The following is a 72,089-nucleotide window of genomic DNA, read 5'->3' as shown; positions in this document are numbered from 1 at the left end:
CATCCCCCATCCCACACCGAGACAGGCAGGGAGGTCAGCCAGAGCCAGAGGGGCAACCACAGCCCTAGAAAGGCATCCGATACAAACTGCAGGCAGGCTTGTTGCTAATCAAGACTTCTTGGGCTCGGGCTGGTCGATATCCACCTGAGAAGGTGCGCCAGTTGTACACTCAGAAAACCAAGCGGCAGGGACCAGGGAGGTGATAAGTCTCAGCAACCGCACTTGCCAAACACCTGGTCTCCTGAGGTGCTCAGACCAGGGAAGACACAAAACACAGGCCCAACCTACTCTGTGCCTTTGTGGAGTAACTGAGAAACTGAACTTGAGATGCTCAGACCTGGGAAGTGCATACAACCCAGCGCTGGCCTCAGACAGTTCCCAGCAGGGCAACCTAGAGCCTGTGCAGTGCAGACTGGGACAGCACATGAGCTGTGAGCGGGGACAAACCCAGTGTGGCCGAGACGCTGCAAGCACTCCTAACAGAAGCCAGAGATATTTGTCTGCAGGGTTCCTCCCTTCCCAGAACAGGACTGAACAACCGAGCCTTAAAAAGTTTCCACCTGCCCCCTAGTATCAGGGCGGAAATTAGACACTGAAGAGACCAGCAAACAGAAGCTAAAAAAGAGGGAACCACCTTGGAAGTGACAGATAGAGAAGTCTAGAGACTACTCCAAGAATAAGACCAAAAACCAGAGGCAAGAGGCTTAAGCCCAAATCCTGAGAACACCAGAGAACTCCTGACTCAAGGGAACATTAATCAATAGGAGCTCATCAAACGTCTCCATACCTACACTAAAACCAAGCACCACTCAAGGGTCAACAAGTTCCAGAGCAAGACATACCACGCAAATTCTCCAGCAACATAGGAAAATAGCCCTGAGCTTCAATATGCAAGCCGCCCAAAGTCACTCTAAACCCACTGACATCTCATTAATCATTACTGGACACTTCATTGCACTCCAGAGAAAAGAAATCCAGCTCCACCCACCAGAACACCGACACAAGCTTCCCTAACCAGGGAACCTTGACAAGTCACCCGTCCAACCTCACACACAGTGAGGAAACTACATAATAAAGAGAACTCCACAAACTGCCAGAAGAGGGAAAGGCCACCCCAAGCAAAGCAATATAAGCAGGATGAAGAGGCAGAGAAATGCCCAGCAAGTAAAGGAACAAGATAAATGCCCACCAACACAAACAAAAGAGGAAGATATAGGGAATCTACCTGATAAAGAATTTTGAATTTTGATGGTGAAAATGATTCAAAATCTTGAAAGCAAAATGGAGTTACAGATAAATAACCTGGAGAAAAGGATTGAGAAGATGGAAGAAAGGTTTAATAAGGATTTAGAGGAAATAAAAAAGAGTCAATATACAATGAATAATGCAATAGATGAGATCAGAAACACTCTGGAGGAAACAAACAGTAGAATAACAGAGGCAGAAGACAGGATAAGCGAGCTAGAAGATAGAATTGAAGAAATAAATGAAACAGAGAGGAAAAAAGAATTAAAAGAAATGAGGATAATATTAGAGACCTCTGGGACAATGTTAAACATCCCAACATTCGAATCAAGGAGTCCCAGAAGAAGAAGACAAAAAGAAAGACCATGAGAGAATACTTGAGGAGATAATATTTGAAAACTTCCCTAAAATGGGGAAAGAAATACTCACCCAAGTCCAAGAAACCCAGAGAGTCCCCAATAGGATAAACCAAGGCGAAATACTCCAAGACACATATTAATCAAATTAACAAAGATCAAACACAAAGAAAAAATATTAAAAGCAGCAAGGAAAAAGCAGCAAAAACACACAAGGGGATTCCCATAAGGATAACAGCTGATCTTTCAACAGAAACTCTTCAGGCTAGGAGGGAATGGCAAGACATACTTAAAGTGATGAAAGAAAATAACGTACAACCCAGATTACTGTACCCAGCGAGGATCTCATTCAAATATGAAGGAGAAATCAAAAGCTTTACAGACAAGCAAAAGCTGAGAGAATTCAGCATCACCAAACCAGCTCTCCAACAAATGCTAAAGGATCTTCTCTAGACAGGAAACACAGAAAGGGTATATAAACTCTAACCCAAAGCAATAAAGAAAATGGCTACGGGATCATATTTATCAATAATTACCTTAAACATAAATGGGTTGAATGCCCGAACCAAAAGACAAAGGCTGGCTCAATGGATACAAAATCAAGAACCCCATATATGTTGTCTACAATAGACCCAATTCAAAATGAAGGACACATACAGACTGAAAGTGAAGGGCTGGAAAAAGATATTCCATGCAAACAGAGTCCAAAAGAAAGCAGGAGTAACAATACTCATATCAGGTAAAATAGACTTTAAAACAAAAGCTGTGAAAAGAGACAAAGAAGGAAACTACATAATGATCAAAGATTAATCCAAGAAGAAGATATAACAACGATAAATATTTATGCAACCAACATAGGAGCACCAAAATATGTAAGACAATTACTAACAAGTATGAAAAGGGAAATTAACAACAACACAATAATAGTGGGAGACTTTAATACCCCACTCACAGCTATGGACAGATCAACTAAACAGAAAATTAACAAGGAAACACAGACTTTAAATGATACAATAGACCAGTTAGACCTAATAGATCTCTATAGGACATTTCACCCCAAAACAAGGAATTTCACCTTTTTCTCAAGCGCACACGGAACCTTTTCCAGGATAGATCACATCCTGGGCCATAAATCTAGCCTTGGTAAATTCAAAAAAATTGAAATCATTCCAAGCATCTTTTCTGACCACAATGCAGAAAGATTAGATCTCAATTATGGGAGAAAAACTATTAAAAATGCCAACATATGGAGGCTGAACCACATGCTGCTGAATAATGAACAAATCATAGAAGAAATCAAAAGAGAAATCAAAATATGCATAGAGATGAATGAAAATGAAAACACAACAATCCAAAACCTCTGGGACACTGTAAAAGCAGTGCTAAGGGGGAAGTTCATAGCAATACAGGCACACCTCAAGAAACAAGAAAAAAGTCAACTAAATAACCTAACTCTACATCTAAAGATACTAAAAATGGAAGAAATGAAGAACCCCAGGGTTATCCTCAATGGTGAAAAACTGAAAGCATTTCCCCTAAAGTCAGAAACAAGACAAGGGTGCCCACTCTCACCACTACTATTCAACATAGTTCTGGAAGTTTTGGCCACAACAATCAGAGCAGAAAAATACATAAAAGGAATACAAATTGGAAAAGAAGAAGTAAAACTTTCACTGTTCGCTGATGACATGATCCTCTACACAGAAAACCCTAAAGACTCTACCAGAAAACTACTAGAGCTAATCAATGAATACAGTAAAGTTGCAGGATAGAAAATCAACACACAGAACTCCCTTGCATTCCTATACACTAATAATGAGAAAATAGAAAGAGAAATTAAGGAAGCTATTCCATTCACTGTTGCAACAAAAATAATTAAATACTTAGGAATATATCTACCTAAGGAAACAAAAGACTTGTACATAGAAAACTATAAAACACTAGTGAAAGTAATCAAACAGGACACTAATAGATGGAGAAATATACCGTGTTCGTGGATTGGAAGAATAAATATTGTAAAAATGAGTATACTACCCAGAGTAATTTATACATTCAATGCAATCCCTATCAAGCTACCAACGATATTTTTCACAGAACTAGAACAAATAATCTCGCAATTTGTATGGAAATACAAAAAACCTCGAATAGCCAAAGCAATCTTGAGGAAGAAAAATGGAACTGGGGGAATTAACCTGCCGGACTTCAGGCTCTACTACAAAGCCACAGTCATCAAGACAGTATGGTACTCACATAAAGACAGAAATATAGATCAATGGAACAAAATAGAAAGCCCAGAGATAAATCCACACACCTATGGACACCTTATCTTCGACAAAGGAGGCAAGAATATAAAATGGAGAAAAGACAGTCTCTTTAACAAGTGGTGCTGGGAAAACTGCTCAGCCACTTGTAAACGAATGAAACTAGAACACTTCCTAACACCATACACCAAAATAAACTCAAAATGGATTAGAGAGCTAAATGTAAGACCAGAAACTATAAAACTCCTAGAGGAGAACGTAGGCAAAACACTCTCTGACATAAATCACAGCAAGATCCTCCAAGACCCACCTCCCAGAATATTGGAAATAAGAGCAAAAACAAACAAACAATTTAATTAAAATCAAAAGCTTCTGCACAGCAAAGGAAACTATAAGCAAGGTGAAAAGACAGCCTTCAGAATGGGAGAAAATAATAGCAAATGAAGCAACTGATAAAGGATTAATCTCCAAAATATACAAGCAGCTCCTGTAGCTCAATTCCAGAAAAATAACCCAATCAAAAAATGGGCCAAAGAACTAAACAGACTTTTCTCCAACGAAGACATACAGATGGTTAACAAACACATGAAAAAATGCTCAGCATCCCTCATAATCAGAGAAATGCAAATCAAAACCACAATGAGATACCACTTCACGCTAGTCAGAATGGCTGCTATCCAAAAGTCTACATGCAATAAATGCTGGAGAGGGTGTGGAGAGAAGGGAACCCTCTTACACTGTTGGTGGGAATGCAAACTAGTACAGCCACTATGAAGAACAGTGTGGAGATTCCTTAAGAAACTGGAAATAGAACTGCCATATGATCCAGCAATCGCACTCCTGGGCATACACACCGAGGAAACACAAATTGAAAGAGACACATGTACTCCAATGTTCATTGCAGCACTGTTCATAATAGCCAGGACATGGAAGCAACCTAGACGTCCATCTGCAGACGAATGGATAAGAAAGCTTTGGTACATATACACGATGGAGTATTACTCAGCCATTAAAAAGGATGCATTTGAAACAGTTCTAATGAGGTGGATGAAACTAGAGCCTATTATACAGAGTGAAGTAAGCCAGAAAGAAAAACACCAATACAATATACTAACGCATATATATGGAATTTAGAAAGATGCAAATGATTACCCTGTATACGAGACAACAAAAGAGACACATATGTATAGAACAGTCTTTGGGACTCTGTGGGAGAGGGTGAGGGTGGGATGGTTTTGGGAGAATTGCATTGAAACATGTATATTATCATATGTGAAATGAATCACCAATTCAGGGTCGATGCATGTTACAGGATGCTCGGGGCTGGTATTCGGGGATGACCCAGAGGGAGGATAAGGGGAGGAGGGAGGAGGGAGGGGGGTTCAGGAGGGAGAACTCATGTACACCTGGGGCGGATTCATGTCAATGTATGGCAAAACTAACCAATATAATATTGTAAAATAATTAGCCTCCAATAAAAATTTAAAAAAAATAAAAACAAAAGAATACTGGAGTGTGTTTCCATTTACTCCTTCAGGGGATCTTCTCAATCCAAGGATCAAACTAGGGTCTCCTGCATTGCAGGCAGTTTCTTTACCACTATGATTCCTTCCAAAGAATCCCATATAACTTATAGATTGGATAGTTGTTCTAAATTCTTAGCATTGTTTCTCTTCCTGCAAATTTTTGTCCTGCTCCTTTACATTATGGAAAAACACCTCAAGAATATTCTTCACATCACTTGTTCAGGTTTCCAGAGTCCTGTTGATATAATTACACTTTCAATATAAATTTTATTTCTTTTAAAATTTCATTTTCATTTTAATTTTTAAAATTCCCAACCTTTTTTTTGTATGGTGTTTTAAAATATTAATAAAGAATATAAAAATATTTTCTAAAATTACTTTGGGTTACTAAAGTAGAAGATTTGGAGTGATATTAACTGAATCTTGAAGATAAGCTAAATATATTTTGATACCATATTTTTATTTATTTCATGCTATTTTACATACAAACTGGTATATATATATAATATATACACACATATGCATGTATATGTATGTGTGTTTATGTGTATCTTTGTGTTAATGTACATGTGTATATATATATATATATATGTATGAATACTAAATGAATACTGATCAAATGATGAATATGAACCAGATGTAGTATTTACTGTTGTAATGTGGTATATGTTTTGAGCAAAGTAGTGGATAAACTTCTTATCATAGATGCAATTGAGAAGTAGGTTAATGAACATAGTTCCTGGCAGAATTCCCTGTTCCTAGAGAGCTGTCATTTGTTTCAATTTTGTCTGACAGATATAGATCATTTTCCTTCTTCACTAAGTGGTTTTCTAACATACCGAACAGGTAAATTGCATGAAGACTGTAACCCCAAAACAAATTAGTTCTCAGTCTCTGTCTAATGCCTAGTCAGTTCATTGATTGTGCAGTCTGTACATTTAAGGATACACGTTTTCCTATTTCTAGTCTTTCAGGCTTGGGAATCCATGTCCCCTTCATGTTTCAGTCTAGAGGACTCATTTTGAAGGGATTAGAGATTTCCTTGGAAGTTCTCAGAGACCACAACAGAATAGGCCCAAGACTAACAAGGAAAATAAAATCCTTGTGATTCCCAGGATTCACTACTTATGCTGGCTATGGGTTGTATTCTTTGTGGCCAAACTGGTGAAGGTTTGTCTTGACATCTTTATAAGAAAATCTGAGGAATGGTTACATTTAATATAGATAAGACACATATACTAATCACATTTCAGATTACCAGACCCGTGAGCCCTAATGGGGAATGGAAAGTTTTTACTCCAATCAGAAAAAAATATACCATAATGCACTCTAGAATGAGAAAATGGCCACCTCATGCGACGAGTTGACTCACTGGAAAAGACTCTGATGCTGGGAGGGATTGGGGGCAGGAGAAGAAGGGGACGACAGAGAATGAGATGGCTGGATGGCATCACCAACTCGATGGACATGAGTTTGAGTGAACTCTGGGAGTTGGTGATGGACAGGGAGGCCTGGCGTGCTGTGATTCACGGGGTCGCAAAGAGTCAGACACGACTGAGTGACTGAACTGAACTGAACTGATATTACCTTTGTAAGAAATTAATTTTCTATTCTTACCAGAAATTTTATCATGTATTTGCCACCTTGGAGAAAAATACTAAACAAAAGAGACTATCCATGTAATGCCCTTCTGACACTCCTTCAAAAATATAAAAGCTAAAAAGTCAGAAGTTATTTCTGTGATAATATTATACAGTGAGCAAATCTGATTTTCTTTTTTCTTTTTGGTAGTGTTTATTTTGTTTTAGAGATAATCTAATTTTCTCTAAAAGGAAAACTTAAAGGAAGAGAAAAAAAAATTAAAAATTTAGAAAAACCATTCATTCTGTAAATTATATGGGATTCTTATTGTTTAAGAAATACATCTCAGAAGGCTATAGCTGCCATAGATAGTGATTCCTTTAATACAGCTGGGCAAAGTAAATTAAAAAGCTTCTGGAACTATTCAGTATTTTCAAAGCCATTAAGAACATTCATTGCTCATGGGAAGTAGTCAAAATGTCAACATTAACTGGAGTTTGGAAGAAGAATCTTTGGAAGAAGATTCCACCCCCTGTGAATAGCTTTGAGGTGTTCAAAATTTCAGTGGAAAAAGTGACTGCAGATATTATAGAAACAGCAAGAGAAATAGATTTAGCTGTGGGGCCTGAAGCTGTGACTGAATTGAAACATTCTCATGACAAAACGTTAATGGATGAGAAGTTGCTTCTTGTGGATGAGCAAAGAAAGTGGTTTCTTGAGATGGAATCTACTGCTAGTAAAGTTGCTATGTGGATTGTTACAATGACCACAAATGATTTAGAATATTATATAAATTCAGTTGGTAAAACAGCAGAAGGGTTTGAGAGCATTGATTTCAATTTTGAAAAGAAGTTCCACTTTAGATAAATGTTATCAAATAGCATTGCCTGCTACAGAGAAATCATTCCCAAAAGGAAGAGTCAGACAGTGTGGCAGATTTCTTTGTTGTCTCATATTAAGAAATTGCCACAGCCACGGCAGCCTTCATCATCCACCACCCTCATCAGTCAGTAGCCATCAACATTTGAGGCAGGTTTCTCCACCAGCCAAAAGATTATGCCTTGTTGAATGCTCAGGGGATAGTTAGCATTTTTTTAATAAAATATTTTTAAATTAAGGTATGTACATTTTTTAGACAGAATTCTGTTGCATCATACTTAAAAGCTGACAATATAGTGTGGACATAACTTTTATAAGCACCAAGAAACCACAAAATTTGTGACTCGCTTTATTACAGTATTTGCTTTATTGCAGTGGTCTGAAATAGCACCCTCAATATCTCCAAGGAACGCTGGGCTGGAAGAAGCACAAGCTGGAATCAAGATTGCTGGGAGAAATATCAATAACCTGAGATATGCAGATGACACTACCCTTATGGCAGAAAGTGAAGAGGAATTCAAAAGCCTCTTGATGAAAGTGAAAGAGGAGAGTGAAAAGGTAGCCTTGAAGCTCAACATTCAGAAAACAAAGATCATGGCATCTGGTCCCATCATTTCATGGGAAATAGATGGAAAAACAGTGGAAACAGTGTCAGACTTTATTTTTTTGGGCTCCAAAATCACTGCGGATGCTGATTGCAGCCATGAAATTAAAAGACACTTACTCCTTGGAAGGAAAGTTATGACCAGCCTAGATAGCATATTAAAAAGCAGAGACATTATTTTGCCAACCAAGGTCCGTCTAGTCAAGGCTATGGTTTTTCCCATGGTCATGAATGGATGTGAGAGTTGGACTGTGAAGAAAGCTGATCGCCAAAGAATTGATGCTTTTGAACTGTGGTGTTGGAGAAGACTCTTGAGAGTCCCTTGGACTGCAGGGAGATCCAACCAGTCCATTCTAAGGGAGATCGAGCCTGGGTGTTCATTGGAAGGACTGATGCTAAAGCTGAAACTGCAATACTTTGGCCACCTCATGTGACGACTTGACTCACTGGAAAAGACTCTGATGCTAGGAAAGGTTGGTGGCGGGAGGAGAAGGGGACGACAGAGAACGAGATGGTTGGATGGCATCACCGACTCTGTGGTCATGAGTTTGAGTGAACTCCAGGAGTTGGTGATGGACAGGGAGGCCTGGCGTGCAGTGATTCATGGGGTCGCAGAGAGTGGGACACGACTGAGCGACTGAACTGAACTGAACTGAACTGATACCATAGTTTTAAAGTTTATGGTTAGGTCTGTGATCAATTTTGAATTATAGTTTTATAAGATAAGAGGATTATGATGAGGTTTATTTATTATTATTTTGCTTATTTACCTCCCAGTACCATTTGTTGAAAATACTATCCTTTCTCCATTGTATTGACCTTCCAACCTTGTCTAAAGTTAGTTTGCCATATTTATGTGATTTACTTTGGGTTGTTCTGTTTCATTACCTTTTCTCCAACATAACACTGTCTTGATTACTGTTGCTTATATTTTCTTGGAATCAGTTAGTATGAGTCCCATCCTTGCCCCAAACAGTATAAGGGAATATTGGGAGTAATACTTAAGTAAGCATTTAGGCTGCTAGGGAGGAACTGTGTCCTTCAGTGTTAACAAATGGTACAAATCAGCTCAATATGTAGGAGATGGCACTGAGGATTAGAACAAAGTTTCAGGCTGTAATAACTGCACACTTTTTCAGCTTGCTTCTCTTTTCACACTGTGGCTTTGGACAGCCTCACTGGGATGCTTACCCTAAAATTAGAGGTTGATAGATGTTTTAACACTTAAGGAACCTGATATTTTATGCGTATAACAAGAATCATGATAATAATAATATTTTCCATTGTTTGTGGTGGGGGATATACAGATATGTACTATCACATCCAACTGAAGGAAAAAAGCCTGCAAGATATTACTATTTTCCTCCTTTTAGAATAAGGAAGATAATAGTGAACTATTTATCAAAGACATATGTAGAAAATATGTAGAAATAACACCTTTATCATTTCAATGTCCATGGATTAAGAAAAAATAAGGCGTTATTCACTGTGATGAATCCTTGCCTAAGAGTTCTAAGAGTGGTACCTGTTACAAATCCAGAACACTAGGTTGATACAAGTGGGTGGAAGTGGGTAGCACTGTTTTTGGCAACATAATGAGGGCTGATGAGATAAAATTTGGAGAATTATGGAGGAGGTCAAAGTTAACTGAATTCTGAAGTCAGTAGCAACAATAGAGCTACTTTTTCTACGGAGTTAAAAACAAGCAAACAAACATGTTTATGTGAGAATAATTAGTCTATGTGGCTAATTTCCAGTAGTTGCTTGAGTGTTGCAGAAAAATCTTAAATGTAGCCAGCAGGGAAACACATCTGCTTATGTGTGCACACAAACATAGCCTACCTTCAGTTCAGTTCAGTTCAGTCGCTCAGTCGTGTCCAACTCTCCGCGACCCCATGAATCACAGCACGCCAGGCCTCCCTGTCTATCACCAACAGTTTTAAAAATTGCTTTTGAATACTTACTATGTCCTAGAAACTGTCCAGTAAGTTGAAAGATAATGGTGTTTTGTTTTTCCTTTCAATTTACTCCCTCAAAATGTGGTAATGATAGTAAAACTTTGTTATACTCACAATTAACATTTCCTTCCTCTGTGTATTCTCATAAAATGTCACAGTGGTAAGTTAAAATATTTTCTTAAAATAGTCTATAAACCATTGAAAGAACAGCAATAAAAGTTATGTGGACTTTGCAAGCTGGCTTTTCAGTGTTACCCTAATTAATAATTGAATGTAAATTTTGAACTTCAAAGTCAGTTCATTTCCAACATTGACTCAATTGTATATTAATTTTAAATTACAAGTAATAACATTTTGGACAATTATGAAAAATTCTCTAGGAATAATACAAAATACAATTTATTTCTGATCCATTTGAACATTAAATAGTGTTTTCATAAAGTCTGCCAGGCAAAGCCTCTGCTGGGCAAATCCTGTGTTAATTGGACACAGGAATGCATAGGGTCTTATGAGAAAATGAAAGTAGTTTTTTCCAGCTCTGTTTCCTGTTGGTAAAGAATCTGCCTGCAATGCAGGAGACCTTGGTTTGATTCCTGGGTTGAGAAGATCTGCTGGAAAAGGGCTAGGTTACTTACTCCAGTGTTCTTGGACTTCCTTAATGGTTCAGCTGGTAAAGAATCTGCCTGCAATGTGGGAGACCTGGGTTTGATCCCTGGGTTGGGAAGATCTCCTGGAGAAGTGAAAGGCTACCTACTCCAATATTCTGGCCTGGTGAATTCCATGGACTCTATAGTCCATGCGGTCGCAAAGAGCTGGACACGACTGAGTGACTTTCGCTTTCGCTTTCACTTGTTTCTCACGCACAGTACCAAGTCTTGGAATGCAAATAAAAGTGGGGAAGCTCTAGTAAAAATACTGTGTTTGTATGGATAATATATGGGACTTCCCAGGTGGTGCTAGTGGTAAAGAACCCACTTGCCAATGCAGGAGACATAAGAGACAAGGGTTTGATCCCTGGATTGGGAAGATCCCCTGAAGGAGGGCCTGTCAACTGACTCCAATATTCTCGCCTGGAGAATGCCACGGACAGAGGAGCCTGGTGGGCTACAGTACATAGGGTCACAAAGAGTTAGACATGACTGAAGCAACTTAGCATAGCACAGCATAGATCATATATACATATATATATATATATGATTTCTTTGTTTTCATTTTCCATATGCAGTCTTTTGCTAACAAGGGGAAAACAAGACTGAGAATGTTGATGATTTAATGAAAATCCTTTCTCCTGCTAGGAGTATAATTCAGAATCTTCTCTAATATAAGCTCAATAGTTTATATCAAGTTGTGAGTTATCACATATTTCTCTGCACAACTATTGTTCAAGATGATAGTGCATGGATGGAATCTGTCCCATCAGGGCTTGCAAGGGGGACACTATATATCTGACTAATGCAGAAATGAGGGTAGGCTCAAAGGAATGTTACCATTTACTAGTATGATGGTGATTTATGCTAAAGTGAGCTGGGGATAAACAATAGTTGAAGTGCCTGAAAAATGAAGACCATACATTGGGAGTTGGGAGTGTGGTATTTTTGCTGGGAGGGTACTCTGGTCCAAGACACCTCCGGAGGGTGAGCAGCACTGGAACCTGGAGAGCTGAGATCAACTGGAATCTGGATGGTCAGGTGCTGACTCTACTGACCCTTTTTAGACTCTGGTTCATTTTATGCAGAGGAGCCTGGCGGGCTACAGTCCATGGGGTCACAAAGAGTCAGATATGACTGAGTGACTGAGCATGCACACACACATTTTATGCAAGCCCCAAGGACATTGGCTATATTGCTATTGTCTGCATATTCAGAACAATAGGATTGTTGTACTGTGAGCAAAACACCAAATTACTGCCTCTCTCTGATCCTTAACTTCCTATCATTATGATAGTGTTAGTAATATCCATTCAACCTCCCTCATAGAGCTAGGACCTGCTATTGTGAGGCAAGAACCCACATTTTGCATGACAGGCTCATTGGAGGAGAACAGCAATTATTTACATAATTGAAAGGACAATACTGAATTACATTTTTCCTGTGGATCATGTGATTTGCTTCATTTGCTACCTTTCAAAATGGATTAACATAAAATTCCCCAAGTTTAAAAAAATAAACAATCCCCTATGAGAGAGAATAAACAAAATTGAAAAACAATGGGAAATGATAGGAGGCATGTTGATATTTTTCCCTCTATGGCTGGGGCAAACATGCACAAAATTTCTCTTCATGAGCACCATTATTAACGGTATTTAAGTAATCATGAATCACAATGGAGAGGGAAATTTGTAAGTATCCCTGTCATAACTCATTTTAGGGATTATGGAAGATTATATTCTATGTGTTAGCTTATTGTTTTTGCGCATTCACATTCCTTTATCTTGATAACAACCCTCCACTTTTTCCTTGCGGGCCGGGTGAGGGAGGAGACAGATGCCATTATCTAGGTTCATAGATTGCAGGACTGGCACAGCATCCATAAAGTTTCCTCATTTTCAGTCTGTCTGGGTCAGGGACTGAAGGACCTCACCCTACTTAAGTCTGCAGGGACTCATTTGTGAAGGTTTAGAGACCTGTTGAAAAGCTCTCGGTGGCTCTGTTTATTACCAGAAGCCAAATCAGAGAGCAGGCACTGTCGCCAATACAACAAAGAGAAAGCACTTATGATTCCCTCTGACAGCTGCTTAGTGATTGCCTCAAGCTGTTGGGAGTCTGGCTCAGCTGCTTTTTCAAAGTGTGACTGCATAGTCTTCTGATTTGAGGTAACTAGGGAGGGGGGCAATTTCCATTGTCAATGCAGATGCAATAAAGTTTCCACACACCTTACAAGTGAAACCCTCTGTTGTGACTTATAGTGTATGTGCCGCCATGTGGTTGTCCTAATAATGAAGAGCTCAATGCAAGAATACCAGCACCTGGGGCATTGAATCGGTATGTGTTCAGAGACAACAAGGGGATGTAGTGATGCTGAGTCAGGAAGTTGTGTTTATTTACTGCTTTCAGAGAATCTACACAGTCAACTTCTCTGCAAATCAACTGAGAAGTAGAAGTGGTTCAAGATCAGATATGGAAATGAGCCAGGAGCAAAATAGGCCACTTGGAAATAAAAAGACACAGGCATCAACATTAGGACAAAGGAGGAAACTGTTAAACGAAATCACAAATTGCTCAATCTGAAGAGCCAAAAATTGACTTTATCCCAACTTCTAGCTGCAAGGATTGAGAAACTCAGTGCAAAGAAATGTGGATATCCCTTAAATAAAATGATATGTAGGGTTATTTGAGATTGGGGGACGGTGACTGGTCACTATAATGAGAAGTAATTCTGGTTGTATTCTGATCAAAAAAGCTGACTGGGTAGATTTGACAGTTTGTTCAAAGGGATCTATGGATGGTGGGGATTCTGTGTTTGATTTTGATGCTTCCAGTTTATAAGTGGGTCACATCCTGGAAAGCAGGGTGGAATTTATAGGTTTCTCCCAGATGCAGATCATGGGACTCTTTAATTTAAAAAGGAAAAAAAAAATCTCAGAGCTAATCATCAGTCTAAAGAGTTGATACTGCCTCAAGTTCACATACCTTCTAGTTAACCTGGACCAAATCTAGTTTATAATAATAGGTGAAGAAGATATGTTTTATCTTAAATAACCTGAAGTTGAATCTAGCCTATTAAAATTGGTTAGTAAATATATTTCATTCAACTGAGTCAGTTCACAGATAAAGTAAAAAGAGCTCTTTCAGGATTTTGAGGGGGTCCAGGCTTCAGCAATATGTGAACCGTGAACTCCCAGATATTCAAGCAGGTTTTAGAAAAGGCAGAGGCACCAGAGATCAAATTGCCAACATCTGCTGGATCATGGAGAAAGCAAGAGAGTTCCAGAAAAACATCTATTTCTGCTTCATTGACTATGCCAAAGCCTTTGACTGTGTGGATCACAATAAACTGTGGAAAATTCTGAAAGAGATGGGAATACCAGACCATCTGACCTGCCTCTTGAGAAACCTGTATGCAGGTCAGGAAGAACAGTCAGAACTACACATGGAACAACAGACTGGTTCCAAATAGGAAAAGGAGTACGTCAAGGCTGTATATTGTCTCTTTGCTTATTTAACTTATATGCAGAGTACATCATGAGGAATGCTGGGCTGGAAGAAGCACAAGCTGGAATCAAGATTGCCGGGAGAAATATCAATAACCTCAGATATGCAGATGACATCACCCTTATGGCAGAAAGTGAAGAGGAACTCAAAAGCCTCTTGATGAAAGTGAAAGAGGAGAGTGAAAAGCTTAGCTTGAAGCTCAACATTCAGAAAACAAAGATCATGGCATCTGGTCCCATCACTTCATGGGAAATAGATGGGGAAACAGTGGAAACAGTGTCAGACTTTATTTTTTGGGCTCCAAAATCACTGCAGATGCTAATTGCAACCATGAAATTAAAAGACTCTTGCTCCTTGGAAGGAAAGTTATGACCAACCTTGATAGTATATTAAAAAGCAGAGACATTACTTTGCCAACCAAGGTCTGTCTAGTCAAGGCTATGGTTTTTCCAGTGGTCGTATGGATGTGAGAGTTGGACTGTGAAGAAAGCTGATCGCCGAAGAATTGATGGTTTTGAACTGTGGTGTTGGAGAAGACTCTTGAGAGTCCCTTGGACTGCAGCGAGATCCAACCAGTCCATTCTAAGGGAGATCAATCCTGGGTGTTCATTGGAAGGACAGATGCTAAAGCTAAAACTGCAATACTTTGGCCACCTCATGCTACGAGTTGACTCACTGGAAAAGACTCTGATGCTGGGAAAGGTTGGGGGTGGGAGGAGAAGGGGATGACAGAGAATGAGATGGCTGGATGGCATCACCGACTCTGTGGACATGAGTTTGAGTGAACTCCGGGAGTTGGTGATGGACAGGGAGGCCTGGCGTGCTGTGATTCATGGGGTCACGGAGAGTCGGACATGACTGAGCGACTGAACTGAACTGAACTGAGGAGTCCTTTATAGAAGAAAGGATGAGTGATCAGAAATATTTAGCTGTATTTTTTTGATTTTTTCATTTGGGTTGCTACAATGACTGATTTGTTCTTGGCATTTAATGGAAAACATTTAGAGATGCAAGCACCCAATATCTTTGGAACTGTCTTACATAATTAAGGTTCCCACCTTGAGTGCCCACAATGTCTCCACTGAGAAATACTGGGAGATTTAAGAAAACCCCAAGGGCCAAAGAAGTGCCTAAAATACCTCATCTGATCATATCGTAATAGCTGAGTATGGTCAAGAAGTGAAATGAAGTGAATGTCACTCAGTGACCCCATGAACTATACAGTCCATGGAATTCTCCAGGCCAGAATACTGGAGTTGGTAGCCTTTCCCTTCTCCAGGAAACCTTCCCAACCCAGGGATCGAACAGGCATCCTGCATTGCAGGCAGATTCTTTACCAGCTGAGTCACAAAGGAAGTCCAAGAATGCTGGAGTGGGTAGCCTATCCCTTCTCCAGTGGATCTTCCTAACTTAGGAATCAAACCAGGCTCTCTTGGATTGGTGGATTTTTTACCAACTGATCTATGAGGGAAGCCCTATGGTCTAGACAAGCCCTAGATAAAGACGATGTTTCCCCAGAAAGGAAAACATCGTCTTTATCTAGGGCTTCACGGACTTAGACTTTCGGAAAAGAGAGGAATATCTGGTGATCATCTATTGGATATACACTGGGTGACTTTTCCACCTTGAAAAGTTCTATCTGTTCAACAACAACCTTATAAGAAAGAGGATGTTGCCCTCTTTTACAGACAAGAAAATTGGGGATGGAAAAGAGAATGAGTTGCCCACGGGTACAAAGCTAATAGAGCTAGGGAATTCCAGAAAAACACCTACCTCTGTTTCATTGGCTATGCTAAAGCATTTGACTGTGTGGATCATAACAAACTGTGGAAAGCTCTTAAAGGGGTGGGAATACCAGACCATCTTACCTGTGTCCTGAGAAACCTGTATGTGGGTCAGGAAGCAACAGCCAGAACCTTACATGGAAGAACTGATTGGTTCAAGATTGAGAAAGGAGTATGACAGGGCTGTCTGCTGTCATCCTGTTTGTTTAGCTTATATGCTGAGCACATCATGAGAAATGCCAGGCTGGATGAGTTATAAGCTGGAATCAAAATAGGTGGGAGATACAACCTCAGATATGCAGATGATACCACTCTAATGGCAGAAAGCGAAGAGGAACTAAAGAGCCTTTTGATTGATGAAGGAGGAGAGTGAAAGAACCGGCTTAAAACTAAATATTTAAAAAAAAAAAAAAAGATCATGGAATCTGCCCCCATTACTTCATGGTGAGTAGAGGGGGAAAAGGCAGAAGTAGTGACAGATTTCCTCTTCTTGAACTCTAAAATCGCTACACATGGTGACCACAGCCATGGAATCAGAAGACGTTTGCTTCTTGATAAGAAAGCTATGACAAACCTAGACAGTGTGTTGGAAAGCAGAAACATCACTCTGCCAACAAAGGTCCTTGTCGTCAAACTCTGGTCCTCCCAGTAGTCACATACGGTCACATACGGTAAAGAAGACAGAGCACTGAAGAGTTGATGCCTTTAAACTGTGGTGTTGGAGGAGACTCCTGAAAGTCCCTTGGATAGCAAGGATATTAAACCAAAGGGAGATCAACCCTGAATACTCATTGGAAGGACTGATGCTGAGGCCAAAGCTCCAGTATTTTGGTCGTCTGATGCGAATAGCTGACTTATTGGAAAAGTCCCTGATGGTGGGAAAGATTGATGGCAGAAGGAGAGGGTGTCAGAGAGCAGAATCGCTGCACAGCATCACCAATGCAATGGACATGAACTTGGGAAAACTTAGGAAGTTGGTGAGGTACAAGGAGGCCTGGTGTGCTGCAGTCCATGGCATTGCAAAGAGTCAGACATGACTAGGCGACTGAGCAGCAAAAACAACAGAGCTAATATGTAGTATATCCCAGGAGGGTGAGAGGGCAAAACCTATTGGCATACTTTAGAAACTTCTCCCCTTTTCACCCAGAGCAACCCTACTTAACATAATGCACTTTTAAGTGAGTCTCATTTAAAGAAATGAAAAGGGAGCCCCGGGGCTAAGAAGTTATCATTGGACCATGTTTCCTTGTCTATACAAAATAGCTATGAAGCAGAGTTGTTCTTCTAATGGGACTGTTATAAAAGTATTTGAACAGTTTATATTCCTGCCAGGGGACCTCGTTACCGTGAAATTATTTTTGTGATTCTGTTTTTATGATAAACCAAGGTCTTTTTTTTCTCCTGTTCATGTGTTCATGTTGGTCTACACTGAATACTAAGAGAATGGTGGTGTTTTTATGTTGATCCTATAAACATAGTTACTGAAGAATTAGAAATGATTAGCCTCACAGTCATCTGAAAATGTACTGTTAAATAGTAAGAACTAATTCTGAAAGCTGGAAACTCTTATGAACAGCCCATTACTGTAATTGGCTTTTGTGCAACAAATGGAGTATGTTCCTCGGGGCTTTGTAGGGAAATGAAATAAATTGAATATAAACTAGATTACCATTCCTTAAAGTACTTTTAAGTACTTTCTGTAGTCTAGTACTTCAGAGATATTTGCCAGCATTATGGCCTCCCCCACATGTCTCATTCATTTGTTGCTTCTCTTATTAGAACCTAGGAAACAGATCACTTAAGAACATCAGAAAGCACTAACTTAAATATCTACATTGTTAGACTCAATTTTGCACTAAATACAGTATGACATTCACTTCTCTATCAGAATGAATGTAAAACATTAATTTATATTAATATAACCTTGAGAATGACTCTCCAGTCCTGCAGTTTTAATACATTCTAATCTTTCACAATATATATCTTTAAAATGTTTCCATCTATACTCCAATTAAAATAAATAAAATTAAAAAAATAAAAGATGTTTCCATCTACATTATTCCATCCATGTACAAATTGATGCATGTACAATCTGATGATTGCATAGTGCCATTATTAATCATCAGGCAGTCACAAATCTTGATGATGAATTTGTAAGTTCCCACCTTCATTTGTTTAGAAATGCAGGAAGAATGGTGTATTTTTATGGTTGGTCATAATATCCTAGAAGGAATTCAAGTCTTATATGGGACTAGTGAACTTCAAGCTCCTCTTTAGTTTTCAGAGACTGATTTTTTTTTGCTTCAAGTTTTGAATGGAACTTTAATGTGTAAATGATAAAATCTAACCATGCATTAAGACCCATTGAGGCATGTTTGTATTGATACATAATGATAAGCTATAAATGATTAATAGTTTACCTCCACTAACTGATCCCTGATCCTCCTCAAGCAAGGGGTTTGAAGCCTCTGTTGGAGAATATGCAAGCATGGATATGTAGTGAACTTCAGGACCTCATTTTTGTTGGTAATAGCTTCCAAGCTTCAGTGTAAACCCCCAGAATCATGACTGTAATAGTGGCAGATTTTCCTATGCCGCTGATTTTAAGGCACTGAGTATTTGACCTGGCAGCTCTATCCAAGAAACTCAGCTACCATTCTATCACTCAAGAAACACTGTAACTAGTACTCCTTAGGTACATCTCTCACATGTGGATAAACCTGCCTATTGAGCTCATAGGCAGAATCTCATAGGCTCATATGAGAATTTTTCATAATCATTTTTCAGTTTTATTTGGTGAGTGATATAGCCATATTTCTAATGCTGAGGTTTGGGAATGTATTTAGTGTCTTCATCTTTAGTTGCCTAAGTAAATGTCAATATCCTCTTGAGTGGTTATTTTGTAATTTCTGTAATTTGTAAAGTGTAATTCTTTTATTACTTAGAAGTTGATTCTTTAAGGCGGCCACTTTGTATTTGCATGTCTTGTTTTTAAGCTCAGTGTTTACTGAGAAGTGTTTAGCCCTAAAAATAGTTTTTATTGTCAAAGTTTACTGAATATCAGAGCTCTATTACCCTATAATATGGTGTCTGTAGCACAACAATAATTGAGGTTAATTATATTGTTTTAAAACACCCATCATAAACATCTGAAATCTTCTACTCCTTTGAACACTGACTTGTGACGTAGATTAATAATGTGAAGGGATTTTGGTATTTCATTTCCTTTCCCCTTTTTCTTTTGGTGTAAGTTATTGACACTCCAGGTATTAACTTTTGGAACTCTGAACACCTTTCGCTATGCCTCAGAGAAACTCTCTCTCTAAATCTGTTCTCTCATTTTTCATTCAATCCAACCGTCTCCGCCTATAACTATTTACTTTCTTCTAGATTTTCTCTGGTAGCTTATTTGGAAAGTTATTAAGAATTTGAGTGCATTATTTTATGGTGTTACCAGTCTTTATTCTTTTGGTAACTTCTCTGGGAAATTCTTACCAGTGAAAGAGGCATAATCGTCTTCTTTATAAAACAAAAACTGAGTTATACCTGTCCATCATATGTGTTAAAACCCACAATTCTAGGTATTTTCTGGAACTGAAAAGTGTAAAACCAGGTCAAACAGAATGTTGGGAAATAAAGAAAAGAACATCAACAGCAACATGCAAGGAAAGGAGAAACACAGAAATATAAAAGGTCCTCTGCCAGGAAAGTGTTTTCCCTGCATTATGCACTTCTGGGTATGTATGATGATGACTTTCACACAGCAGTTGCTAAATGAATGCTATTCCCCTTCCTGAACTGACTCCAAGTTACAGGAGAAACAAAAGAGTAAGTGTTGCTGTGTTTTATTTCCACCCTATCTTTATTCAATCATTTTGAAGCAGACTTAGAACTAATAATCCATAAATCCATGAAGATAAAATAGGAAATCCTAAAATTCTTCCAAATCCATTAGTATAGTTCAAAGGAAATCTTCCTGTCTTAAGAGGACTACAACTCCTGCCATTTTGATAATTTATTAACCTGCCTAACATTCTTTTTTCTAAATAGAGGTATAATTCATACACCACAGAATTCAACACCATAAAGTGCACATTTCAATGGTTTTTGTTATAGTCACAAAATTGCATGACTGTCATAACTGAACATTATTCCGGAACATTTTCAGCAACTGAGAAAGAATCCACATACCCATTAGCAGTCACTCCTCATCCCTGCTCTCCCAAACAGCTACTAATATATTTATTATCTTCATTGGCTTGTCTACCCTGGGTATTTCATACAAATGGAATCATGTACATGGTCTCTGAGACTGGATATTTCACTTAGCATGTTGTAGCATGGATCAATACACAGTTCCTTTTTATGGTAGAATAATATTCCATTGCATAGATACACTACATTTTGTTCATCCATTGTTGGACATGTGAGTTTGAATCTTTTGGGCATTATAAGTATATTATTCTATGAACATTCACATAAAAGTTCTGTGTATACCAGTATTTTCAGTATTGAACTTATTTGTGGGTCCTTATTTCCTGTGTATTGATTTATATGTCTATCCTTATTCCAGTTCCATACATCTTCTTTGGAGGGAAAAATTAACCCATAAGGAGTCCTTCTTCGGAACTCATACTTTCAGTTATTCTTTTCAACTCCAGAATTTCTATTTTTTTCCTTCTTCTTCCTCTTCTTCCCCTTTTCTTTCTTCTCCTTCTTACCTTCTTATTCTTTCATTTCTCTCATTTCACTGCTTTCTCTATTTGGTGACAGATAATTCTCATATTTTTATTAGTTCTTTAAACATCATTTTCTTTAGCTCTTTGAACATATGAAAATACCTGAGTAAATCTTTGTCTAATAATTGCAGTGTCTGAGCTTTCCATAGGGAAAGTTTTACTGATTGTTTGCGTATAGTTTATGGGCAGTACTTTCTTGTTTCCTTGCATGTCTCGTTTTTTTTTTTTGCTGTTGTTGTTGTTGTTGTTGTTATTGAAAAAATAAATCAAAATAGTAAATAGCATAATTTCATCTTTAAAATATCAGATCTTCCTCCTTTCCAGGATTTGTTATTTTGCTGCTTGCTGCAGTTGTTGTTTTTACCTTTAACACCTCACATATAGTAATTCAGGGCTTCCCTGGGAGCTCAGCTGTTAGAGAATCCATCTGCAATGCAGGAGACCCTGGTTTGATTCCTGGGATGGGAAGCTCCCCTGGAGAAGGGAGAGGCTATCCACTCCATTATTCTTGTGCTTCCCTGGTGTCTCAGGCAGTAAAGAATCTACCTGCAATGCAGGAGACCTGGGTTCGATCCCTGGGTTGAGAAGATCCCCTGGAGGAGGACATGGCAACCCACTCCAGTATTCTTGCTTGGAGAATCCCCATGGACAGGAGAACCTGGTGGGCTACAGTCCACGGGGTTGCAAAGAGTCAGACATGACTAAGCAGCTAAGCACAGCACATAGAGTAATTCTGTAAAGTCTCAGGTATGGCCACTCAAGTTTCTGTTTGCTTAGCTTGCATGTGTGCTAAGTTGCTTCAGTCATGTCCAACTCTTTACGACCCTGTGGACTGTAGTCTGCCAGTCTCTTCTGTCCATGGGAGTCTCAAGGCAAGAATACTGGAGTGGGTTGCCTTGCTCTCCTCCAGGGGATTCTCTCAACCCATGTCTCTCTGTCTCCTGCACTGGCAGACGGGTTCTTTAGTGCTCAACAAATGATTGGAGAGAGATTTCCTTAGATGTGTAGAACTCATGCTTTAGCATGTGGCAGTTGGGAACTCTTCATTAGTCCTTCCTTCCCACTTATGCAGAGCCTCATGGTTAACCTGGTTAACCTGAGTGAGACTATAAGTCTTTTGCAGGTTGCTACTGAGCTTGAGAGTGGGGCTGTGACCAGATCAAGTTAAAGTGATGTGGAGACCGCTGTTCTGAGATTCAGCTCTTTGTCATGAATACATATTCCCCCCAGTTGCTGCAACTTTTGGTCAATTTCCAGAGTTTTGAAAAATTTGATTCTAGAAATTGGAAGAATACCTTTCTAGAAGTTCTAGCTCTGCCATTTTCAGTAATAACACTGTCTTATGTTCCTAGTCTCTCAGGTTCATTTCACATTTATTGTTTCTGAATCTACAGGACCACTGGTGTTTTCTTCTGCTGTCCCCATTTCTGTCTTGTGTCTACCAATACAGATGTGACTTTCATTTGATTTCTTTTCCAACACACACATCACTCATACCAGCTGTTGTAGATTTGATTTCCCAGGAAGAAAATCCTGTGATAGAGATGAACATACAGGAAGTTGATTTAGGTGTGTCCCTGAGTTTAATGGGTTTCCCAGGTGGTGTTAGTGGTAAAGAACACCACTGCCAATTCAGGAGACATAAGAGACACGGGTTTGATCCCTGGGTTGGAAAGATCTCCTGGAGAAGAGCATGGCAACCATTCCAGTATTCTTGCCTGGAGAATCCCATGGACAGAGGAGCCTGGCAGGCTATAGTCAGTAGGCTTGCAGAGTCGGATGTGACTGAAGTGACTTAGTTTAATACCTGTGGAGAGGAGGGAAAGGATTCAGGCATAGGTGGAGGTAGAAGAGGAGCTGTGATAAACTCTTTTTAAAATTTTATATTTATACAGTTTTTTAAAGGTTACTTTCTGTTGTGCTCTTAACAAAGTCCTCAGCACAACCCTTAGGGATCTCCATAGTTCTAATGGCCTTTCAGTGTTAATCTGAATTAGGTAAAGTGGGCTGAGACTTTGTACTTTTGATGCAAACTACCCATGACTTTGGGCAAGACATCTGCAAAGTCTCTCTTGCTATGTATGGTTAGATATTGTAGTTTCTGAAGATTTGTACAGGCATTTTGGGATGCATTGTTTTACCTATAACAAAACCTAACGACATTTTTTGTGAATTGCATATTTATGAGTGTGTAAATTCCCTTTTTTCTATTCATTTGACAGTCTCTTTCTTACTAATTATAGGAGATACTTCTTCAGAGGTCTCCATTGTTATACAAACTAAACCCATTACTGAAATATGATATATGTTAAATTTTTGAAAGTAAACTTTTGATTATTTTCAGTGAGAAAAAGAATAATGCATTGTAATGCTATTAAATTTTTTCCTAGATATTACCAGAACACTTCTACACATTCATTTGGACAAGTCATAAAACATTTATGCATAATATAAAATATTTAGAAAGTAATTACCTAATTATTTAATAAATAATGACTTCATTAATGTGCAGTTTTGCATATAGTGTTACAAATGCACTGAAAATATCAAATATGAATTATATTTTCTCCTATAATGCAAAACAAATACTATAAGTTAACAATAAAATATTATTGTAAAGAGTCCTGAAGAATGCCAATGATACTTTGCAAGAGAAGTTATAAAATGATAACTCACCTATTGAAGAGTTGCCTGAATGGAGTTTGGCAGTTAGTGGAAGGAGAAAGACACAACAGATACTTGCTTTTGATGCTTGGTGAAAGTCTGGAACTATAAACAGGTAAAAATATGAGTAAAACAGAATATAGGTAATAATATTCCTCCATGTCTATACCTGCAATCAGGGAAGTGGCAGAATTCCTCTTCTTGTCATTGAAGAGTCTGGAAACGGATGGCTACGAGTCACTGAGTGATACCAACCTCTACCGTAATCTTACTGATTCTGGACTTGGATCAATTCTGAATAGTGCCTATCATCATTTATATCATTTGCAGGTGTTTTGGCCTCACTAATTTATCAGTGACCCTGTGGATTTTTTAATTTCATTTTTTCCTTTTAGCATTTTTATTTTAGTGCAGCATATATACATCACAAGTTTATAGCTCAATGAATTGGGAAAAAATGAATGTGTTGTAATCATTGAGGTATAGAAATAGAATATTACCATAATTTAGAGGCTCCTGTCAGATCTTTCCTAATTACTAGTCCCAACTTCTCCTAGAGTATTCATGCCTTATCTTCTTCTACATTATTTTTATTCCATATTAATTATTTCTGTCACTTCATTTTAGTTACATTAATTATATACGTGTATATATATAATATTATACATATTATATATTATATCTATATATAGAGAGAGCATAAAACATTACATATTATCTTGTTTGTATTCCAGTTATGTATTGCTGCTAACATATCACCTCAAAACTTAATGGATAATTTTATGATTTGTCATGTTTTTTTCTGGACCAGGAATTTGGGAAAGTCTTGGCTGGGTGGTTTGTGTTTGGAGTCTCTCAAGAAATTTTAAGTCCCATGTGAATGGATCTCCAACAGCAGAGTGGGCCAGGGCTGGAGCAGTGGAGAGCTGGCTAAGAGGCAATATTCCTCTCTTTTTATAAAGTAAAAGAGCCTATCTACATGACCTCTGCACATGGTCTAGTCTGAGTAGTTGGGACTTCTTTTAATAGCATGGTGGCTTCAGATTGCTTACATAGTGTCTCAGAGCTCTAATTGCAAGTGTTTCTGTTTTCATGGCAGGTGTTAGACTGTTTTTGTGATCTAGCCTCAGAAGACATGCAGTGTCATTTCCACCACACTCTATTAGTTACAAGAAAGTCAAGCCTGCATGTATTCAAGGAGAGGGAAGTTAGACTCCTTCTCTTGATGGCAAGGTAGAAGTGGCAAGGCTCTAGAACACCAAATGGGATGGGAGATAATGTGATTAGAATTGAGAAATATGATCTGCTCCAGTCCATTGTCTGGCCACAGAAATGTGGATTTATATTACTTGCAAAATATATTCACTACCTCCCAAGATGCTTAAAATGTCTCATCTCATTATATCCAACTCATAAGAATTTCACCTTCAAATTAGGTCCAAGTATAAGGAGTACGTTAAGGCTGTATATCGTCACATTGCTTGTTTAACTTATATGCAGAGTACATCATGAGGAATACTGGGCTGGAAGAAGTACAAGCTAGAATCAAGATTGCCAGGAGAAATATCAATAACCTCAGATATGCAGATGACACCACCCTTATGGCAGAAAGTGAAGAGGAACTAAAAAGCCTCTTGATGAAAATGAAAGAGGAGAGTGAAAAGGTTGGCTTGAAGCTCAATATTCAGAAAACAAAGATCATGCATATGATCCCATCACTTCATGGGAAATAGATGGAAAAACAGTGGAAACAGTGTCAGACTTAATTTTGGGGGCTCCAAAATCACTGTAGATGCTGATTGCAGCCAGGAAATTAAAAGACGCTTACTCCTTGGAAGGAAAGTTATGACCAACCTAGATAGCATATTAAAAAGCAGAGACATTACTTTGCCAACCAAGGTCCGTCTAGTCAAGGCTATGGTTTTTCCCGTGGTCATGTATGGATGTGAGAGTTGGACTGTGAAGAAAGCTGATCGCCGAAGAATCAGTGCTTTTGAACTGTGGTGTTGGAGAAGACTCTTGAGAGTCCCTTGGAGTGCAAGGAGATCCAACCAGTTAATTCTAAAGGAGATCAATCCTGGGTGTTCATTGGAAGGATTGATGCTAGAGCTGAAACTCCAATACTTTGGCCACCTCATGCGACGAGTTGACTCACTGGAAAAGACTCTGATTCTGGGAAGGATTGGGGGCGGGAGGAGAAGGGGACGGCAGAGAATGAGATGGCTGGATGGAATCACTGACTCAATGGACATGAGTTTGAGTGAACTCTGGGAGTTGGTGATGGACAGGGAGGCCTGGCATGTTGTGATTCATGGGGTTGCAAAGAGTCGGACATGACTAAGCGACTGAACTGAACTGAACAGCACTACATAAATTTAAGGTATAAAGCATGATTTGATTCACATGGTGAAATGATTGCAACAATGTCTGGTGAACATCCATCATCTTGTACAGATGCAAAATAAGAGAAAAATATCTTTTTCTTGGAGATGAGAACTCTTAGAATTTGCTCCCTCAAAAACTTTTATGTATAATATAAAGGAATGTTAATTATATTAATCATATTCTACATTATATCCCTGCTGCTGCTAAGTCACTTCAGTCGTGTCCGACTATGTGTGACCCCATTGACGGCCTCCTACCAGGCTCCCCCATCCCTGGGATTCTCCAGGCAAGAACACTGGAGTGGGTTGCCATTTCCTTCTCCAATGCATGAAAGTGAAAAGTGAAAGTGAAGCCGCTCAGTCCTGTCTGACTCTTAGCGACCCCATGGACTGCAGCCTACCAGGCTCCTCTGTCCATGGGATTTTCCAGGCAAGAGTACTGGAGTGGCCGTACTTATAACTGGAAGTTTGTTACTTTGGACCACCTTGATTCAATTCTTTCCTCCCCCACCTACCCCCAACCTGAACTCTTTTACTGTGACTTTTTTTGTTAGTTCTGGAGAAGGGAATGGCTACCTACTCCAGTATTCTGGCCTGTAGGATTCCATGGACTGCATTGTCCATGGGGTTGCAAAGAGTTGGACACAACTGAGTGACTTTCACTTCACTTTTCTTTGTTAGTTTGTTTTTTGAAGTAAAATAGACCTACCACACTATGTTAGTTCCTGGTGCACACCAGAGTAATTGGATATTTTTATACATTATTTTAGTTGGACACGACTGAGCGACTGAACTGAACTGAACTGAACTGAACAAAATGGTCACAATAAATTACCATCTGTTATCATACAAGGATATTACACCATTATTGGCTTTTCATGCTGCATATTCCATCCCTTTGACTCATTTACTTTGTAACTGAAAGTCTGTACTTCTTAGTCCCCCTCATCTATTTCACTTGTCTTTGCCACTTCACTATCCTCTGGCAATCACCTGTTTATTTTCTGTATCTATGACTTCATTTCTCTTTTATGTTTGTTCACTTGTTCTGTGTTTTTTTTTTTTTTTTAGATTTCATAACATAGATATATAACATCTCTTTTTATCCATTAATCTCTCAATAGACACTTTGGTTGTTTCCATAGCTTACTTATTGTGAATAATGCTGCAATGAACATAATGGTGCATATATCTTTTTGAATTAGTGCTTTTTATTTCTTTGGAAAAATACTCAGAAGTAGAATTTATAGATCATTAAGCACTATTTTTAATTTCTTAAGGAACTTTCATACTGTTTGCTGTCATGGCTGCACCAATTTACATTCCCACCAGCCGTGCATAAATTTCCCTTTTACTCCATATTCAGTTTTTTTTTTTTGTCTAATTAGAACTCATTTCCACTGTTGGGGTATACACTGGGCTATTCTTCCCACTTATCCTTCCCTTTACATAAAAAGTTGCCTGTGATTCAACAGAATATTCTTCTTAGCTTGTATTCTACCTCTAGTAGTTTGATAATCTAAAGCCCCTGCCCTGATAACCCATGCTTTCATTTGGACTATCTTTGTCACTTTAGCCCAAGCTGGTAGTGTTTTCACTTGAACATTTATTTTAAAAAATGTGTGGGTATCTCTGAATATTAGTACGGTGCACTCAATTAGACAAAACTTACACCCACAGATCTTATAGACAGGAATTTCTCTATCTAGAGCTCTATATGAGAGTGATGATAGACCATGTTCTTAAGATGATTAGAAGTTCAGTTGCTCAGTATTTAGTGTCTTGAGGCACTACTGGAAGATTCTCAGAGGGCCTTTAGCCTATGTGAAAAGTTCTATGGTACTCTACCTTAGATTTTTCAGAGATATTAACAAAAGATCTCGGTTTCACCCTGAACTTGATCTTGGCTCTGAAGTCATTTCTTAACTTAAGAACACTTTGCTAGCTGAAAAAGATACTGGCACCTTTCTGTTTCCTTCTAATTTCACATGGGAACTGAACAATTTATTCTTGAGACCATCTCTCTGTTTTCTCATTGTATTGTAGGCAGTGAAAAGAAACCAAGAAGAGCCCTCAAAACTGCAGGAAACTTCTTAGGTAGATTATCAGTTCATTCAGAAAGTTTTCTATTTTACATGATAACCATAAGCAATTGTTTTACTAAACTTTACACCACTACATAAAACAGGTTTTCTTTCCTCTAGCTTCCTGGAATATTTTGCTCAGTTTCTTTATACGAGCTACCTTAGAAATCAGGCATTGTCACCTCTGCCAACAGAGAAGTCTAAAGTTTGCCAGATTCAAAGCAGGTGAATTTTACTCTACCTCTTGGTGGAAGAAAGGCAAGGAAGGCTCCAGAAGAACTTCTGTTTACTGGAGATACTGCTGCTAAGTCACTTCAGTCGTGTCCGACTCTGTGTGACCCCACAGACGGCAGTGCACCAGGCCCCCCCGTCCCTGGGATTCTCCAGGCAAGAACACTGGAGTGGGTTGCCATTTCCTTCTCCAATGTGTGAAAGTGAAAGTGAAGTCGCTCAGTCATGTCTGACTTGTAGCGACTCCATGGACTGCAGCCCACCAGGCTCCTCCGTCCATGGGATTTTCTAGGCAAGAGTACTGGAGTGGCTTGCCATTGCCTTCTTCGATACTGGAGATACAGTCATCTTTAAAAAATACAACCTTCCACAATTCATTTCTTTCACTAAATATTCAGTTGACATTAGTGATTCCATTCCAGTTATAAAAGCTACAGATAATTTATTTATCTATCTGTCTTTATCACTTATCATATTTCTACTATCTAAGTTAGGAAACTACTTCTTCTCAAGCAAAGATTTTTTTTTTAAACTAGTTTTTCAAATTTTTCATTTCAGCATTTTTCTCTTTTCTTATAAATGGAATATGTTCACCCTTAAACATTGGAATGAGGAACTTGGATTTTAATGTTTAACACTTATTTCAAAATTAGGTTTATTAGTGTATATTCACCAAAAGCAAAATTCCTTACTTCCATCCTAGGATTTTTCATTTTTATTTTTGTTCATTTGATTTCATACCTTTGCTTATTCCATTACTGCTGCAAAATTACATTGTATCTGGGCTGCTGAATTTTCTTCAATGACATCATCAATCTATTTTGATAACCACACATTCCAAAATTGTATTATGATATAGTGCAACCCCAATCAGTATCTTAATTAATATTTTGAAACCTAAAAATATTTATGAATTTTGGAGCAAAGAAGTAAATCAGAGATATGACTTCTGGTTTATAGTAACATCTAGCTGGCTGACCATAATGTTCATTTCACTCCAATATTTATAAAGCATTAGAAAAAGAGAAAAATGAAAAAGCTTCCAAGAGCAAGACTAAACTGAGTGCCTGAATCTGGGAAGAGTATTGACTTTTCAAACCATGAAACTCAGATGAGGATTGCAATCAGTGTCTCACATGAGGCTGTGCAGCTTGAAAAATGTAACAAAATGATTTTTCTCCTCCTCTCTGCCTCTACAAGTTGTTTCATCTCCAGAAAACTGAGGTCTTACACCAAATAGGAAATGGAACAGCTGTCCCTTTTTGTATGAGTGACTGAGGCTATCAAAACCTCACCAACTTCTCTCACCTGTAAGTAACAGTTTTTATAGGAAAAACTGAATGCATGAATGTGAAGCCACTTCAGTCATGTCCGACTCTTTGCTACCCCATGGACTGTAGGTCGCCAGGCTCCTCTGTCCATGGGATTTCCCAGGCAAGAATATTGGAGTGGGTTGCCTTGCCCTCCTCCAGGGAATCTTCTCCACCCAGGGATATAACCTGTGTCTCCTGAGGCTCCTGCATTATAGGCAAAATCTTTACTGGTGAGCCACTGGGGAAGCCCAGTATATCGAATATTGTGGGGAGATTTGATGGGAGAAGGAGGGGAGAAAATTAGAGACAGTGAGTATGATTTTTTAGGTGTTGATGTGAAATCCAAAAACCATATACAGTAATATTTGCATTCTTGTTTTTGGATTATAGGAATAGATATAAACTCAACAATTTATGTAACATTATATTTCTACTCATATCAGTCCACTTCATTCTCAAATCTATTCATCACTCTCCTAAAATTTATTTTGTTAAGGTTATCAATTAGTCCCTTTTGATTAAACCCAATGACTGCTTCTCAATTCTTTTCTGAATAACTCTCTCAGTTGCATTTGAAAATGAAGTCTCCTTCCTTTATGAAACACCTGACATTTTTTGACTTTAACATTAGATTTCTTGTTGTATATTAAGGTTTACTCTGTATGTCTAGTAAGATTTCCACAATTCAAAATGGTGAAAAGATTTCACCTCTCATGCCAATTTTGATTGGCTATTGGTGGATGAATAGGGTCCAGTCTTGAGGACTCCAAAGACACACCTTATCCCAGTGAGGAAAAGTGCCATGGTAGATGCTAGTATATATGAAAAATATTTGAGAATGTCACCTGACCCCTCAAGGAGCAAACCAAGTCTAGCAGACTTATATCTGAGAACACCATCCTCCTCCAAAGACAGTCCTGTTTCTCTTAAGATTTTATCAATACAAGGTATCCAGGGATTGAGTCACTAACTCTTTCAGGTAACATCCATGTTGAAGGGCTGGGGTGACACCTGAGGTTGGTAGTGGGGAATGAAATGAAGTTCATAATACTTCCTTGAAATAAACAAGAGGTTACTGTTTACACTTGACTAGAATAATTGCTATGTAATGGTCCCATAATGTGTCCTCCAGCAGATTTTACAGAGAAAAGCAGTTAATATATAAACAGCTTCATGGGTCATTTAGATGAAATTCACCTTTTTTTTTTTTTGTGAGTGAGAAGTGCTGAATAGATGCTTTCTGCTGAATTGTTCTAAGGGAGCTCCAGACCTATGGAAAGAGTAGAAAGAAAAGCAACTTTGTAGGATGGCTTTTCCAGGCTTCATTTACCCCACTAAACTGAAGGTATTGTGACACAATAGAGTTATCCTCTTAGAAACAAATGATAATTAGGAATGGAGGCAGATGATTTGATTGCATTATTAAGTCAGAGGTAATTAGAAACATAATCTGATTTCCTGTATTATGGCTATTAACTAAAAAGTCACCAACAAAGCTCAAGAGTCCAGTATGAAAGAGTTTGCATCTGCATACTAAGTCGCTTCATAGCTCTTTGAGACCAGATGGACTGTAGTCCGTCAGGCTCCTCTGTTCATAGGATTCTCCAGGCAAGAATACTGGAGTGGGTTGCCATGCCCTCCTTCAGAGAAGCTTCCTGAGCCAGAGATCAAGCCTGGGTTTCTTTTATCTCCTGCATTGGCAGGTGGGTTCTTTACCAGCAGCGCCACCTCAGAAGTCCATGAAAGGGTTTGAAAGTGAAAGTGATAGTTGCTCAGTTGTATCTGACTCTTTGTGACCCTACGGACTGTAACCTGCCAGGCTCCTCTGTCCATGGAATTCTCCAGGGAAGAATACTGAAGTAGGTAACCATTCCCTTCTCTGGGGAGATCTTCCCAATCCAGGGATAGAACCTAGTCTCCCACATTTTGGGCAGATTCTTTACTGTCTGAGCCATCAGGGTTTCTGGAAAGCCAAAAACTTACTCTTCATCCTTTTTCAAACCCTGCTGCTCTCCCTTTCCCCATACAAAGGCATCGTTTTGGCACAGAAACTATCATGAAAACTGTTATTCAGGTGTCACTCTACAACTTCCAAATATGGCATTTTATCAGTTACCTAACCTGAACTCAATAGTCTAACCCAGTGAGGTAGGAAGCTCATCCCATACTGATTTTATATTGGTAGACAACATTTAGTGAGGTTAAATGATTGGGCCATTATTACTTGAATTTGAAGAGACAGAAGAGTCATTAAAACAAGAGTTTTCCTGCTATATAATGCTAAGTGTACATGTCAGTGTGAAAAATAACATAAAGAAATTTTGGGTAACCTAGTGGAATATGTTACCATATAGTTTTAAAGGCTTTTGCCCCTTTCCATTTCTTTTTTTCATAAATACACATTTATTTCTCCCAACCACAAACAGGAAACTTTCTCTTTGATTATAGCAGGTCCTAGGGACGCAGGAATTATTCATCTCATTAATGCTCTTATCATCTACTCTACACTTTGATATATGGACACCTCTAATCACCAAACTGACCTTGAAAATAACTAAATGTACAGTTTTGAAAATTTATTTATTGTGTAATTGAAGGATAATTGCTTTACAGAATTTTGTTGTTTTCCGTCAAACTTCAGCATGAACCAGTCATAGGTATACTTATATCCCCTCCCTTTGAGCCTCCTTCCCTCCTAAGTTTTTTTCTACAGCTAAAGGAAGCATTTTTAAATCTTATGTAAGAATCATTTGAAGAACAAGATAATTAGTTGCTAGGATCTGCTACTAGAAAATGAAGCCAGTTGGTCTTCATTTGAGACTCAGAAATATGTATCTTTTATAAGTACTGTGCAGAAGAAAGTGGGCCTTAGGAAGCATCGCTACCAACAAAGCCAGTGGAAGTGATGCAATTGAGCTCAAATACAGTTGAGCTATTTCAAATCCTGAAAGATGATGCTATGAAAGTGCTGCACTCAACCAATTTGGAAAACTCAGCAGTGGCCACAGGACTGTACAAGGTCTGTTTGCGTTCCAATCCCAAAGAAGGGCAATGCCAAAGAATGCTCAAACTACCACACAATTGCACTCAACTCATACGCTAGCAAAGCAATGCTCAAAATTCTCCAAGCCAGGCTTCAATGGTACATGAACTGTGTACTTACAGATGTTCAAGCTGGATTTAGAAAAGACAGAGGAACCATAGATCAAATTACCAACATCCGTTAGATCATCAAAAAAGCAAGAGAGTTCCAGAAAAACATCTATTTCTGCTTTATTGACTATACCAAAAAGTCTTTGACTGTGTGGATCACAATAAACTGTGGAAAATTCTTCAAAAGATGGGAATACCAGACCACCTGACCTGCCTCTTGAGAAATCTGTATGCAGGTCAAGAAGCAACAGTTAGAAATGGACTTGGAACAACAGACTGGTTTCAAATCAGGAAAGAAGTATGTGAAGGCTGTGTATTGTCACCCTGCTTATTTAACTTATATGCAGAGTACATCATGAGAAATGGTGGGCTGGATGAAGGGCAAGTTGGAATCAAGATTGCTGGGAGAAATACCAATAACCTCAGATATGCAGACAATACCACCTTTATGGTAGAAACTGGAGAAGAACTAAAGAGCCTCTTGATGAAAGTGAAAGAGGAGAGTGAAAAAGTTGGCTAACTCAACATAATTCAGAAAACTAAGATCATGGCATCTGGTCCCATCACTTCATGGCAAATGGTTGGGAAACAATGGAGACAGGACAGACTGTATTTTTTGGGTTCCAAAATCACTGCAGATGGTGACTGCAGCCATGAAATTAAGACACTTGCTCCTTGGAAGAAAAGTTATGACCAACTTAGACAGCATATTAAAAAGCAGAGACATTACTTTGTCAACAGCTGTCTGTCTAGTCAGGCTATGGTTTTTCCAGTAGTCATGTATAGATGTGAGAGTTGGACTATAAAGAAAGCTGAGCACCAAAGAGTTGATGCATTTGAACTGTGGTGTTGGAGAAGACTCTTGAGAACCTCTTGGATAGCAAGGAGATCCAACCAGTCCATCCTAAAGGAAATCAGTCCTGATATTCACTGGAAGACTGATGCTGAAGCTGAAACTCCAATACTTTGGCCACCTGATGTGAAGAACTGACTCATTTGAAAAGACCCTGATGCTGGGAAAGATTGAGGGCAGGAGGAGAAGGGGACGACAGAGGATGAGATGGTTGGATGGCATCACTTACTCAATGGACATGAGTTTGAGTAAACTCCAGGAGTTGGTGATGGACAGGGAGGCCTGGCATGCTGCAGTCCATAGGGCCACAAAGAGTTGGACACGGCTGAGCAAGTGAACTGAACTGAATGCATAATATAGTTCAAGTTATTTTCAAAACTAAGAAAGACTGCAATGGGAGGGATAATAGAAACAGCATAATGGGAAAGTCATAAATGCACTTAATCTTTCAAAACTTTGTAGCTAGTGTCCTTCATCTGTGTTTTGTATCTCTTGTAAGTTTCTTCCTGTCAGCTATATTCCTAGGAGATCTCTTTAACCCTTCTATTCTAATACCAACATAAGAGAGGCCATAAAGATGTGAGTGATAGTTACCATACTGGACAGAACAGTTCTAGAATCTCAGAAGGTGCTGTCCAGGTACCATTAGTCTTTAATCCTTTACTAGATGGCCTGCTCTGAGACATTATAGCTCAAATGAGTACTTTAGTACAAGTTGGAAGCTCGCTTCCTTCTTCTATATTATATATTATATATATATTTTTCTATATTATATATATATTCTTCTGTATTATATACATATTATATATCCTTCTATATATATTCCTTCTGACTGATATTTGAGCTTCAGTTCAGTATTGCTATCTGTAGTATGATACTATAAACCTTATTTGCCAGAGATTTTCAGAATATCATTTGAGTTAAGACATTTTTTGAATAGGGTTCATTTTATAGCAGTATTAGGTTTACAGAAAAATTGAGCAGGCAGTACAGAGTTCCCATATTCTCTCTCTCCTAGATACCTGCTCCCCCAGTTTCCCTTATTATTATCATCTCCATTAGTGGAGTACATTTGTTACAATTATTGAATGAATAACAATAAATTATATTAGCTAAAATCCACACTTTACATTAAAATTCATTTTTGTGTTGTAATTTCTATGGGTTTTGACACATGCACAATGTCACACATTCACTAGTACAGTATAACACAGAGATTTTATGCCTTAAAAGTCTGCTTTGCCTATCGTCTCTCCTGCTCACCCAAGTCTTCAGTTCTGTTCAGTTCAGTCACTCAGTCTTGTCCAACTCTTTGTGGCCCCATGGACTGCAGGACACCAGGCTTCCCTGTTCATCACCAACTCCTGGAGTTTACTCAAATTCATGTCCATTAAGTCGGTGATGCCACCCAACCATTTCATTCTCTGTCGTCCCCTTCTCCTCCTGCCTTCAATCTTTCCCAGCATCTGGGTCTTTTCAAATGAGCCAGTTCTTCACAACAACCCAAGTCTTGGTGACCACTAATTATTTATATCTCTATAGTTTGCCTTTCCCGGAATGTCTTATGGTCAGAATTATACAGAATGCAATCTTTTGCAATGTTTTTAGACTGTCTTTAATTTAGCAATATGCATTTAAGATTTCATGGTTTGATATCTCCTTTATTTTTACTGTTAAATAATATCCCATTATAGGAAGGACTGATGCTAAAGCTGAAACTGCAATACTTTGGCCACCTCATGCGACGAGTTGACTCACTGGAAAAGACTCTGATGCTGGGAAGGATTGGGGGCGGGAGGAGAAGGGGATGACAGAGAATGAGATGGCTTGATGGCATCACCAACTCTGTGGACATGAGTTTGAGTGAACTCTGGGAGTTGGTGATGGACAGGGAGGCCTGGCGTGCTGTGATTCATGGGGTCGCAGAGAGTCGGACACGACTGAGCGACTGAACTGAACTGAACTGAATAGGCTTTCCTGGTTGCTCAGTGGTAGAGAATGCACCTGCCAATGCAGGAGACATGGGTTTGATTCCTCAGTTGGGATGATCCTCTGGAGAAGGAAATGGCAACCCACTCCAGTATTCCTGCCTGAGAAGTCCTATGGACAGAGCAGCCTGGTGGGCTAAAGTCCAGGGGGCTGCAAAAGAGTCTTACATGACTTAGCAACTAAACAATAACAACATATATCCCCTTATATGGATGCACATTGATTTGTTTATGAATTCAGCTAGGAAGGACATAATTTTTGCTTCTAGTTATTGGAAATTATGAATGAAACTGATGTCTATATCCAGGTACAATTTTTTTGTGGATGTAAGTTTTCACTTCATATGGGCAGATACCTAGGAGAATGATTACTAGATCATATAGCAAGTGCATGTGTAACTTTGTAAAAACTGCCAAAATGTCTTCCAAGATGGCTCTGCCATTTCACAGGCCATTTCAATTCACTGACAGAGAATTATAGTTCCTTTTGCTTCACATTCTTTACAACATTTGGTGCTGTCAGTGTTTTGAATTTACACAAGTCTAATGTGTATATAGTGGTATCTTGTTTTCATTTGCAATTCACTAATAACATATTTGTCAAGGGTCTTCTCATATGCTTATTTTCCATTTGTATATCTTCTTTGGTGAGATTTACAGATTTGTTGCCTGTTTTTACTGGATTATTTGTATTATTATTGAGCTTGGTTAAGTTTTTTATCTGATATGTTTTTTGAATATTTTTTTCCACTATATGGTATAACTTTTGTTTCCCTGAGGTGTGGTTTTTGTAATGTAGAATTTTTTAATTTTCACACAGTGCAATTTATCAATTGTTTCTCTCATAGATTATGGATTTGGTGTTTTGTTTAAAAGCTCATTGCAAGCCCAAGGTCACCCAGATATTCTCCTATGTTATCTTCTAAAAGTTTTGTATTTTACATTTAGGTCTGTGATTAATATGGAGTTAATTTTTGTAAAATGCATGAGGTTTGTGTCTAGATTAATTTTTTTTAATATGTGAATATCCAGTTGTTCCAGCACTATTTGTTGAAAAACTATCCTTTCTCTCTTGAATTCCCTTTGCTTTTTTGTCCAAGATCAATTGATTATATTTCTTTAGATCTATCTCTGGGCTCTCTATTCTCTTTCATCAACCTATTTGATTATTCTTTCACTGTTACAATACTACTTTGATTATTGTACCTTTACAGTAACTCTTCAAGTTGAATAGCATTAGTCTTGTGACTTTTTCTTTGGTGTGTTGTTTGCTATTCTTGGTCTCTTGCCTTTGCATATAAACTTTAGAATCCAGTTGTCAATATTCACAAAATAATTTGTTGGGGTTTTGATTGAGATTGATTTGTATTTGTAGACCAAGTTTGGAAGAGCTGACATTTTAACAATATTGAGTCTTCTATCCATAAACATGGACTATGTCTCCATTTATTTATTTCTTTGATTTTTAAAATTCAGAGCATGATTGTTTTTCTCATTTAGATCCCGTATGTATTTTGTGCAGTGGCTCAGTGGTACAGAATCTTCCTGCAATGCAGGAGATGCAGGTTCAATCCCTGGGTTGGGAAGATTCCCCCGGAGAAGGAAATGGCAACCCACTCAAGTATTCTTGCCTGGGAAATCTCATGGACAGAGGAGCCTGGCAGGCTATAGTCCATGGAGTGACAAAAGAGTCAGACATGACTTAGCAATTCAACAACAACAACAATATGTATTTTTTAGACTTATCCTTAAGTAGGAAAAGGAAACGACAACCCACTCCAATATTCTTGCCTAGAGAATCCTGTGGACAGAGGAGCCTGGTGGGCTGCTGTCCGTAAGGTAACACAGAGTCAGACAAGCTGAAGTGACTTAGCATGCATGAATGCATTGGAGAAGGAAATAGCAACCCATTGCATTATTCTTGCCTGAAGAATCTCAGGGACAGAGGAGCATGGTGGGCTGCTCTCTATGGGGCTGCACAGAATCGGACACGACTGAAACAACTTAGCAGAAGTAGCAGCATCCTTAACTATTTAATTTTTGGTCTTGATATAAATGGTCTTGTGTTTTTACTTTCAAATTTGTTTCTGGCATATAGGAAAGCAATTGCTGTTTGTATCCCATAGACAGAGTAGCCTGGCAGACTGCAGTCCATTGGGCCAAAAAGAGTCAAACACGACTGAAGTAACTTAGCACAGCACACATATTAATATGTATCCTGCAAACTTGCTATAATCACTTACTAGTTTCAGGAGCATTTTTCTTTTTCTTTGGGATTTTCTACTTGGGCAATCGTGCCATCTCTGAACAAGGAGAGTTTTATTTCTTTCTTCCTAGTCTTATGTTTTTCCTTTACTTTTTTTTTTCCTACTGTGCTAGTTAGGACTTTCAGAATGATGTTGAATAGCACTTTTTGTAAGAGAGTACATACTTGTATTGCTTCTGATGCTAGGGATATGGTATCTGATTCCTCACCATTAAGTATATTACCTGTAGAGTTCTGTATATTTTGTTCTTGTTTAATCGCTAAGTCTTGTTCAAATCTTGTGACCCAGTAGAACTGGATTGTAGGCCACCAGGCCTCTCTGTCCATAGGATTTCCCAGGAAAGAGTCCTGGTGAAGGATTTAGTATATATTCCTTTAAGGAAATTTCCTCTATTCCTACCTTTCTGAAAGCTTTTATCATGAACAAATGTTGGATTTTGTCGAATGCTTTTTCCATATTTATTGATAAATTATGTTTAACCTGTTGATATGATGGATTACATGAGAGGATTTTCAAGTGCATATCTTAAATGTAGTTTCATACACAATGTAACATTTTAAGACCAGGCTTTTTATGTGCATTTACTTGACCAAAAAGTTTATCATATACAAAGAGTAATAGAAGGGGTTCTTGGGAAGGAGAGAAAGCCAGAGGGGAATTGGCTGCTGCTCCTGTTGCTTGCTGTGCTCCAGGAGTGTTCCTTGCTTTATGTTAAAGAAACAAAAACTTGTTTTAAATATGCTAGCGTTTTGTGGTTTTTCAGTCACTCAGTTGTGTCCTACTTTTTGTGACCCCATGGACTGCAGTATGCTAGGTTTATCTGTCCTTCACCGTATCCGAGAGTTTGCTCAAACTCATGTCCATTAAGCCAGTGATGTCATCAAACCATCTCATCCTTTGTCATCTCCTTATCCTCTTGCCTTCAATCTCTCCCAACATCAGGGTCTTTCCTAATGAATTGGCTCTTTGCATCAGGTGGCCAAAGTATTGTAGCCTCAGCTTCAGCATCAGTCCTTCAATGAATATTCAGGATTGATTTCCTTTAGAATTGACTGGTTTGATCTCCTTGCAGTCCAAGGAACTCTCAAGCGTCTTCTCCAACACTGCAGCTCAAAAGCATAAATTCTTTGGCACTCAGCCTTCTTTATGGTCCAACTCTCACATCTGTACACGACTGCTGGAAAAACCATAGCTTTGACTATACAGACATTTGTTGGCAAAATAATGTCTCTGCATTTCAATACTCTGTCTAGATTTGTCATAGCTTTTCTTCCAAGGAGCAAATATCTTTTAATTTTAAGGAATGAGGAAAGTGAAACCAGGACAGAGAAGAGAAAGAAGCCTTTATGAGAAATGTAGATTTGATTTAGGCTTATGGAAAGAGTGGAATTTTGGGCCAGTGGACAAGGTATTCTAAAAACATTTGAGGAAAAGGCTGTATGGAGTGTTTTTGAATTTCCTATAATGCTTCCTAAGCTTTTTTCCTCCTCCCTCATAAATAGCTTTGCTTCTCTGTGGTTCACATCTCTGGCTGTGTCACTCTCTTCATCTATTTGGTTAACTGTCACTTACCAAGATCTTGATTGTGCCTTCTCATTTTCTTTTGCACATTATCACCTAACTCATCAGCTTCCTCTCAGTTCTAACCATTATACCCCTCCAGACTGAACTCAACCTATAGGAGCACAGTCATTCTAGAACTTTGTCACAGGACCTTCAGCAATATCCTCTTTTTTCAATCCATCTTACCCACAGAGTCCATGATCACATCCTTCTACGCTACTGTCTATGTCCTAAAATCCCCACCTTCTCACTCCCTTGCTGCACTGCTTCCTGTAAATTCCTCTTTAACTTCATAACTACCACTCCTTTTACTGCTCCACTTTCCACAGGGCTGTGCCTGGGGTTCACTCATATGGCTTGGATTCCATGACTCAGCATCATAGCCATATTTTTACTGGTCCTTGGCTAGCAACCATCTTCCCTGGGCTTCCATCAGAGCAGCTTAACTTAGCTGCTGCTGCTGCTGCTAAGTTGCTTCAGTTGTATCCGACTCTGTGCAACCCCATAGATGGCAGCCCACCAGGCTCCCCCGGCCCTGGGATTCTCCAGGCAATAACACTGGAGTGGGTTGCCATTTCCTTCTCCAATGCATGAAAGTGAAAAGTGAAAGTGAAGTCACTCAGTCCTGTCCGACTCTTAGCAACCCCATGGACTGCAGCCTACCAGGCTCCTACATCCATGGGATTTTCCAGGCAAGAGTACTTAGCTAAAAAGACACAAAACTGAAGAGATTACCAATCACCAGAAAGGTATACTTGTGTTGCCTATGGTATGCATGAAAAATTTTGAGGTGGGGGGAAGTCAGACCAAACCACTCAGAGTAATAGTGCCAACTAAGTTTACTCAAGAAAGAGACTTTAACATTTCGTGATGTCCATTATATGCTTGGCACTTTTATATGAAATTTAATTCTCAAAAGAATCCAGTGAAGTAGATGTTATGTCCATAATACCTCAAGGCTCAGACAGGTCAAGAAATTGCCCAAAGATACATGATAAACAGAGACATGGTTCCTGAGAGATGTTAGTCTCCTCTGCTCTGCTGCTTTCTGCTTATTTCTGTAATTACAGGAATCTCTTCCTTTAGAGTCTTCTGGCAGAGTGACAGTGAAGTTTATCTCATAAAGAAACTTTTGTATTCAGTGTAAATAACAGCACTCTTTTGACCTTGGCTGTATCATCTCTTTCATAGTTCTGGATGTTAAATTACATTTCATTATGTGTATGTCTGAAATAATATTAGATTTTTTAGGGGCAGATATTAGAAATTTCCATAAAAGAGACATATATTAAAGTAAAATGTCCAATCTCTAAGAGATTGTCATGTGGGTATTTAGTAAGTAATATTTGAAGGTATAATAGAATCCAAAGTGTACTTGGAATATATGTGTGTGTTTGTGTGTATGTATATACATATCAGAATACCACTCACATTCATTTTAGATATTCTCTACATTTCTTTCTATAGAACAGATTCAGTGCTGTGCTACTTGGTCTGTGAATCTCATATCCAGGTCCCGTGCTTGTAACTTTTTGAAGCTCTATAGAAGAAATCTCAAAACCAGCTTTCCTGGCCACTGCTAGTTGACAAAATTCTGGATAGTAGCAGAAAGACAATCATAGTTTCTATTGCTTCAAAGAATTCACATGCTTTGGTGTCGTGTGTATAAAAAGCTGTGGCAGCTGAATGGATTGTGGACTTTTGATGCCAGTTTTATGAGGCTAATGCAAACCTAATTCTGGTTTACCACCGTTTCCACCAACAGAGGAACCCCAATGTGCCCATGGGTGAAGCAAGACATGGCTATTACACAGAGCAACTTGGTCATGAAATTCCTTATTTATGACTGCATTCAGAAAGCCATGAACCTTTCCCACTTACTATCATATTTTAATTCGCTGCCACACTTGTGAGCACACATATAAATCAGGGTGCATCTTTAAAAGATAAATCTCACTCCAAATCCAGGGCGAACTAGTGCATCCTTTTTTTATGGAGTCTATGTGACCTGACTATAAAGAGAATTTTTGATTAATCAGAACGAAGATTTTAATAAAGAAACAGCAGGTGGGCTAACCGCAAAATTAAAACTCCCAACCATCTCAGAGTAATAAAGTCATAAATATAAAAGTGCTCAAAAGATCTCATTTGCATCTTTGAATAACGTCCCTGTTTAACAAGGAGAGGGCACTGCCTTGACCAGCAGAGGGCAGTTTCCCACATACATTGTCTTTCCTGGTTCAGTCTTGTCTCAGTATCTTTGTCAATCTTTCACTGTGTAATAGAGCGGGGCTGCATGATAATTAATTGCCATCTGCAGTGTGTTTTTACCAGTAATTTTTACGCCCAATTGCTCAATTGCAATATCGTCTCAGCCGCATTTCAGCACATGCTGGAAAATAAAAATGTGCCTTTGGTTTCCTAATCAAGTTTGGTCAATTTAAGGATTCTTTTTTGGCAGAAACAATGTCAATTTATTTCTGTGACTGTGGTATAGCCTCCTTATTAGTAGTTAAAATTTTATGGCTTTCTGAATAAGGCATACCGAGGTTTGAATTTAGACTCTGCTGCCTGGTGGCTTTGTGACCTTAAAGACACAAGAGACATAGGTTTGACCCCTGGGTTAGGAAGATCCCCTGGAGGAGGAAATGGCAACCCACTCCAGTATTCTTGCCTGAAAATTTCCATGGACAGAGGGGCCTGACAGGCTATAGTCCATGGGGTCACAAAGAGTCAGATACTGCTGAGCAACTGAACACACATGCACTGGTGACTTAAACTGGGGTTATTTTCTTATGGTAAAATGTAAATAATGGTACTGTAGAGTACAAGGTGGTACTGAGGTCAAACATCCATGGTTAAACAATCCATAGAATATATACTTGAAGAATTTTCAGCTCACTTATGTAAGTTACATGTGATCTTAGAACATAGCCTCCCAATAAATTTACCTCAAGAGGTTTTGAGCTACAGTAACTACTTCTAGCAAACTATAGAATCAACACACCCATCTGTTGGTTTAGTGACTGTAAGCATGGCAAAGGATTGATGACAAGTACACTTTTTCATTCATAATATGCTTTTATGTTTATTCATTCTTCACGGCAAATCCTTAGTGAAGTAGGACACATAGTAGGATCTTCCTTTGCAGCGAGGAAATCAAGCTTCAGAAGGTTAAGTGGTTTGTTTCCAACATGGCAATGATAGGTTCAGAGTTTGAACTTAGTTCACTCTGATACCCAGTCCATGGTAATCAACCTAGTTCCTCTGAAGAGTCACAGCATTTCCCTCTCTTAGATCCTGCCTCTACATTTGTAACCAACAGAATAAAGACAGATTACCCCCAAGTTTCCTTCTAGCTTTGACTTCCCAGGAGATTGTAGGAAAATTTCCATGAAAGCAATGGTTCTGACATTAGTAGAGAATTGTTGTGATATTTGTCCTATTCTTCGAGGATAAGGCTTCAAGACAGAAATACTGGAGAAACTTCTTGGAGGGAAGAGAGGTCAAGATTTTAAATACCACCCCTTTCTTCCTGTTGATTTGTCTGTGCCAGGTCTTCGTTGCAGTATGCAGGATCTATAGTTAGGGCTTGTGAATGCTTAGTTGTGGCGTGTGGTTTTAGTTCTCAGACCAGGGATAGAACACGGGCCTCCTGCACGGGGAGCACAGTCTTAGCCGCTGGACCACCAGGGAATTCTTCTCAAGTTTCCTTCTAAACCAGTAAATTATAGTACACCAAGCTAACTTCTCTCCCTAACTGCTGTCCAGACACTACCCTAAAAGCAAACAAGTAACTCCAAATAGCAGTAGCCATAATAGCTGTAGTGACAGTAATAAACATGAGTAGGTTTTCTGTGTGCCAGAATTCTCCTTTGTGCTTTTAAGGGCACTATTTTATATAATCCTTTTGATCTAAGGAGGTGGGTACTTTTATTATCCACTTTATACATCTGAGTAATTTGCCTCATTGTCATTGCTTTGGTAGCATTTCTTGTCTGGGCTACTAGCACTGATTTCCTAGTTAATTCCATAGTTCACCTATGTATTATGTACTATGAATTTGTATGTATTTGAATGTACTATGAATTTGACCATTCTAGGTACCTAGTATAAGTGGATTCAAACAGTGTTTGTCTGCACCTAGTGTATATTGGAACGCATTTTTAAGGTTAATTTAATATATGTCCTAAAGAGATTGTACCTTCTTGTTTTTCTTTCTCCTGTGCTATACAGTTGGTTCTCATTAGTTATCTATTTGAAAAGCAGAGATAGAAACACAGGTATGGATACCAAGGGGGAGGAGGAGGTGGGATAAATTGGGAGGCTGGGATTGACATATATACACTACTCTGTATAAAATATACACGCAATGACAGTCTACCTTTTAAATTTTATCTCATTTCATGCCTCTTCCCTCCTCTGTCATGGGGCTTCACCCTTTCTGAATTCTCAGTAACTGGGCTGGATCAAGAATTTCCCCAAACTGTGGTCTCTTTCCATGGGGTTCCCTGACTGGAAAGTCTTTCTTCCTATTTTTCCCTTTGTTATCCCCATGCATATATCCAAATTAATGTCATTTCTTCAGAGAGGATTTTCTGGATTACTTGATTATTTTTCTCCAAAAATGCAGGCCATTTAAACAACCTTTTTATTAGATGAAAACAAAAAATATAGACTACATTAAACCATTATTTAAACAAACAAAAAGCAACAAACTGCTCAGGGATAATAAAAGAATAAGCACAAATTAAATGAATGACTCTCATCTTTACTATGTAAGATTTTCACCCTCATTTAAAAAAAATTATACCAGTCCATCAGAAGGTAGCATTCAGGGTATTCTGGATCTAACTAATAAATAAATTATAGAAATATTACTAGGGGAGGTAACCTAGCATCCACCCAAGTATTAGGAAGGTACTCAGGAATGAAACTGAGAAACTACTGGTCCAGCATTTAATTGGTAAGGCCATATGATGTAAGTTATAAAATTATAATTATTTGGATGAGATGAATGGTAACTACTTCACCCAATCCCAGAACAGTAAAACTAGTAGGCACTCTTCCTAACACATAGCTTTGAAACTTGAACGAAATATACATTACACTTAAGGGAAATAAAGTGAAACATTTTAAAATAGAGATACATTTTGGAAAGTTCATATTAATTCATGGATGTTACTATGATGGTATGTTAAGAAGAATGAGGCCAATGGGGAATCCATGATTTAGCTTTTTATCCAGAAGCCCTGGAGCCAAGGCATGCTTATCTTTAAACCGTCTCCTCATGTGATAGGTTAAACATGTTTGAAGCAATGTGTCAATTTATTACCTACAAGTATACAGTATTTTCAGAGAAGGCAATGGCACCCCTACTCCAGTACTCTTGCCTGGAAAATCCCATGGATGTAGGAGCCTAGTAGGCTGCAGTCCATGGGGTCGCTAAGAGTCGGACAGGACTGAGCAACTTCACTTTCACTTTTCACTTTCATGCATTGGAGAAGGAAATGGCAACCCACTCCAGTGTTCTTGGCTGGAGAATCCCAGGGCCATGGGAGTCTGGTGGGCTGCCGTCTATGGGGTCACACAGAGTTGGACACGACTGAAGTGACTTAGCAACAGCATACAGTATTTTAGTCTGCATTTTGGTGTCAGATCTTTCTTTACTAGAATCATGGTGCCAACTCTCATTTAAGTATGACAGACTTACCATTTATTAGGTGGGTATAGGACTGAGTGAGCCTCTTGAGAGTATTGCTTCTAAATTGACTGTGCACCTCAATCTTTCTGAGCTGGTCGTGCTGAGGAGGTGATTCCCTACTCTATGCCCCAGTGACTGACCACCCAGACCTGTTCTTCTAAGGACTTTATTCTTAAATCATTTGTTCAGTTGATTCTCAATAAATATTTACTGTATGCCTACTACAAAAATGCTAGTTGCTGGCCAAATGGAAAAGAAAGGGGCATCATACCACCTCTTGTAGTGGATGCAAGAGAAAGAAAAATTAAGGGAGCATCACTGTATAATGCATAAAATGCTACAAGAGAAACAAAGGAAAACCGAAGGTGAAAAGTCTCTTAGAGAACATGGCATTTGAGTTAAACCTTCATGACCTAAGTTCATAGGGCAACACTTGCGAGGATGAAAGAAAATGTTTATGGTAGAGAAGAGAGATGTGCTAGAATATAATATGCTTAAGAAAGTGAAGTTCATTCAAAGGCGAAATGTCTGAAGAGGTAGGCTTCAACTTAAGGAGAAGTCAAACTCTGTCCTGAAGGAATAGAGACTGGGGCCACTGAGAGAAAAGGCTTCACTAAGTTTTGAGAGAGAGAAGGAGATGAAACAAGCCTGCTGCTTTCCAACTTGTCTGGCTAGATGAATTATGGTGATGTAAATACTCTGAGATGGGAAACACTGGAGGCAGATTAGTTGAGAGTGTATGTACTGTATGTATGCACGATGGTGAGGGAGAAGGTGGCAAGATGGTGGGTTCACCTTTGGACATGTTAGTTTTGGGTCCTAGGTAGGGATGTACAGCAGGAAACTTGATGCACAGTCGTCAGATGAAGAGTGAAGTTTTGGTTGAAGATGATGACTGAAAAGTCATACAAATAAGAGTGAAAGCCATAACACTACATGAGAATGCATGGAAAGAACATTTAATGGAAAGACAAATGGTATTATTTAATCAGTGCCTAGAGTCAAAGCTATATTTTTCTAGTAGTCATGTAAGAATGTGAAAGTTGGTCCAAAAAGAAGGCCAAGCACTGAAGAATTGATGCTGGAGAAGACTCTTGAGAGTCCTTTGGACAGAAAGGAGATCAAACCAGTCAATTCTAAAAGAAATCAACCCTGAATATTTGTTGGAAGGACTGATACTGAAGTTGAAGCTCCATTACTTTGGCCACCTGATGCGACGAGCTGACCCACTGAAAAATATCCTGATGCTGGGAAAGACTGAAGGCAAAAGGACAAGGGGCCAGTAGAGGATGAGATGGATAGCATCAATGACTCAATGGACGTGAATTTGAGAAAATCGGGGAGACAGGAGTGGCCACAGGACTGGAAAAGGTCAGTTTTCTTTCCAATCCCAAAGAAAGGCAATGGCAAAGAATTCAAACTACCACACAATTGCACTTATCTCACACACTAGCCAAGAAATGCTCAAAATTCTCCAAGCCAGGCTTCAGCAGTACATGAACTGTGAATTTCTAGATGTTTAAGCTGGATTTAGAAAAGTCAGAGGAACCAGAGATCAAATTGCCAACATCTGCTGGATCATCAAAAAAGCAAGAGCGTTCCAGAAAAACATCTATTTCTGCTTTATTGACTATGCCAAAGCCTCTGACTGTGTGAATCACAACAAACTGTGGAAAATTCTGAAAGAGATGGGAATACCAGGCCACCTTATCTTCCTCCTGAGCAGTCTGTATACATGCCAAGAAGCAACAGTTAGAGTTGACATGGAACAACAGACTGGTTTCAAATCAGGAAAGGAGAATGTCAAGGCTGTATATTGTCACCCTGCTTATTTGACTTATATGCAGGGTACATCATGCGAAATGCCGGGCTGGGCAAAGCACAAGTTGGAATCAAAATTGCCAGGAGAAATATCAATAACCTCAGATACGTAGATAATACCACCCTTATGGCAGAAAGTGAAGAAGAATTAAACAGCCTCTTGCTGAAAGCAAAAAAGGAGAGTGAAAAAGTTGGCTTAAAACTCAACATTCAGAAATCTAAGATCATGGTGTCTGGTCCCATCACTTCATGGCAAATAGATGGGGAAATAATGGAAACAGCGACTTTATTTTGGGGCCTCAAAAATCACTGCAGATGGTGACTGCAGCCATGAAATTAAGAGACGCTTGCTCCTTGGAAGAAAAGCTATGACCAACCTAGATAGCATATTAAAAAGCAGAGACATTGCTTTGCCAACAAAGGTCCACCTAGTCAAAGCTTTTATTTTTGTCCAGTTGTCATGTATGGTTGTGAGAGTTGGACCATAAGGAAAGCTGAGACCCAAAGAATTGATGCTTTTGAACTGTGGTGTTGGGGAAGACTCTTGAGAGTCCCTTGGACTGCAAGGAGATCAAACCAGTCAATCCTAAAGGAAATCAGTCCTGAACATTCATTAGAAGGACGGATGCTGAAACTGAAACTCCAGGACTTTGGCCACCTGATGCAAAGAACTGACTCATTGGAAAAGACCCTGATTCTGGGAAAGATTGAAGGCAGGAGGAGAAGGGGATGACAGAGGTTGAGATGGTTGGATGGCATCATTGACTCGATGGACATGAATTTGAGTAAGCTATGGGAGTCGGTGATGGACAGGGAAGCCTGGCGTGCTGCAGTCCATGGGGTCGCAGAGTCGGACATGACTGAATGACTGAGCTGAGCTAAACTGGGAGATAGCGGAGGACAGTGGAGCCTGGTGTACTACAATCCATGGGGCTGCAGAGTCAGACATGATTTAGTGATTGAACAAGAACAACAACAAACCAATATAATTTTCTTAGAGGAAAGTTGTTTTTTTTTTTTTTAATTTTTTTTTTAACTACAGCCAATCTATTTAATTTTTTTTTTGATATCCATGTTTTTATTTTTTTTTAAATCTTTCTGGATTTAATATTAATTTTTTTTCAAAAACAATTTTAGGAATCTTTACTTAAAAATAACCTTATCTTAAAATGGAGTAACTTTGGTTTTACGAGCAGCAAGCAAAGTACAGAAGCAAAAATGCATTACAGGAGCATTAAGTTCTACATTAGGTAACAGCGTCTAATCTGAAATCACACCCATAATATCATTTTTCAGGATATCTGGGAAATAGTTATTTCCCAGGATGTCTGAACCATAGCTACTCTATTTTGACTTTTAATTGTAAAAAAAAAAAAAAAAATTTTTTTTTCTTTTAATAGCCAAAGCAGATTTCACCATTAATGACGTCTAGAGGAAAGTTTTTGAATTCTGCTACAATGGCCTCAATTTATCAAATGGGGAATGTGATCTCATAGCAGGCCTTCATTCAATGAGTGTGTACATTACCACTTGCAAGGCACACAAAAGATACAGGGCATATTTATACAAAAGTTATGAAAGTTATTTTTAGGCAAAAATATGCTTCACTGAACTACAAAGTGTGTTGATCTCTAATTGTCATGTGCTAAAATCCAGGAGGAATAAGCTTTCAGTTCTGAGGTAGCAACACTAGGAAGGGGATGTGTAAGCAAGCGTGGCATTACTTGTTTGGAAAAGCTGAATGAGTATGGAGCAGCCTTTGGCTTCTGATAATGGATGAGGCAAGGCGGAAGGCTGAGGACGCTCTTAGTGATTGCTCATAAAAGGACCAGGATTACTCACAAACAGGACTATTGTCTTTTATATCCAGCTGATTTGAAATACACATTAATATCTGCTTCAGTATTCTCATGTGCATTGGTATCTTCTCTTGTGAAAGCAGCTGGACCAGGAGCTCAGCAGCTGGCAACCAATGGTCTAAAAGCAGTCACAACAAGGGCCGGTTTCTGGTATTTGGGGATTTTCTTCCTTGAAACTATGGATGGACATGACTACCGGAAGCTGGCTACTTCTTTCTCTGAACAGTTTCTTGTTAGAAATAAAGTAGACAGAGTTTAGGTAGGTAGCTAATCAGACACAAGTGTTCTTACCCCCTTACCCTGTTTCCAATCTTTTTCTTTTTTGTTGGGGGGAGGATATTTATTCTGTGAATTACTTTTATATTTATGTATGTATTTATTTGTTTCGCTGTGCTGGCTGCTAGTTGCGGCATATGGGATCTTTAGTTGTGCCATGTGAAGTCTTAGTTGTAGCATGTAAGATCAAATTTCCTGACCAAGGACTGAACCCAGGCCCCCTGCATTGGGAACATGGGGTCTTACCCACTGGACCACCAGGGAAGTCCCGCTACTCTCAATGTATTATGCATTTCTGAAGCCATCTGGGGATTTTAATATCTTATGTTCTTCATACCTAAATATATTTAAAACTATTGTATTTTTCTTTGACTACACTAAAAATAATCTGAGACAAAATTAGCTCAGGCAAGTCAGAAGTATTTTGATGAAAGTAAAAGGAAATATTTGAGTTACCTGGACAAAGACTCATTAAAAGCAATTGTTCATCAAAAGATACACGTAAGAGCTCCTCAATTTTTGAAATTTTGAATATAGTGTGAAAGTAGAAGATTAGGGATATAACCAAAGACTTTGAATTCCAGTTACTTGAGAAATAATTAAAATGGATTTCTTATACATTTGATAATGCTTGGAATTTAGTCTTTCTAGGCCTCTTAACTATTTTATGAGTTAAGGTGTGTCTGTAACAGATTCTTATGCCTATTTCCTCAGTGAATATCAAAGCCATCTCATGTTCTTTATTTCTTACTAACTCTATTAAAGTTAAGCTATAAAGAACATGATACCAACTGACTACTAAGGGATTGAAATTTTAAAGTACAAGCAACATTTAGAAAATAACAATATAGATTCCACACATATAGCTTAGCACTTTGGAAAAAACGGGCAAATAGTCCTCTGCTTTGAGGGAAGAAAACTAAATTTAGCATTATTGTCTACTGTATCTTGATAAATGCCATAAAAAGAATAACACTGAGAATCAGGAGCCTCTCCTTTCACATTGGTTTTTATAACTGTTTCTGTGATCTTGGTAAGCTGCACTCTCTTTGGGTCTCATTTTCCTCATGTCTGAAATAGGATACTTAGAATCACTCATTCCTTCATCTCTAATAGTCTGAGTCTATGAAATAGTTGGATTCAAAGGTAACTGAACAAATCTTGGCAGGAGAGATTGGTCTTAGGCCCAGCTGATACAAAGAATGACGAGATATACAGAGTCCAGCAGCTTTTCTGTATTTGGGTGCTGAGATGTTCTTTGTAGTTTGCATCTTGGAAGCTGGGAGTTGTCAACGTTTCCTGATTCAAGCAAGCAGATGCTCTTCTGGCCGCTTTCAGTTATCTGCACCCTGAAACCAGTGGGACCAAAGATTTTAATCAGATCCACATGAGTACTTGGTGCCACTGGGCATTATATGATTAAGTCTCTAAATAACACTCCAGCCGAATTCAAATCAGAGAGCCTGGATTGCAATTGTCAGTGCATCCATTGGCTATCTATGTGCTGAATAAATATTGCACTTCCTGTGACACAAACTTGCCAAGATACTCCTGATTTTTTTATTTTTTTTTTCCTTCTAGCAAGAGGGCTTCTAACCAGGAACCATGTCCTGGGAGATTGTGGCAGGCTCTGTTACACACCATTTCACACACCTGTTTTTGTCTCCATAAATTTGCAATTACTTTTCCTCCAGGCTTACACTGATTAGAGCATTCTTCTTTCTCCTCCGGTTGTTGCAAAGGCAGCACTAATACGAATCAGCTCAAATGCCAGAACAGGTCAGAGTTTTAGCTTTTAGCCTCCTCAATAAGCCTAGTTTAAGTTTAAAAAGGAGGCTTTAAGCCTTGCTGTATAATACTGTCTTTTGGCCTCTGAGCAAGAAACCAGGAGAGTTAGTAATGATTGCAGCAGAGAATTCATTAAGCTGCCCTAATTGAAGGTTGAAGTGAGGGGGAAGTAAGGATACAAAATTTGACCTGATTGAGCCTGAAGACTGGAGTAGGAAGACAACTAACACTCCATGAAGCATATAAGAACTAGAGGCTTAAACATTTTATTTTACCCTCATGGCATCTCTTTATGATAAGAATTGTTATCGCCATTTTACAGGTTACTCAGAGAGGTTAAGTAATTTGCCCAGGGTCACATATCTACAAGTAGAAGATCCATGAGTAGAATGCAGATCTGTTTTCAGGCCAGCATTTTTTCCCCCTTGATTCTAGCCTTCTGGGGAGAAAACTGAGCTAAGGGACATATAAGGCAACAAACCGGAAGAATGGTTTTGGAACTGTTTCCTAATGACTAAAGCCTGCTATCATGGAGTTGGAGGCAGAATATGGAAAGGGACTGAAGTCAAATCTGGCCTCTGTAACCTGACACCGAATTAAATCTCAGAGACAAAGATTTGAGTGAAGTAGAAAAGAATAGTTCTATCACTTTGACAGGCAAAGGGGGCCACAGTGGGCTAATGTCCTCAAAACTGAGTCCCAACTTGGAAGGGGTAGTGAGGAGTTTCACAGCAATGGTTCCTAAAGAAACGAAAGACCTGTACATAGAAAACTATAAAACACTGGTGAAAGTAATCAAAGAGGACACTCATAGACGGAGAAATATACTGTGCTTGTGGATTGGAAGGATAAATATTGGGGAAATGAGTATACTAAAGTAATTTATACATTCAGTGCAATCCTTATCAAGCTACCAACGATATTTTTCACAGAGCTAGAACAAATAATCTCACAATTTGTATGGAAATGCACAAAACCTCGAATAGCCAAAGCAATCTTAAGGAAGAAGAATGGAACTGGGGGAATCAACCTGCCATACTTCAGGCTCTACTACAAAGCCACAGTCATCAAGACAGTATGGTACTGGCATAAAGACAGAAATATAGACCAATGGAACAAAATAGAAAGCCCAGAGATAAATCCACCCACCCATGGACACCTTATCTTTGACAAAAGAGGCAAGAATATAAAATGGAGAAAAGACAGTCTCTTTAAAAAGTGGTGCTGGGAAAACTGGTCAGCCACTTGTAAAAGGATGAAACTAGAACACTTCCTAACAGCATACACAAAAATAAACTCAAAATAGATTAAAGATCTAAATGTAAGACCAGAAACTATAAAACTCCTAGAGGAGAACATAGGCACAACACTTCCCGACATAAATCACAGCAGAATCCTCCCTGACCCACCTCCCAGAATATTGGAAATAAAAACAAAAATAAACAAATGGGACCTAATTAAAATCAAAAGCTTCTGCACAGCAAAGGAAACTATAAGCAAGATGAAAGGATAGCCTTCAGAATGGGAGAAAATAATAGCAAATGAAACAACTGACAAAGAATTAATCTCCAAAATATACAAGCAGCTCCTGTAGCTCAATTCCAGAAAAATAAATGACCCAATCAAAAAATGGGCCAAAGAACTAAACAGACATTTCTCCAAAGAAGACATACAGATGGCTAACAAACACATGAAAAAATGCTCAACATCCCTCATAATCAGAGAAATGCAAATCAAAATCACAATGAGATACCATTTCACACCAGTCAGAATGGCTGCTATCCAAAAGTCTACATGCAATAAATGCTGGAGAGGGTGTGGAGAAAAGGGAACCCTCTTACACTGTTGGCGGGAATGCAAACTAGTACAGCCACTATGGAGAACAGTGTGGAGATTCCTTAAGAAACTGGAAATAGAACTGCCATATGATCCAGCAATCGCACTCCTGGACTTACACACTGAGGAAACCAGATTTGAAAGAGACACATGTACTCCAATGTTCATTGCAGCACTGTTTATAATAGTGATGACATGGAAGCAACCTAGATGTCCATCTGCAGATGAATGGATAAGAAAGCTTTGGTACATATACACAATGGAGTATTTTACAGCCATCAAAAAGAATGCATTTGAATCAGTTCTAATGAGGTGGACGAAACTGGAGCCTATTATACAGAGTGAATTGAGCCAGAAAGAAAAACACCAATACAGCATACTAATGCATATATATGGAATTTAGAAAGATGGTAACCTTAACCCTGTATACGAGACAGCAAAAGAGACACAGGTGTGTAGAACGGTCTTTGGAACTCTGTGGGAGAGGGTGAGGGTGGGATGATTTGGGAGATGGCATTGAAACATGTATATTATCATATGTGAAACGAATCACCAGTTCAGATTTGACGCATGATACAGGATCCTTGGGGCTGATGCACGGGGATGACCCAGAGGGAGGATAATGGGAGGAGGGAGGTGGGAGGGGGGTTCAAGAAGGGGAACACATGTATACCCGGGGTGGATTCATGTCAATGTATGGCAAAACCAACCAATATAATATTTTAAAGTAATTACCCTCCAATAAAATTGAAAAATAATAATAATAAAATAAAAAAACAACAACAAAGAGGATGTGACTAGTTCATGGACATTTCTCTTATTGGCTAATGGTGAGGTAAGTGGGAGTCAGCATCATCAACTTTCTGGCTCCAGTGATCTGGGGTCTATGAGCTTGTGGGCAGCATACAGTTACCTTATCCCACCTGGTGGAGGTTTCACTATCTGCAAACAGCTCAAAGATAGTGTTATGTAAATCCCTTCATGGGTGACCAGGACCCTGCCCCAAGGCTACACTTTTGTTTATTTTGACAGTTCCTGGCCATAGGAAGCATCACTAGGAACAAAGTTAGTGGAGTTGATGTAATTCCAGTTGAGTTACTTCAAATCCTAAAAGATGATGCTGTGAAAATGCTGCATTCAATGTGCCGGCAAATTTGGAAAACTCAGCAGTGGCCACAGGACTGGAAAAGGTCCGTTTTTATTTCAATCACAAAGAAAGGAAACACCAAAGAATGTTCGAACTACTGCACAATTGCACTCATCTCACACGCTTGGAAAGTAATGCTCAAAATTCTCCAAGCCAGGCTTCAACAGTATGTGAACCATGAACTTCCAGATGTTCAAGTTGAATTTGGAAAAGACAGAGGAATCAGAGATCAAATTACCAACATCTGCTGGAATATTGGAAAAGCAAGAGAGTTCCAGAAAAGCATCTACTTCTGCTTTATCGACTACACCAAAGCCTTTGACTGTGTAGATCACAACAAAGAGTGGAAAATTCTTCAAGAGATGGGAATACCAGACCACCTGACCTGCCTCTTGAGAAACCTGTATGCACATCAGGAAGCAACAGTTAGAACTGGACATGGAACAACAGACTGGTTTCAGATCGGGAAAGGAGTACGTCAAGGCTGTATATTGTCACCCTGCTTATTTAACTTATATGCAGAGTACATCATGTGAAATGCCACACTGGATGAAGCACAAACTGGAATCAAGATTGCAGGGAGAAATATCAATAACCTCAGATATGCAGATGACACCACCCTTATGGTAGAAAGTGAAGAACTAAACAGCCTCTTGATAAAAGTGAAAGAGGAGAGTGAAAAAGTTGGCTTAAAACTCAATATTCAGAAAACTAAGATCATGGCATCCTGTCCCATCACTTCATGGCAAATAGATGGGGAAATAATGGAAACAGTGAGAGACTTTATTTTTGGGGGCTCCAAAATCACTGCAGATGGTGACTGCAGCCATGAAATTAAGAGACGCTAACTCCTTGGAAAAAAAGCTGTGACCAACCTAGATAGCATATTAAAAAGCAGAGACATTACTTTGCCAACAAAGGTCTGTCTGGTTAAAGCTATGGTTTTTCCAGTCGTCATGTATGGTTGTGAGAGTTGGACTGTAAAGAAAGCTGAGTGCCAAAGAACTGATGCTTTTGAATTGTGGTGTTGGAGAATACTCTCAAAAGTCCCTTGGACAGCAAGGAGATTCAACTAGTCCATCCTAAAGGAAATCAGTCCCGAATATTCATTGGAAGGACTAATGCTGAAGCTTAAACTCCAATACTTTGGCCACCTGATGCGAAGAACTAAGTTGTTTGAAAAGATCCTGATGCTGAGAAAGATTGAAGGCAGGAGGAGAAGGGGACAACAGAGGATGAGATGGTTGGATGGCATCACCAACTCAATGGACATGAGTTTGAGTAAACTCTGGGAGTTGATGATGGACAGGGAAGCCTGGTATGCTGCAGTCCATGGGTCGCAAAGAGCTGGACACGACTGAGCTACTGAACTGAACTGAACTCTTGTCTCTCCATCTTCTTTCATCCCTAATTAGCAACTATTTGAACCTGCTCATTGGAACTCAGGGAAGGTCATGGAGGCTGAATGAAGCATATTTCCTATAATCCTTAAATGGGGGACACAGAAAGGGTTTTGTGCCCATGAGCCCCACAGAGTCCTGCCGGGTTTCAGGAGCAGAGGGTACCTCTAATGAATTACAGGTTGGGAGGACTGGCTGGGAGAGAAAACATCCAGGGTTCAGGCTTTGTGGAGGATTAGCTGGGGCTTCAAGGTATTCATGTAGAAAGCCCAACTTGTAATTTTTCTTACTATCAGTTAAACCCTCCAAAGCCAGCCATATTTTTCCAACCTACTGCTCATGCTGGTTGCTCAGTCTTACGTGCCCTGCACTTAAGTAATGTGACAACGGGCTTCTCTTCCGTGAACTTCACACACCCAAGGGCCCCCAAGGTATGGAGAGCTGTCTCTTCCCACTTGCCCTACGCCTCCATCAATACCCGGATCAAATGTCTGTAACCTTTTCTAAATCCCCAAGGTGAAAATGGAAATCTTCTACTGAATTGCTTTAGCACATTTATCAAGTTCCAACCACAGGACAGTTTTTGTATGAGCTTTGTATTCCCTGCTAGATTTTCAGATACTTAAAGCTTGAGGCAAGAGATATGGCAGAAGAGGCACGTATTTGAGGTTTGAAAATCTTCTCCTTTCCCCTTTCAATATCCTTCACAGATATGATGATACCCAGAAAACGTGTATGAAGTAAAGGAATTTATTCCCATCATTATGCTTGCTTTTCCTTTTAATTTCCTTGATAGAAAGGACTGATCATCCACTGACTAAGTTTTTATTTACTAAAAACCAATTATGTGCATAATTATGTGATGGACCACATTATAGAAGGCTTTTTCTCTCGTGCTAAGACACTGTTAGTCTTATTTCAGAAAAGATGAATAAATATGACACGAGGAAGTGACATGATCAGAGTTATTTTCCAGAAAGATATTTTTGGGGTGATACTGAAGACAGAATGGAGAGAGGTGAACCAGACAGGAGGGAGAACAGAGGTGTGGCAACATTCTAGGCATGAGGTGATTCGGCTTAAATCATTCTCTGTGATGGACAGGAAAAGGTCTGATGGAATAATAGTCTGTGAGTGTCTGTTCATAGATATTTATAGCCCAGATTTCACCACCTGATTGCTTATTGCTGCTTCCCAGTGTCTGACTAGTCCTTCATTTCTATTCCATGGGATTTCACTTTTTGTGTTTGTAGATTTATCAGATAGAAAAAATTAAAGCCTTATTATTAAAAGAGAATAAATATACATTTCTTTTACACTTGCAATACAAAAGACATGAGTTTAATCTCTAGATCAAAAAGATATCCTGAAGAGGGGAATAGCCACCCACTCCAGCATTCTTGCCTGGGAAATCCCATGGACGGAGGAACCTGGTGGGCTATAGTCCATGGGGGTTGCAAAAGAGTCAGATATAGCTTAGTAATTAAACAACAACAACACAATGTATATCATTAAGAAAAAATGGGTTCCAGAATGTGATGGTCTCACAACACTGTTATGAAATTGCTGTGCACCGTGGGCCATATGATGATTGTATATTTAGCTATCCAAGTTCTTTTCTACAGCTGACCTAGCATGTTACATTCCCACTGGCGATGTACAAGTATTCCAATTTCTGTACATCCTCACCAACACTTGTTTTTTTTTTTTCTTCTTTTCTTAATTATAACTATCTTAGTAGTTATGAAGTGATATCTCATTGTGGCTTTGATTTGCATTTTCCTATAGACAATTGATATTTAATATCAGTTCTTGTGATTTTTGTGAAATTTTATATCTTCTTTTGATAAAGTCCTATTTATATGTTATATGCTCCTCAAACATAGATTTCTAATTATTTTTATGCATTTGAGTGAAAAATAAAAATCTGAAGTTATAAAAAAATGTAGTGATATTGGCCTTTATATTGCCTGTGTATTTACTTTTATTGTCAATTTGTATTTCTTCATATGGCTTCAGATTATTGTCTAGTGTTTTGCCTTTAGAATCTGAAGGACTCCCTTTAGGATTCCTTGTAGGGCAGATTTAGTGTTAATAAACACCCTTAGGGTTTGTTTGTTTGCCTGGGAATATTTAATTTCTCTGTCATTTTTTGAAGGATAAATTTTGTAGATATAGAATTATCTCTTGCCAGCTTTTACTTTCTTTTTTTTCTTTCAACACTTTATGTCATCATACTGCCTTTCTGATTCCATGGTTTCTGATGAAAATGGCTGCTAACCTTACTGAGGATCTCTTGTGTGCTTGATAAATTTGCTTCATTTTTCTCACTGCTTTTAGATTATTTCTTGTCTTTGGCTTTAGCTACTTTGATAATAATATATCTTAATATGAATCTCTTAGTTTATCATATTTAGAATTTATTGAATTTCTTGGATTTGTAGACCTATATATATCATTTTCATATCTGTATTAATTTTAGAATTAATTAACCAAATGCTACAATAAAAGCTTGTAAATGAGGCATGAAATTAAATAAAGGCCTGTAGACTAATTTGGAAAAATCAGTATCTTAACAATATTGACTTGCAAGCAGTATATTTTTTCATTCCTTAGTTCCTTTTAATATTTCTCAGTAGTATTTGTATCTTTCAGCACACTGAAACTGTTTCTTTACATATCTTGTGTTAAAAACATTTCTTAGTTTGGCTGGTTGGTGGTATAAAGAAATTGAAATTTTTAGTTTGATTGTTTCATTTCTTTACTGGTAATATATAAGCACAGAAGTTTAGTTTTGTAAATAAACCTTGTGTTCTCTGACATTATTAAATGTGCTTATTCAAATAATTGCTTTATCAATTTCTTAGATTCCTTTATCTAAACAGTCATGTTGCCTGTCCCAGAAGAAAAGTTTGCCTCTTTACACTTCTGGCATTTTGTATCTTTTCTTTTCTTTTTTTAAATATCAATTTTGTCATCTATGCCTTTGTTAGTATTTTATCTAGTTCTATAAGTTGAAAGTGGGAACTGTTAAATTTTCAAAAATGATGATTGGTTATTTTAATTAAATTTTCAATTCATGTGATTGATACAAAGGATATAATTCTTTGTCTTTTTCTTGAATTGACCATTTTATCATGAAATATTCCATATCATCAAAGTCAAATATCTTTGACTTAAAGAATATTTTATTGATATAGCTATTCTTGCTTTCTTATGCTTACAGTTGCATGAAGTATTTCCTTTTCATTGTTTACATTTAATCGATATTTTTTTATATTTGAGATGTGTATGCAAGATGTAGAAAATATAAGCTGTTTTTTAACCAGTTGGCATTTTAGATATGCCTCTATGCATTATTTTCCTAATGATTTATATTAATGTACATATTATAAACTTTTAAGCTTATTAAGAACTAATATGAAACCACCTCAAATAAACTGGAGAAAACTTACAACCATGCATGACCATTTATCACTCACTAATATTTTGTTCTAGAGTTTTCATGTGTATTAAATTAAAATAAGTAAAAATGAACACATTGCTATGTTATTATTTTACCTTATACTGAGTTATACTTTTATTTTTGTTTTTATTAAGATTTTAACTTTGGAGTGACATCAGCAACATGGCTGAAATAGATGTCCCCTGTTCATTTTTCCCCTTCAGTAACAATAGTCTGGTATCCATCCATGGATAAAACTGCCTTTGTTTGAGCTGTGGGGTCCCACATCATATGCAAAGGGATCCAGGAGGAGTCTTGACAACCTATGCTTTGTGTTATAGGAATATTTTATCCTGGTTGTGGAGCCTGAACTGGTCCCTGACCCTGCAGTGTCTCATGAACAAACTCCAGTCCCTCTTGACTGTGGTCTGGGAGCCCCTGGAAAACACTTACTTAGACAGTCATTTGTGACTGAGAGAGACTTTGTGGATGTCCAGGTTTCCAGAATTGAATTTTGAACACTCCTCTGGGGCAAAAAATACAAGTTTGTATGCATGGGAGAAGGTAAAAAAAACAAATGACTTTACCTGCATTACCACTTCCCCAGGTGGCACAATTTAGTGACAAGAAAGATCTTCTTAGCCCATGGTTTCTCCCTCAGAGGAAAGAGAATTTGAGCAAGTGCCCAGCTTCCCTAGCTGTGCAGGAAGATGCCAAGGAGATCCACTTCACTCTGAACACCATCCAGAGTTCAAAGTTATCATCTTAAAATACAGTAACAGATAATTTATCATTTTATTCATTTTGAAGTGTATATTCAGGGCATTAACTGTGTTAACAGTGTACAACTACTATGGGAAGTTGCTAAATGAGTATGGAGTTTCTATTTAGCATTGAAAAAAAAGTTGTGAAACTAGGTAACAGTGAATGTGTTTTAAGCAAAAGTTTGACTTGTAAAAGAGCAGGGTAAAGTGGGAGTAGAGAGGCTGCGATCTAATACTTAGTAGTCATGAGTCACATGATTAGAGCCGAGAAGAGACTGGGAGAGTACCAGGACTCTAAGAGAGCATTAGAAGGATGTGGTTTCTACTAACTTCATCACAGACTTCATCATGAATCCTGCCACCTGTGGCTGACTTTGGCTTTTGTATCTCACTAGTAAAGAGAGACAGGCAGGAAGTTGAAGGAGTCATCATATATTACTTCCTATTCGTTTCTTCTGACATCCTTTCCAGGAATGTCAAAATTTTGGAAGATAATACTGAGTTGCTATTGTTCATTACTCTTGTTTCAGCATGATCTCCCAGTAGACAATGAAGGAGGGACAGCTATTTTTTACTTATCCGACTTTAAATCCAACATTCTCAAAAATAATCTGGAAAAAATTATCCTGTACTTTTACAAATATGCATAGACCACATGCTTTGCAATGTAGGAGTCAAAATTTTGATATTATAGTATTCTGAATTTTTGGAGTAGCCTACCTAAGCTAAGAGGCTTTCCAGGTGGTGCTATTGGTAAAGAATCCACCGGCACATCAGTCAGAATGGCTGCTATCAAAAGTCTGCTGCTGCTGCTGCTGCTTAGTCACTTCAGTCGTGTCCGAATCTGTGTGACCCCATAGACGGAAGCCCACCAGGCTCCCCCTTCCCTGGGATTCTCCAGGCAAGAACACTGGAGTGGGTTGCCATTTCCTTCTCCAATGTGTGAAAGTGAAAAGTGAAAGTGAAGTCGCTCAGTCGTGTCCGACCCTTAGCGACCCCACGGACTGCAGCCTACCAGGCTCCTCCATCCATGGGATTTTCTAGGCAATAGTACTGGAGTGGCTTGCCATCAAAAGTCTACAAACAATAAATGCTGGAGAGGGTGTGGAGAAAAGGGAACCCTCTTACACTGTTAGTGGGAATGCAAGCTAGTACAGCCACTATGGAGAACAGTATGGAGATTCCTTAAAAAACAAAAAAAAACTGCCATATGACCCAGCAATCCCACTGGTGGGCATACACACCAAGGAAACCAGAATTGAAAGAGACACGTGTACCCCAATGTTCATCGCAGCACTTTTACAATAGCCAGGACAGGGAAGCAACCTAGATGTCCATCGGCAGACGAATGGATAAGAAAGCTGTAGTACATATATACAATGGAATATTACTCAGCCATTAAAAAGAATGCATTTGCATCAGTTCTAATGAGGTGGATGAAACTGGAGCCTATTATACAGAGTAAAGTAGGTCAGAAAGAAAAACACCAATACAGTATATTAATGCATATATATGGAATTTAGAAAGATGGTAACAATGACCCTATATGCAAGACAGCAAAAGAAACACAGATGTAAAGAACAGACTTTTGGACTCTGTGGGAGAAGGCGAGGGTGGGATGATTTGAGAGAATAACATTGAAATACATATATTACCATATGTGAAATAGATTGCCAGTTGAGGTTTGATGCATAAGACAGGGTGCCCAGGATTGGTGCACTGGGATGACCCTGAGGGATGGGATGGGGAGGGAGGTGGGAGGGAGGTTCAGGATGGGGAGCACATGTACACCCATGGCTGATTCATGTCAATGTATGGCAAAAACCACTACAATATTGTAAAGTAATTAGCCTCCAATTAAAATAAGTAAATTAATTAAATAAAAAATAAATTAATAATAACTGACTTCAAAAACATATTAGAATGGCTGAGTTTTTTACATATTAATATTTGAAAGAGGCAAAATGCATTGGTGCTGCTTGTTTTTAAAATATAAATCTGACATGGTTAAAATATTTTGGTAATTATGTTTTGTGCTTAAATTCTTGAAGACCTATGAAAATACATTTGGTTCATTATCGATCGTTTCCTTACAATTCTGTGCCTATTAACTGATATTTTAGTATCTGTGTATAATAATAATAAAGATGTGCTGAACATAAAAAAAAAAACAAACAATGAATCCATCTGCAATACAGGAGACACCAGAGACACAGGCTCTATCCCTGGGCTGGGAAGATCCCCTGGAGGAGGGAATGGCAACTCTCTCCATTATTCTTACCTGGAGAATGCCATGGGCAGAGGAGCCTGGCAGGCTACAGTCCGTAGATTTGCATAGAGTTGGATACAACAGAAGCAACTTAGCATGCATGCACAAAAGCAAGTGTGATGTCAGGTAAACACATTTTTTATACATTAAAATAATTTCTCCATATTTTCTATAATTGCTTCTCCAAGGGGTGATGAACACAATTGCTTGCTTCCTCAAGTGTGTTGAGGGAAAGCTTTTCTAAGAAAGAGAATCAACTCACCTGCTGCCATTTAAACATTCACTGACATACAGAACAAAAATAGAGAGACAGAAAATTAAAATTTGCAGTAAAGTCTCCAGGTAAATGTTCCATTTTTCTTATCTTCTGTTGGTTTATTTTCCAGAGTTTTCTTTTGGTTGAGATTCTGTGCCTACAGAGATCAATTTTTCAGAGCAAATAGATAGATGAATGTGTCATAGTAAGCAATCAAAATGGAAGGCTTTGCGTGTGCATGCATGTGTAGGTGTAAGTAGGCTGATCCTTTGAAATAGACCTTGAGAGATACTGTGATAGATTCTAAAGAACGTGATGATTGATAAGATGTGGGTGGGAGAGGAAAATTTGAAAATGGTGCCTGGACATCTAGATTGGACATCTAGGTGGATAGTTATATCTTTCAATGAAATAAAACATACAGAAGCGGGAGCAGGTCTGAGAGTGCAAAATAATGAGTACTGCCTTGGACAAGCTGAGTTGAAAGTGTGTGTGGGCTATCAAGGTGATGTCCAGTAGGCAGCTGGATATATGTTCTAGTGCTCAAGAGAGAGGTGTGGGCTGGAAAAAAGATTTGGAAGTCATCAACAGCACGTCAAGTGCTTGTCAGGTGGAAACTCAAGTGAAAGCCCCAAGATTCATTTTATACTCAACAGACCAAATAAAATACCAGGAAATTCTTTGTGCAAATGGTGCATTTCTCTCTGAGAAATAGCATTCCTAAAGCAGAAAACTTTAGTGTTTTAAAACTCCTTGCAGTCCCCTTGTGAAGTAAAATTTTTGATAAGTGATCATGCTACCTCTGTCCCTGTGCCATAAAATCGATATTTAACCAGGTAAAGCAAAAATGGAGATAATAAAAAAAATAGTACACAAGATATCAACTTAATAAAACCAGCTTAGGTATTTCATCCTGGACTCCTGTAATTATTGACATAACTTTTAAGTAAAGGGAGTTAAGAAAAACATTGGGAAGAAGAAGATTATAAATGCTTGTGTATGGTTTTTTATTGTGATAATGTACAAATAACAGATAATTTACCATTTTATTATATACTTTTTGAAATGTACATTCAGGGCATTAACTGCATTAACAGTGTACAACCAACCCCACTATGGGAAGTAACTGCTAAATGGATACAGAGTTTCCATTTAGCATGAAAAATAAAGTTCTGGAACTAGGTAACAATGAATGTGTTTTAGGCAAAAGTTTGTCTTGAAAGAGAGCAGGGTAAAGTGAGAGTGAAGAGGCTGAGATCTAATACCACCTTTCCAAGAATGAGATCTGCCCCTGTGTTTAAGATACCTCACAAGGCTTAATTTCACACTCTATAAAATGAGATAATAGGATAAAAACTATAGGCTTGTGATGCTAAGACCAAATTATGTATGTGTGAAAAGACTCTGATGCTGGGAAGGATTGGGGGCAGGAGGAGAAGGGGACGACAGAGAATGAGATGGCTGGATGGCATCACCAACTCGATGGACATGAGTTTGAGTGAACTCCGGGAGTTGGTGATGGACAGGGAGGCCCGGCGTGCTGTGATTCATGGGGTCGCAAAGAGTCGGACACGACTGAGTGACTGAACTGAACTGAACTGAACTGAAGGTGTATGTGTCACTTATCCCAAAATGGGACATTTAATATATAACAGTGTATTAAATGATCAGTGTATTAAATGGGACATTTAATATATAACATACAGAAACCACTGGTTTCTTTACCCGAAGCCTAAAGTACAGTTGGTGTGTGTGGTACATCAACTGCCCAGCAGTTGTCTTCTGGAAAGTGACCTCCCCTTGGGAGTTCTTCCTCACACCAGTGAAGTGAAAACAGTGGAATAAAAACAAGCAGTGAAACGAATGGCAAAGTTTTCCTATGCTCTGATGGCGTCAGTGCAAGTTCATTCGCAACACATTATATATTCCGAAATAGATTGTGAAATGTGATGAAGAATTTTAAGAGGATCTAAAAGTCATCCATAGAATTCAGGAATAAGTTGCTGAGGAGGGGTATGATTTAATCAGTAAGTGGATAATGAGATTATGATTAAAAAGTCAGAAGCAGAATGATGCACCATATTGAAGAATTAGGAGAAAGATAAAGGATAGGGATGTGGAAGGTAAAAACAGAGAGAGAGTGGGAGGGAGAAGTATTGATTTAGTCAGATTTAGTCGTTCATCATGTCTTCTTTTTGTAGTGTTAGTCACTCAGTTGTGTCCGACTCTCTGTGACCCCATGGAAACCTGCAAAGTCGTGTTTATCCAAAAGCCAATGAAACAAGGTAGAAGAACCAGGTAATCAGGTGAGTGGCTTGATTCATCAATTTCCTGGAGACAGAACTTTAAGAAAGCAGGGTCTTAGAAGATGAAGGGAGAAAGAATGTCACCTATTGGCCATGACAATGTCATTAGAACTCTGCTCATCAATGCTTAGAACTAAGCGTAGTTTTTATTTTATTTTTATTTGGAGGATAATTGCTTTACAATGTTATGTTGGTTTCTGCCGTATAACTACACATATCAGTATGTATATGTATATATTTCTTCTCCCTATTGAGTGGCCCTCCTGTCCCTTCCCCATCTCACCCATCTAGGTCATCACAGAGTACCAGGCTGGGCTCCCTGTGTTACACAGTGGTTTCCCACTAGCTATTTGTTTTATTCATGGTGATATACATATGTCAATGCTACTCTCTCAATTCCTCCCACCCTCTCCTTCTCCCACTGTGTCCCCAAGTCCATTCTCTACGATTTTAAATTAAATCAGAAAATCACCTTTTCCACTCGTTGTTTATTTACTCATGCATTCACTGGCTTATACATTTATTTGTTTAATCAATAAGTAAAATTTGAAAATCTACTATACTGCAGTACATGGGGTCACAAAGAGTCGAACAAGACTTAGTGACTGAACATCAACTATGTGCAAGGTCAAAGATATTGCAAAAGTTTTTTTTTGCTAGATATTGGGTGATAGGAAAACTAGGAACAAGGAAAGACAAAATTTTAGTTTGAGAGCAAGGGAGTGACCTAAATGTAGGAAATTCAAGAATTTGAATCCATTTTCAGAGGTACCTAATGTGAAGAGAGTAGGCTCATATGAGCTTCTCTGAGTGTACTATTCTCACCCAAGTAGAACTCACTTTTTAAAAAAGCATCAGTTATAAAGCCTGGTTATAAATTATTTGAAACTTAAGTCATATTTCCTCAAAAACACAGTACCATGCATGGTACATAATTCTAATGTTTTTTTCCATAAATCCCTCATTAATCCCCAATGTGGCAGGAAATAAAACTACCAGCATATTACCGGTATGCAATGAATCTTCCCGTGATATCCTGAGGGCTCTGATTCAAAAATACCGCTTTAATTGGATTATAATGTAGTTGTATTTAACTGTGGAAATTCAACTAAACAACACAGGAGGAAAAGTTAGAGTGGGCAAAAAAGAAAAAGACACATTTTAAATAGTAAATGTGGCCATGTGACATTTTACTCAAAGAGGTTCCGTCCAAGAGGGCACATGAGATGGTGACTTAAGGCTGCGGTGCCTTCAGTGTGTCTCATCCCCACGTGCCTCCCTTTCATAATGTGAATGGCTCTCACTTCTGAAAGTGATACCTGAGTTAAAGATATACAGTAGGCTTTTTGAGTTGGGAAAGCTCTGTTTACAGAAGACAGAGATATTGTTGCATCTCCTAGGATCTTCCTGCATCTTTCTTTTTATTGGAATATACTTGCTTCACAATGTTGTGTGGTTTCTGCTGTACAGCAAAGTGAATCAGCTCTATGTACCCATGCATTCCTCCCTCTTGAGCCTCCCTCCCACTCCCCCCATCCTAACTCTCTAGGTTATCGCAGAGTACCGAGCTCAGCTCTCTGTACTATACCGCAAATTTGCACTATCCATTTTACGCAAGGCAGTGCATATATGTTGATGCTACTCTTTCAGTTTGTCCCACCCTCCCCTTCCCCACTGCACCACCCACCCTGGTCGCATGTCCATAGGTCCATTGTCTATTCTGCATCTCTATTCTTGCCCTGCAAATACATTCATTAGTACCATTTTTCTAGATTCTATATATGTGCATTAATATATGATCTTTGTTTTTCTCTTTTTGACTTAACTCCACTCTGTGTGACAGACTCTGGGTTTATCTTGCCTCTTGAAGAGTCATCTCTTGCAAGTTTTTGGCCTCCTCTCCAATTATAGTGGGTTTTCTAATAAGAAAATCTGTTTCTCCCTCAAAACTCCCACTTCCCTCCTTGATGACACGAATTTCCTGACTCTCGTATCTAGATTCTTAGTCCAACCAGAATTCGATGGCAGTTCTCTGAGTAGGCCTGTGTGTTCCCTCCTTTTCACTGACAGAAGCCAAAGGTAGTATTGTTCAGCTTTTTCCTCTGTGCTTTCTTTGACCTTATGTGTCCAAGCTGGTATTATCTCAACTGCTAGAGGTTTGAGATTAATACTACATCGTGAGTTTAATAGCGATCTGAGGACTAGGTGAAGTTTCTAACTCATAGTAAGTTGCATCCTTTCTGCAAGTAAATTTATTCTTCCACGAGAGTCAGCTGTCTTAGTGGCAGGGTCCACTTGTAAAGGCCTCTGTATCAGAAGCAGACTTCAGCTCAATCACTGAATCTGTTTGCTTATAATGGCAGCAAAAATATACAGATTAGAAATGAAAGTACAGCCACTGCAAATGATGGTAGGAGAATGGGCTTTGTTTTGGATCAGATGCTATACAAAAAGCTTTGACCTCTGGTGGAAGAAAAACAGTACCCATCAAAATCAATAGGCCTGGCATATAGACTGTGGTCAGTAGATTCTGTGTTGAAGGACCACATGCCAGCGTGAAGTGGGAAACCCCAAGGGTAAAGAAGTCCACATGTTTCTTGATGTTGATTACTATGTTTATTTGAATTTAAGTTAACATCTATCCTAGTGTTATTATTTTATAAACAGCAAAGGAAGATAAAGTGTAGTCAATTTCCAACACACTGTTCTCTGATGTAGAGATTTTATTTTAAATGTATTAATATTCAGATATATAGAGTTTTAATATATATCATGCTGCTCTGTTCAGTAACTCTTTGAATACACAGTATTGTCTGTTTCGCTGCTTGCTTGTAGTGTACTATTTTTGAGGACATTTAAAAAGGCAGCTAAACTCAATACATCTCGTACTAGCAATATACATAACACACAAAGCTATTGTACAATGGATGGTTATGGCCAAGCCTGCCCATTTCAGGCAGTGACAGCCTACCACACAGTTAGCTACTGACCTGCTGCCTGGATGGTGCATATTGAAACACTCTATCGAGTCTAAGGGATATCAGAATTCAGTTATTTGTAGTATGTGAAAAATAGCTTGAATCTTCTTATTTTTGAAATGGCATAGATGAAGGAGAACATGCTTTCTGTTTTGATTGTGATGGACTTAACAAATGTAAGGGTAGCTCTACTCCAATCAAATGATGTGCAGATATGTGGGACAAGAATTTATTCTGAAGAAATTGATTTTAACGTGTTGAAATTTGTCACCATGACAGGAAAATCGTTATTCCAAGGGATTTGCTTTCTGTACCTGGTAACCGATACCAAGCTTACCATTAGAAAAGAAAAAAAAACAAAACGGAAATGCAGTGAAACCTTGAGCACCTGGAGGACAAACTGCCTTTGGATGGCTAACATTTGCCTGGATAGAGTGCATTGTAAGAGATGGGTTTTGTCATGCACTGTTTCTTCTAAATTTCATAGAAATCAAATGAGTTAAAAATCATTGTTAGCACATTTTATTGATGAGGAATAGAGGTACAAAAAGGCAAAATAACTCACTCGGTATTCCATAGCTTGTAAACAGAAGGGTATAATTCAAAATGCCAAGCTGAAGCATTTCTCACGCAGCTATGCTGTCTCCTGGCAAGTGAACTGGGCCAGTAACTTTCTCTTTATGTGCCAGGTGTTCATAAATTAGGCATTTGTGAGTTGGGAAGTCACTCCACAACTCTGGCTTTCTATCAGAATAAATCAGGATTCTCTACTGGCTCCACTGTGGAACCAATGCAGGTGCACGTGGTATCAATGTTTGAGAGTGAGTGGTGCAAGGCAATTATTTTTCTTCATATATTCTTTCTCGAAGGTTTTAGTTGATGAGATTTTAAAATTAATTTTCAACTCTTAGGCTAATACAGCTAATTATTAAAATGCTAGTCAACATAAAAGTATATAATAGAAAAAGCAAAAGAGGCTCTTCCTCTTGTTGCCCACTACTCCAAGGGCTGATGTTGTTCAGTCCTAAGTTGTGTCTGACTCTTTGTTACCCCATGGACTGAAGCATGCCTGTCTTCCCTGTGCTTCAGTATTTCCCAGAGTTTGCTCAAACTCATGTCCACTGACTAGTGATACCATCCAGCCATCTCATCCTCTGTTGTCCCCTTCTTCTGCCCTCAGTCTTTCTTAGCATCAGGTTCTTTTCCAATGAGTCAGCCCTTCGCATCAGGTGACCGAAGTATTGGATCTTCAGCTTCAGTATCAGTCTTTCCAATGAATGTTCAGGACTGATCTCCTTTAGGATGGACTGGTTTGATCTCCTTGCAGTCCAAGGGACTCTCAATAGTCTTCTCCAACACCACAGTTTGAAAGCATCAATTCTTTGGCACTCAGCTTTCTTTATGGTCCAACTCTCACATCCATACACGACTACTGGAAAAACCATACCTTTGACTATATGGATCTAATTCAGCAAAGTGATGTCTCTGCTTTCTAAGATGCTAAACTTGTCATAGCTTTTCTTCCAAGGAGGCAGCATCTTTTACTTTCATGGAGGCAGTCACTGTCTGCAGTGATTTTGGAGCCCAAGAAAATAAATTGTGTCACTGCTTCCCCTTTTTCCTCATCTATTTGCCATGAAGTGATGGGACTGGATGCCATGACCTTAATTTTTTGGATGTTGAGTTTTAAGCTATCTTTTCACTCTCCTCTTTCACCTTCATCAGAAGGCATTTTAGATCCTCTTCACTCTCTGCCGTTAGAGTGGTGTCATCTGCGTATCTGAGGTTACCGATGTTTCTCCCCACAGCTTTGATTCTGGCTTGTGCTTCATCCAGACCAACAATCAGTGTCAGTAGTTGGCTGTGTCTCTTCTGTGATGATTTTTAGATTCATATACAAGTAAGGTACAAGTTTTATAAAAAAATATACCAAATTATTTATTGTTTTATTATTTATTATATATTGTTATGAAATATGCCTTTTTACTCACCAATAACAGAAACTCAATTTGATCTATTTAAGATTGAGGAGAAATTTAAGGAGATTTAAAGGAGAAATTTATTGGTCATGAATTCCAAAGAAGGATTGAATGATTGAACTATAGGATCAGAAGGTTGAGTTGGGCCTCAGTATGTCCTGAGACCAAAATTTTGAACACTCTTCTCTAAACTCAGATTCTTGCATATTGTCAGCTGGATTTGCAAAGCAAAAGGGAAATGAGGTTACCAACAAGTTCCCACAGTGCTCTTTCTTAGTTGCACTTCAAAAATCTATGATATGACTCTTAATTGATTCAGTTTGGGTTAGGTATCCATCTCTGGGTCAATTAGTATATGAATAATACTGAGGAATTATGATTGTCATATCTTTGTTCAATTACCCAAGTCTGGGACATTCAACATTGGCCTACAGGACAAGGAAATTAAAATATGCTAATTTCCAGCTTAAACTATGTAGTTGGGAGCAGGAACTGGGTTTTAATAATGGTCTCTTTACATCTCTAAACAAATATCACAAGGATAAAGTTTATCTGGATTAACAAAAAGATAAGAATCCATTAAGCAAAATATGAATGTATTATAAATAATTTCCTGCCTCTCTATGGATGGGCATTCATTTTAGCTTATATTTTTCATCATTACAAATATTTTTCTTTATTATAAATAATGCTGCTATGATCATCCTTGCACACATATCTTTCTGTCCATATAAGCATTTCTGCATAATAGGCTTATAAAAATGGAACTGCAAGTTAAAAGCATATGCATGTTTTAATTTCTTAGATACTGTAAAATCTCCACCAAAAGGTATTTACACAGCCACCAACAGTGAATGTTTGTGTACCTCACAAATCCCTTAAAAACTATGAGATACAATGAACTAAAAGGAAACTAAGCACTTTTATAAATGGATTATAAATCTGTTACCTCAAGGTAAATGTTGAAATTTCTAGGTTCTATTTTTATATAATTTCAAGGTATGCATTTTTAAGAGTGAATTGACAATGAATATGAAGCTTAGTATTAAACTTCAGAAAATTCAGGATTTGTTTTCACCAAGAGAGGAAAAGCAAGTTAATCTCAAGACTGAGAATCTACCTCATCATGGAATATGCTGGTGGAAGAGATGTGTTAGATTACCTAGAGGCTCATGGCACGTGAAAGGAAAACAAATTTGAAGAAAATTTCACCAGAAAGTATCTGCTGTGTATGAGTACTGCCAACAGAAGTAGGTTGTTTACTGAGACTGAAAGGCAGAAAACCTACTCTTGGACGTTGACGTGAAATCAGGATTGTAGACCTTGGTGTCAGCAATAAATTCACCTTTGGCAACTAGTTGCACAACTTTTGTGGTGGTAAATTTGCTGCCCAGAACTATTCCAGGGCAAAATTTAAGACAGACCTAAGTGAGGGTGTGTGTGTGAAGGCTGAGAGCTATCTTACACGCAGGGGTCATCGGACTGAGTGAAACATACCATAGTCTCTTGTACTTATCCATTCAGTGTGAAAACCTGCTTAAGAAATTTCTTTCTCAGTCCCACCTGGAGAGTCACTTTTGATCAAATTATGAAATATTCATGGATATATCTGGGTCATAAAGAGGAATTAAACCCTTATGTGAAACTACTTCCTGACTACAAAGACCCCTAGAGGGCTGAGTTGATGGTGTTAATAGATTACACACAAGAAGAGCTCAAGGACTTACTGATGGGCCAGAAGTCTAACGTGATGGCCATCCATCTGCTCCTGGACATACGAGCTCAGAATTGGAGGGCTGTACAATTCGTGCTGTGATTCACGGGGTCGCAAAGAGTCGGACACGACTGAGCCACTGAACTGAACAATTACTCTGAGGCCCCAGCCTTCTGCTAATCTGACCAACAACAGCATTTCTTTCCCATTGCACCTAAGAATAGTCCCTGCCAACCCCAACCAATGGAGTTTCAGCAATAATGCTGGTTCTGCCACTCCCATCCACTCTATCTCTAATTCTCAGAGTAGTCGTGCAGACAACCAGCAGCTTTAGAATGACCAGGAGCCAGAACAAAAAGCTGGCAGCACAATCAACATGCTGACCACCTCCCTGCTTGTCTTGGAGAAGAAGAAAATAACTCCTACTACCTTCACAGAGAGCAATCTCTCCACTAACAGAAATCAAAACAGAAACCCCCCAAATTTGGAGAGGGCCACCTTTGGCCAGAAAGCAAAGAGCTGAGCCAGGCTAAGTTCTGGGCCTCTTGTGGAAGCCTTGGTGCAGCCCAGCCAGGTCTCCCAGTGCAAAGAGTGAGGACGTGCCTCTGCCCCGTTGCATCAGCATGTCATGTCCCTGTTGTTCAGTCGCTACGTCATGTCTGACTATTTGCAACCCTATGGACTGCAGCATGTCAGGCTTCCCTGTCCTTCACTATCTACTGGAGCTTGCTCAAACTTATGTCCATTGAGTCGGTGATGCCATCCAGCCATTTCATCCTCTGCTGCCCCCTTTTCCTCTTGCCCTCAATCTTTCCCAGCATCAGGGTCTTTTCCAAGGTGACTTCCCACCATGGTGGAGCCCCAGACAGGAAATTCCTTCCATACTGAACAGCTGTCACATATATACAACCAGCAGAATGTGCCCTGTGGGAAGAACCCAGCCTCTTTCTCTGGCAACAGACA

Source organism: Moschus berezovskii, chromosome 12 (genome assembly GCF_049115385.1).
Source record: "Moschus berezovskii isolate FMDL1 chromosome 12, NW_MosBer_1.0, whole genome shotgun sequence".
Taxonomy (NCBI): Eukaryota; Metazoa; Chordata; class Mammalia; order Artiodactyla; family Moschidae; genus Moschus; species Moschus berezovskii.
The sequence above is the reverse complement of the archived record's forward strand: the minus strand, read 5'-3'. Positions refer to the sequence as shown.